At 40.5% G+C, this 72089-nt stretch overlaps 2 protein-coding genes across 2 annotated transcripts in view; one reads left to right on the top strand and one right to left on the bottom strand.

Annotated features, from left to right (window-relative positions):
• LOC127641172 (lamin-L(II)-like) overlaps positions 1-2055 on the top strand; it is a 12788-nt gene extending 10733 nt beyond the window's left edge. Inside the window, exon 12 of the mRNA XM_052123980.1 lies at positions 1-2055. This exon is cut by the window's left edge and continues 1563 nt beyond it. The gene's annotated coding sequence lies outside the window, so the exon portion shown is untranslated.
• A 10818-nt stretch (positions 2056-12873) lies between these two features.
• Positions 12874-69791, bottom strand: LOC127641014 (histamine H3 receptor-like). Its single transcript, XM_052123745.1, has 9 exons — positions 69725-69791; positions 69177-69311; positions 54467-54553; positions 41654-41670; positions 41433-41543; positions 41035-41162; positions 36063-36361; positions 31686-31852; positions 12874-13752 (listed from the first exon to the last, which is right to left on the bottom strand). The coding sequence occupies exons 1-9, from the start codon at positions 69789-69791 to the stop codon at positions 12874-12876; spliced, it is 1890 nt and encodes a 629-aa protein (XP_051979705.1).
• Positions 69792-72089: the final 2298 nt, after the last annotated feature.

The following is a 72089-nucleotide window of genomic DNA, read 5'->3' as shown; positions in this document are numbered from 1 at the left end:
GAAACGCGGCTATTCAGTGCTTATAAAATCAGACCAGAATCAACATGCTAATCGTGCATTCAGACCAGAGGGTTCGAGAGAGCATCAAATCGACCGGAAGTCATTCATTTTCTATGGCAGTCAGCGCCTCTCGGCGGCGCATCTTGGGCATTGTGGCCGTCAGAGGAAAGTTCAAGTGTGGGCAACATTATTGTGCTCCGCTCTAGCAAAGTCTAGAGAACACAATTGTGTAAACTTTGGTTCCCACCAAACAATAGTTCCGAAGACATGATGGAGAAGAACTAATCATTGCCGTGGCGGCTTTTCCCGTAATATACCTCTGTCCCTGTTTGCTTACAGGGATATATTTTATTTTGGTAACAACCATAATTTTAATTACGTTCTGCCATCGATCGATTTCTTTCACGCTTAAAAGATTTCATGAGGATATACGCTACTTGTGATAGGTCAGCAGATAGATACCGGTCGACATATCTGGATGTTTTGTGACCCTTTAAATATGATTTACAAAATCAAGCAATCAGAACGATCGTTGCCGCCTTTTTCAACTGAGTCAGAGCGTCCACGAATCTTCGATAGCGTTGTTGGCAGGTCAGCCAGAGCTAATTTTGACGCTCTCGCCGCCTCTGGTCTGAACACATGGTCACAACAACACGGACGCTTTGTGACGGTAACCAACGAACAATGAATAAATATTGAGACTTAATCAAACCAATTCGACTTGATTTCCTGAGACACTCTAAATAAATGGATCAATATTTGATTAAGTATATAGAAATATTTTACAGTATCTGTCAAAACCAGTGAGTAATCTATTCTTCCACCCTGTTGGTTCTGTTGCATTTTACATATTTAAAGCTGTCTCAAGTAAAAACAAAAAAAAAATTTTGCTCTGTCAATTATGCATGCAGCGAATATTTTTTTTATATACAAGTTAAAATGATGATCAGAGACTGCTAATGAATCTAAACGGCCACTGAGCATTAACGTGACCTCTAGGGATACACCAATTCTACCGACAAATTATCTACGTTCTTATTTCCTCACGGTTTTTTAAAACCCTAGTGCAAAATAAATCTCAGTGCTTGCATTGGAAATGTAGAATGTAAATCGGGAAATATATCACATGCAGTGTGTTCAAAAAATTGACCTGTGAAACTGATTTTTAATGGATTGTTTTAGGTTCTGCAGTGCTTAACTATTGAGTTTTAATGGGGTATTTGTAATCAGTTGTGTTGACTTTTTTGGGGGTAATTTTGAAGATCTTAGGCGAACGGAATAAGTGATGTTTAATTACCTGATAGTGTATCCAGGATCAGTGCGCGTAAGAATCTACACACAGATTTGTGTCAAAATTAGCAAGTGAAATTGTCTTTGCGTACATTGGTGACTTGGCCTCTGAGCTAATAAAATCTACCTTTTTTGTTTTTAATTTACTTCATGAAGGGAAATTTTTCCTGCCAAACTCTATTTCTGTGAATTTAAATGTAGTTTTTTCTTAAATGCTGTGTAACACTGTTTTCATAAGGGATCATGTCCTTATTCTTTCAGGTTTTATTAGACAGGGCTGTGACTGATGTAACGGGTACAATGTGCTTTGATTGATTTTCTACACAATTGTCAATCTTCATTGGAAATGTTGTTATCTACTGTAAAGAAATTGCTATTTGAAAAACCATCAAAAGTACCGAAATGTGAGTTAAAGGCTGCAAAAATTGAGCCAAAAGTAAATTGAATAAATGTGAATTAAATTTGTGATGGGGTAAAAAAAACGGACCTTTTGAAGGGCTATAATAGGGGAGGGCGCATGCCAAAAGTGTCTGTTTTTTTTTTACCCCGTCACAAATTTAATTCACATTTATTCAATTTAAATAATTGTTTTTTTTTACAATTTACACAAGGTTTTAAAAGAAACAGACCTTTTGAAGGGCTATAATAGGGGAGGGCGCATGCCAAAAGTGTCTCATTCATTGATCTACGTTATTTTCATTTCATACTTCATTTTGTTTTTGTAAGCAATATCCAATAAATGTTTTACATATTAGTTGTTTCTAATGGTGTTATTGAGTACAAATGTTGCATCTTGTTACTCGACACTTCTGCTAACGCTTCTTGTTGATTGTGCAAAGCGGTTTATCAAATATATTTAGCAAATTTTAAGATTTACACATTTCAATTTCATAAAACTCCATTAAATGAATTGTGATGTTTTAACAAAATACCAAAAACGTACAATATTTAGGGTTTACGTTTTTATTATTAAAGGTTACTCAATTTAATTTGATAGAAATATGTGTTATGATATTGAAATCTTTAAATCTAAAAAAATTATGAAAATAAATGTATTTTAAGAATCTCAAAAAATGTCAGTAAATGTCTATTAATTCGTCTGTCAGTGAAACTTTAGTACATAAAGCTTTACATTAAGTTTCTCTTCGTTAAATTTAACGGCAATTAACATGAACACTTATTTTACAGCACGCATTAATGTTGTTTTTTGATTTCCACATGTCAGTTGTGGAAACTGACATGTGGACCGTTTGACAACCCATTTCACCACTAGGTTGCGCCACACTCTTGAAATATCAATTCAATCGCAGTTTCGTTATGCGTTCACTCAAACGAAAGAAGGCCATACACTTGCACTCCATGACCTCTATATGTTTGCACTGTTTTGCACAACTCTAAAAGCTGTAATATTGTGTGCAGCATCTGAAATGAGACCACAGCTCATCTTCAGTCCAACCTCCCTCTGCTTTTCATAAGAAAGGTCTTACAGTGCCGAAGCGTCACGTGTTGGCACCAGACCTCCCACGCACACCTCAATTTCTTCTTTTCCTACTGACTGTCTGTCATTAGTGCGCTGTGCCACTGCCGTGTCGTCTAGCCTCGTCTCTTTTGCTGGTGGGGAGGAAAGGGGTCTCTCCCTCTCCACTGACTTTCATTCTGTCTTTCATCCACCCACTCTCAATTACACATACACGCACACGCTGGCCACATCTCCCACACACTATCTCAACACCCACACTGTCTGCGCTGGTAGCCGGAGCGTGTTAAATACCCCGTGCTGGACATGTACCAGATGTCTCTGCCTCTTATCGGTAAACAATTCAGTGGGGGAGCTTGTACCAATCATTGCTAAATTCCTGATATTACATTTGTTGATGTTATTCAGTAGAGTCCTGCAAAATGTTTGAAAAGGGAACCCATCAAACCCCATCAACTGTGGTACAGAGATGTTGGTACAGTGGTATTTACATGGCACTACAGTCAGGGGTGGGAAGGTTACTTTTTAAAAGTATTGCACTACAGGTTCCAGATTACATGCAGTAAAATGTAATTTGTAATGTATTCTGTTGGATCACTCAAGGTGACCTAAATACTTTGGATTACTTCTAAAGCACTTGATTTGACTAAAGTAAATAAAATGTACTTGTATTAAAAAAAAAAAAACATTATCAGAAAAAAGCCTAAATATCGAATGCAGGTTTGCTAAAGTAAATTTAGCATGTTTTATGGATTAAAATTATTATTATTTTTTTTAAAGATATTTTTACAGAAAAACAATGTTAAGAATTTTTGGGGCTTGTGTAGCTCAACGAGTATTGACGCTGACCATCACACCTGGAGTCCTGAGTTTGAATCCAGGGCGTGCTGAGTGACTCCAGCCAGGTCTCCTAAGCAACCAAATTGGCCCGGTTGCTAGGGAGGGTAGAGTCACATGGGGTAACCTCCTTGTGGTCACTATAATGTGTTTCTCGCTCTCGGTGGGGCGCGTGGTGAGTTGTGCGTGGATGCCGCGGAGAATAGCGTGAAGCCTCCACACGCGTTCCGTCTCCGTGGTAACGTGCTCAAGCCATGTGATGAGATGCGCGTGCTGACATTCTCAGATGCGGAGGCAACTGAGATTCATCGTCCGCCACCCGGATTGAGTTACTATGCCACCAGGATTTACAGCGAATTGGGCAGAGAAAAAAATAAATACGATTTTGAAGTACATCTTTGCTCTAATATCAAAGGTCTTACTAGAAACTAGAAAGTTATGCTCCAAGGTTCATTTTTGTCAGAATTCATTATAAAATATAATCACGCCTGGAAATAGACGCATGTAAAAGGGTTACAAATGGTATTTTAGCTTAGCATAATGTTAAATGTTCACTTATTTACACAAGGTTAACTATTTCTGCTGCCCTCAAACTTCAAAACCTCACAGTGTGTCCACAACGAGATCCTTTTCTGACAAAAAATATGTAAGTATATGTACAAAAAACATTGCAGTATTATAGTAAATGTCCAAAAACATGGTAGTACCTTCATGATATCATTTACAGGGTTGGGGAGTAACGGAATTACGTATTTAAAATACAAAATATAAGTAACCGTATTCCGCTACAGTTACATTCCAAAAGTGTTTTGATCTCTGATTACTTTGCATTTTATTGTCATTTGTTTCATTTAATGTTTAGTCCTTTCAGATGGAAAACATTTATACATATAAATGATCCAAAGTGCATTTGAACAGCGGTGAAACACTTTCTTATGCGTTACATTCATACGAGCAGACAGAGAAGTACGTTTGGAGCAGAAGAAATAGAAATAAACCTTGTGTAAATTGTTAGCTTTACGCTAAGCTAAAATGCTATTTCTAGCCATTTCACATGCACATGTGACCAGACACGATCATATTTTATATCAAGAAAATTCACGTTGGATCATCATTTCTTTATTTATAGTTAGACCTTTGATATTAGGACAAAAGTTATATTCTTGATGACACCTTTTGTATTGTTTTACTGTAAAAATATCTAAAAATCCTTAAAACAAGAAACAACGGTGCATAAGATATTTCGGTTTTTCAGAGAATGTATTTTTAACGTGTATTTTGTCTGACTGTACTTGTTTTTATAGTCAAAACAAGTGGAAAAATAATCTACCAGTGTTGAAGAATTAATCCAAAGTATTTAGATTACATTACTGACCTTGAGTAATCTAACGGAATATGTTACAAATTACATTTAACTGTGGTACCAAACTATGGAACTTGTCCAAAAAAAAAACCCATGGAAGTACCATGTTATTATGCCAAAAAACTAAAATGGAGCCATGGGACCATAAAACGATGGTAGTACCTCCTTTTGGTGCTTTATATTAGTGGATTGTGGTTTTGAAAGGGTTAATCCGTAGTACACACTGCTTGTTTTTAGTTGTGAGTCCACGTCCAGCATCAAATTACTTGCTGACGCCAAGGCGAAAGAACAGCCTAGTTGTTTACTGCCACTGTCCTGCAGCAAATTGGTTTTAAAGTCCATCTGAATGCTATTGTGTTTTCTTTTTGTCACATTCCTGCAAATGTCCAGTTTGTACGCCCACAAACCAACTGACAGCCCACCCGCTGGGAGCAGAAACGGGGTGTCCGTGCCCTGCTGTTTACCAACAAAACAACCTTTTTGCAATTCCTTTCATTATTTTGCTCACTTTCATTTCACCCAATGCTTTGTTCCCCATCAGTGCCATTGACAAGTCACTGTTAATTATGTATTTCCCCAATACAGATCACCCAAGAGGATTTTGTTTCACAAATTAAAACGGTCTGATATTGTGAGAAAAGCCTTACACTGCCAAATGCTTCTTTTTCAAATTCCATTTTACCTTCCCAAGGTCCAATTTCAGAGTCCATCTGTTGAAAGGCTCCAAAAATAACACTTATTTCTTCCAAATCTAAATGTGAACCCAAACTTGAAATCGAGGTCTGGGATTTAGTAAAGGACCTTCATTCAAAATGGCTTGGTTATTCAATCAGCCAAAAGCATTTTAAAATTCTGTTCAGCTCCAAAGGTGCTAAAAATAACCTGACTCGAGAGCATGGCACGAAATCGTGCTGCTGTCACCTTCGACAGTTCTGCTTGTAGATAAGTTCTTTTTGGACAGAAAAACACAACAGTCTCCTAACCTTTTTAACCTAATCTCTCATCATGCCGATGCATGTCCTTGTTACTTGGCGCTGTGAAAGAACTCTTGAATGAAACCCTTTGTCCTGGATTCATATTATTTGTGCATTTCCCTTGTATTCTTGAGCACAGCACTTGACTGCTTTATGCTCCATTGCACAGTGGAGCTGACCTTGTGCACTGTGATGAGAGAAGTCGTTGTTTATGGCTCAGGTTTTAACTTTGAGAAAACAATTCTACAGAAACTGAAGAGAGCGTGTCACTGTAAAGCAGGGTTTACATCAAGTCAAGTAGGTTTCGAGTCTTAACTATGAAGTAAACAAAGTGCGACTTTTGTTTCAACAGGTTTTGCAGACTGTTCGTCTGTTGTAGCAAAAACCTACATGCAGCTTGCAAGCATTTCTTACCATTTCCCCCAAAGTTTCTGTATGGAACACATCTCTACATGCACAAGGGCGTTTTCTTTGTGTTTATTCTCTTTTGTGGGGAATATTTTAGATTGAATATTCACACTGGAGTCTTTCGCTTGTGTCCATTGCATAATGACCCAGGGTACTGGCTGAATGATACAAAAAATCTAACATTCACATTATATGATCTTGAAACACTAGGCATGCCAAAATAAACAATTTAATTATTCTTATATTTTCATGGATAATCAAAGATTAACCAGCAACTTTAATAGAGTACAAAAGAGGAGTCATGGGAGAAATGAACTGCCCATCTGTCTAAAAGTATTTTTCTTTGTCTCTCTTTATTTTAATGTAACAGCGTGTGTGGGAGGTTGGGTGGGCATTTAGATGGCTTATTATGTTTGTAAAGGGGACTGAATATTCTACAATCATTCATAAAAATAAATAAACGTATAAACGATGACAATTAGAAGCGAGTAGCCATTTCAGGGTCTTCCCCAGAATTGGATAATCCTCATGTAGTGACCTGAGGTTTAAGGGTTAGTTGACATTGACACCCCCGTGTTCCAAACATTTAGTGGGTGTGGGTCACGACGGCAGAGCTGCCTTGCAAGGCGCTATCCTGCCATTGGGGGAAACTTGGGGTTCAGTGTCTTGCCCAAGGACACTTCGCCACGTGGAGTCGTGTGGGCCGGGAATCGAACCGCCAACCCTGCCATTGGCAGCCGACCCGCTGTACCACCTGAGCCACAGCCACCCCAAGGACTTTGGAGCACATAAAATGCTCTTTTGTAATTTTTTGAGCTCAAAAGTGTCCATCCAGTGGTGAATTTTGGCATGGGCGGGCATCTTGGGGGGGCACGAGGCCCCAAGGTCAACAATTTTGGGGGCGTGTTGAAGCGGGTTTCACCCGGAGCACCAAACAAGCTAGAACCACTAATGTGTCCATCCCCATTTGCTTTCACTGTATGGTAAAGATCAGCATAAACACTCTGCCTAACATAATCTTATGATGACAGCATTTTTGTTTTTGCATTAAGTAACCATTTAAAGTGTCTTGCGCAAGGGCGCAATGGTGGCCGGTCTTGAACCAACAACCTTCCACTTTCTGGCACTGAGTTCTAGCTACTTCGCCACACCAATAAGGTATAGCACAAATCATTCACTAGTGTACAGAAACATTTTATAAAACCCCATCTCAACAGGGAACCGGACTATACACTGCTTAGATGAGTCTCACAAGGGAGCAAATTGAAAAATCTGGACTTCCAAAAATCAATTGCCCACCATGAATCTAATCAAGCTTCAATTTGACAGAAGAAAAGATACCAAACGCAGCGTGAGACAACCAGATCAAAGTGGCTCAAGTGTCTGTTGATGTCAGTATGTAAACGGCTTGTTCTGTAAGGTGTGAAAACAATAATCATGTTCAAATTATCTTAATTAGGACAAAATACAATGCATAATGTAGTGGGGTTAATATTATACCTAACGCATTAAGCACAGCGTGCTGCCCCGGCGAGGCTTGTTGTGCTTGGGATTTTAAATTGGAACAAACTGTGTCCTTTACTGCATTATCATGCCTCAGAGTTTCTGCCGCTGTCTGTTAGTGTTAATGACCGTTGTGGTGCCTGCTGTGCCGGAAGGCGAACAATGGGGCGAATGTCTGTGACATTAACCGCAAAGGTCTCGACAAATCTGGGTCATAATCCCAGAGACGCAGGTGCTGCAGGTAATTGGGTGTTGGAATCCCTGGGATTGGTCCGGGGAGATTCTTGGGAGTGTTTTGGCATTAGTAATCTGAGGAAGGGAATACTGGATCTTACTTGCAGTACTTTATTCTGTCGTTATTTGATAGAGCTTTAGACGGCAGTCATTATGTTTCAGGTGTCCGTCTAGCTGTCGGGTCCCAATGTTTTTTGTCATATGTACCGCAAGAGCCCATCGGTAAGGCTCAATACCAAACTTGACTTAAATGGCCAATCTGTTCACTAGACTAGCATAGACCGGCAGCCAGGTGTGGACACCAGCATCATATGCACCAGACTGCTTAACTAGCTTTATTAGCAAGACCTTGCTAGTCATCAAATTCTGCATGGCTATACTGTTCGATCAGCCAGACCAGCTTGGACATGCAAGGAGATTCTTGAAGATCTAAGCTGGTTTTCAGCAGGTTGCCCAACCTTTTTACAGATATTATAATGGTCTTAATCTTACAAATGATGAAAGAAGCACCTAATCAAACTTGTCCTCGACACAGTATTGTAACGTTAAACCCTAAACGCTTGGTTCTTGCTATAAGCTGGAGTCAGACCGAGTTCTGCATTTCAGTGAAACATCTCCAAAGGGCTTTGTTCCCAGATACATTTCTGCCAGCGTAAATTCAGAACAGCCTGATATCCACACATGTGGGCGCGTATCATCCGCAAGCACACAACCTCTTCCCTGCTGTTTGCTTTGACCGCTATAGTAGAACTGTGTGCATATGCACAGCGCTTATTATTGAAGCAACTGTCCCCCTCCCTAACCGTCAGACCAATTTTCTGCTAGTCTGTTTACCAGTGCAGGCTACACTGGTAAAGTAGAGGCTACTTTGAAACTGTAGCTTGTTAGGCTACAAACTAGTCAATGTAACTACAGTCAAGCTACCTTTTTGAAAAAGCACTTCACTATTTAAGTTACTGACAGAAAGTACCTAATTACATTGAAGCTACAGGCCAATATCTTTACTATATCTTTACATATAATTTATAATATCAGAGCTGAATAGATCCGTTCAGTCCTAGATTGAGTCATGGTTCCCTCCATTCTAATGGGCTTTTAGAATAGTGGTTTTTGGAAAAATATAGGCTATAGGAAAATACACTGTCATACCTCAAACGTGTGCTTTTAAAATGTTTCTACATCAAGACTTAATGTTATTCGCTTAATCATTCTTTAAGCACGTAATCGTAGCGACGAGCAAGAGACATTTTAGAGACAACTTTTCCACAAGTGTCAAGCAGTAAATAGCAAGGTCACTTCAAACTCTGCTCTCTAAACATTGAACCCATTGTTCATGTAAATATCCATGGCATTCCCATTGTTCACTTTACATAAACACCACAGTGTGCAAAAGCATCACCTTGGTAAGAGATTCGAGATTTTCAAATTCAAGGATCTGATGAGGATGCTTGTCGTTGTGGTTTAATTAACTTGAGTTCTAAACAGCACTGATAAATTGAGAGCTCTCAAAGCCATCTGGGAATGAAAGCCATTTACTAGTTCACTGAAGCAAAAAGCCGACCAGAGCAGAAGTGTACTGACAGCTCCAGGGATAAGACCTGATTTTCTAAGTTGTATGTAGAATATGACTGTGATTGCTGGGTGTGTTGGGGCATTTTCATTTAAATTGTCATTGTTTAAATGTTTAGAATATCAAATGAAAAAACATCCAATTTCATGCTTTTAAACTCAACTCTGAAACTAAAACTCTGCAGGTTTTTTCTTTAGTGCTACTTTCACCCAAGTTCAGCTCTGTGATATAAACAAATTCAATTAAATTCATCTCGAAGTACTAGGAAGCTGTTGAATCTCATTTGTAAATAAATTGGTCTCGGTTGGCTTACCTGGTTCAATCCATAAATTACTTGAATTATGTTTTCTTCAAAATTGAATGCACACGGTGTGACTGGACCAAGATGAACATTTCACGTAATCGGTGCATTTATTGTGTTGATTAACAACATTCTCCTTTACAAGGATTAGTATATCTTTATTTGAAAATTACATTGAGATTTTTGTAAACAACTTTCAAAACATTCCTAGCAACATTTTATATTCTCGTAAAAAAGTCATGTTTTGATTGTAATGATTCTGTCCTTGCTACGATGTTGTAAACCAAAAATCATTTCAAAAAACGTAATTTTCTCGTCCTCGTTTTGTTCCTGTATGACTTGCCTTCTTCTGTGGAATGCAAAATAAGTTGCAGAATGTCTGGAGTGCTCTTATTTCTAATGGGGATTGGGACTGTCGAGCTCAATAGATGGGAAAAAAAGCACCATAAACGTTGTCCATACAACTCTTGCGCGATAGTCCAAGTATTTTAAAGCCATACAATAAGTTTGTGTGAGGAAAAGACCGAAATTAATGCATTAATCATTGAAAATCTGTCCCTCTGATTTAGTTCCCCAATATAATTCACATTCAATTCAAATAAGATGTGTCAAGATGCAACTTGCTTGAATTGAGTAATGTAGAGGAATTATTTTCAGCTTATAAACATGAAAATAAAGGGTGCATCTCAATCAGTTCCCCAGCTCCCTATGTTCTGAACCAGTATATCATGAACACGAATTCGGGCACTGGCAAGGGTTTTTATCCACTGAATATTGGAACACTTGACTAAATCACCTGCGACACTATTACGAGTTTGTACATTAAAACGGCTGGTTTTAATCAACAAAGCTGCTTTATAAATGACACTGTCATGCATTTTCGTTGTAGATATTCAAACATAGTTTAATTATGAAAGATAAAGGACATAAATACAAATAGTTTATATAACTCTTAATGTTTAAAAGATTTTTTTCCTTTCACGGTCATAAACACATTTCATACAACATATCTTCTAAAGAGAAAATAAGGCTGTGACTTCATCATTTTACATTTGTGCTCATCTTCTAACGACTTGAAGGGCTTCAGATGCCAACATTTCAAGTACTGCCGAGTTGACATTTTTTTGAGCCTGATTTTGCTCGCCAACAGTTTTGTGGAGTTCGCCGACAAAAGCCTGAAATCGTAGGTAAACCGGAGCTCGCACCCTTGAGCGAAGAACGCAATTTGAGAGAAGCGGCGACGCGAGATATCTAGCATGTTAAATATCTGGACCTGTCTGCGACTCCAAATCGTGCAATGTGAAATATGTTTTGACTGAATACAACAGCAGCGTTGATCTACAGCCAATGAGAGAGCAAGAAACGGGGGAAGTTTCAGTGGGAGGAGTCCTGATGTACCTGCAACAGAACATCAACTAGCATGCGGTCTCAAAGTCTCATTGGAAAGAAGAAATGGCGGGAAAATTAGTGGAACATTTGCAGGAGCACCAGCACCTATTTGATGTTCCCTCTGAATTGTAGCACAAACGGTGGAGAAAGAGAAGAGTTGGAGAGAAATCGCCAATTCTCTTGGACAGTCAGGTCAACAAATAGGTCGATTTTTCAGTAGGAGGCACTTTTTCATATTGTAACCAATAAAATATATGATTAAAAACATGCACATCATACTCTGAAATGCATCACATATGATCATGCATTTGTTTTCGTATCTTTTATCACTTCTCGCATGTACTCTGTTGTGAAACGTAATTTGGAGTCCAGGCAGATTCGTCAATAGTGAAATGTTTTGTAACATGTTCACCCCTGTCACCGATTCCTCGTGTAATTTGAAAACGCGACGACTTCCATGACAAGACAGACAGTTGTGTAATATGAACGGTACCACGATCTGACGTCTTGAAAATGTATGTAGTGTGTAGGAGGCATAAGGGACCATAGTAAGCGGTGATGCTCCCTGGTTTTTACGGTGCATTCTGGGAGTTTTTAGGGAGCAAATGTTTCAGTGCACCATTGTAATTTTGCGACAGCCCTAGAAATGGCTGACTTTCCGATCGGTGCCCTGACTACTGAACAAGGGAGCTGACTGAGATGCACCCAAAGACTTTTGAAAAAGCACTCTGGACATTGTGCAATATAGCTTTCGAGTAAATTATGAAAAGAAAAGAAAAAAAAAAATCCTTTTTCCGATGAACTTACCCTGTATATTACCATCCTGATACAGTAAATTTGTTGATCTTCAAGTTCTTCATTAGTGTAAATCAATACTTTGGATTTATAACATCATACACGTTCCACAAGAATTCCACAAAACATACATTCAAAATCAATGTGAAGTTCTGCCTGTCCATAGCAGGTCATATGAATTCTCTTTAGAGTCTGTCTGTGAAGCTCTGGGCTGTAGTCGTAGAACAGTGCATTTTTCGTATCTCTTTTGAGTTGTAATGCTGTCTCAAATAGACCAGCTCTTCTCTGCTGAACAGTGTGACTTACTGGAGTGGAATAAACAATAGTCTGTAAATCATGTTTATGTGGGCAGAACTGTCAACTGGATACGTTCTGAACACAAACTGCATCACTTTTTCACCACAGATGTCACACAACATGCAACGTACAGTACGTTAGCTTACAAGAGTGAATCAACTCTATTCCTACGTGACTTTAAGATAAGACATAACTACAGCTTGGATGCACTGTTTATATCCGTCAATTATTTGTGCAGTTTTTTTCCCAATCTTTTTCATGTGAGGAAGTATCTTGTGTTGTTGAAGAAAACATGCTACTCCATCTCATAAGGACAATGATTTTCAGAGCTGAATGTGCTTGGGCATAAATGTTTCGCCTTCTTGCCTTGGTGCTTTTATTATACCATTCAAAATTCGTGTGAAAGCATAAATCCCCTCTGTTGCTTTCAGATTATCATTGGCAGGAAGGGCTTTCCTCGTGTGGCCGAACAGACTGCCGTTTTGGGCACAAAATCTTGGCAAAGGCCCGGCGAAAGCTGCTATGGCAAAGCGGATATAGGAAGGGGTTGATGGCCGAATTGAGCCAAAGGAGCCAGAATGTGACCTCGTACCAGTGATGATCCACACAAGTACCACTGCAGGCAGCCCGTATGATCATCAGGAGGGTGTAAGGGGCCCAGCACACCCCAAAAACACACACTATGATTGCCAGAGACTTGGCAATCTTCTTGTCTCTCGAGAGACGTGCGTGTCCTCCACTCCTGCAGGGGCCACAATTGGTCGAAGCTTCCTGTGTGCGTATTATGCGTGTCCTTACCCAACCGTTGAACAATCCCTGTTTTTTATTGGTCGCCTTCATTGTCAAAGACACAGAATGTGTGCTGCTCGGATCTCCACTGGACGAAGGCGACACTTCCTCGTCGTCTTCGATAACGGCTGACACGGCTGCCGGCTCCCTAGAGGATACCTTGTGCGTTTTGACAAAGAAGACCGACGAGGCCTGACTGTTCACTACCCTCCATCCGTCTTCCCTCTCAGTCTCCATGTGTGCCATCCTGCTACGGTTTCTCTGCTGGATGTTGAGATAGATGCTGAAGTTGAAGAAGGCCACTGAGAGGAATGGTGAGAAGAACTCAAAGGTGGAAGCAGACAGCAGGAAGTACCAGGTGCAGTAGAACTCAGCGAAACACTCGTCATCTGGAACAATGCTCTCTCCGACCAGCAGTTCCCAAAAGATAATGGCTGGACCATAGAGGAGGAACGCCAGGACCCACACCACCAACATCTTGACCACTGCCAGACGAGTGACACCCTGCTGGGCTCGGTACCTCACCTGAGGAATAAGAAACATAGGAGGTATTACATTAGTCTTATGAGATAGGCCAATGAGGTCTAGAAGACCTGGAGACCGCTATTAGCAGTCCCTTTACTCTCAATGGCCGTTGTGTACACCACCTGGAAGCACATGACCTGGATACTGGCATATTTGCTCAACATTTTTTTAAGGCAAATCACCTGAGCCGTAAATGCCATTTGACTAATTCCTCTGGAGCCACAAGAAAATGACGCCCTGACAATGCTGATGGCATTACAAGAACACGCATTGTACCAAGCTAATCACTATTAAGTATATTGCTGGTGCTTGAGCTGTGACATTAAAAGGCAGCAAATAGGGAAATATACAGTTGTGGCCAAACATATTGGCACCATTGGTAAATATAAGAAAAGGCGGCTGTGAAAAAATACAGGTGAAACTCGAAAAATTAGAATATCGTGCAAAAGTTCATTAATTTCAGTAATTCAACTTAAAAGGTGAAACTAATATATTATATAGACTCATTACAAGCATAGTAAGATATTTCAAGCCTTTATTTGATATAATTTTGATGATTATGGCTTACAGCTTATGAAAACCCCAAATTCAGAATCTCAGAAAATTAGAATATTACATGAAATCAATAAAAAAAAGATTTTAAATACAGAAATGTCGGCCCTCTGAAAAGTATAATCATGCATATGTACTCAGTACTTGGTTTGGGCCCCTTTTGCATTAATTACTGCCTCAATGCAGCGTGGCATGGATGCTATCAGCCTGTGGCACTGCTGAGGTGTTATGGAAGACCAAGATGCTTCAATAGCGGCCTTCAGCTCTTCTGCATTGTTTGGTCTCATGTCTCTCATCTTTCTCTTGGCAATGCCCCATAGATTCTCTATGGGGTTCAGGTCAAGCGAGTTTGCTGGCCAATCAAGCACAGTAATACCATGGTCATTGAACCAGGTTTTGGTACTTTTGGCAGTGTGGGCAGGTGCCAAGTCCTGCTGGAAAATGAAGTCAGCATCTCCATAAAGCTTGTCTGCTGAAGGAAGCATGAAGTGCTCTAAAATGTCCAGGTAGGCGGCTGCGTTGACTCTGGACTTAATAAAGCACAGTGGACCAACACCAGCCGATGACATGGCTCCCCAAACCAACACAGACTGTGGAAACTTCACACTGGACTTCAAGCATCTTGGATTGTGTGCCTCTCCATTCTTCCTCCAGACTCTGGGACCTTGGTTTCCAAATGAGATGCAAAATTTGCTCTCATCAGAAAAGAGGACTTTGGACCACTGAGCAACAGACCAGTTCTTTTTTTCTTTAGCCCAGGTAAGACGTTTGACATTTGAAGCCCATGTCCAGGACCCGTCTGTGTGTGGTGGCTCTTGATGCAGTAACTCCAGCCTCAGTCCACTCCTTGTGAAGCTCCCCACACATTTGAATGGCCTTTTCCTGACAATCCTCTCCAGGCTACGGTCATCCCTGCTGCTTGTGCACCTTTTTCTTCCACACTTTTCCCTTCCACTTAACTTTCTATTAATGTGCTTTGATACAGCACTTTGAGAACATCCAACTTCTTTTGCAATTACCTTTTGAGGCTTTCCCTCCTTGTGGAGGGTGTCCATGATGGTTTTCTGCACAACTGTCAGGTCAGCAGTCTTCCCCATGATTGTGAATTCAACTGAACCAGACTGAGAGACCATTTAAAGGCTCAGGAACCCTTTGCAGGTGTTTAGCTGATTAGAGTGTGACACTTTGAGCCTACAATACTGAACCTTTTCACAATATTCTAATTTTCTGAGATTCTGAATTTGGGGTTTTCATAAGCTGTAAGCCATAATCATCAAAATTATATCAAATAAAGGCTTGAAATATCTTACTTTGCTTGTAATGAGTCTATATAATATATTAGTTTCACCTTTTAAGTTGAATTACTGAAATTAATGAACTTTTGCACGATATTCTAATTTTTCGAGTTTCACCTGTATACTTATTGTTTGTCCTTTTGGTTTTTCATTCAAAATATTCACAAAAATCTACCCTCAAATATTTATCAAACAATTCCAAACACAAGTTTTATCAAAAAACTTGTTATCATTAAAATTGAATCAAATATATGTGTGACACAATTATTGGCACTCTTGTATTCAATACTTTGTGCAGCCTCCCTTTGCCAAGATAACAGTTCTGAGTATTCTCCTCTATTGCCTAATGAGGTTGGAGAACATATGGCAAATTATCTGAGACCATTCGTCCATACAGAATCTCTCCAGATCCTTCAAATTCAGTGGTCCATGCTGGTGGTCTCTTCTCTTCAGTTCACCCCACAGGTTTTCTATGGGGTTCATGTCACGGGGCTGGGATGGCCATGGCAGAACCTTGATTTTGTGGTCCGAGAACTATTTTTTTTGTTGATTTTTATGTATGTTTTGGATCATTGTCCTGCTGGAAGATCCAACCACAGCCCATTTTAAGCTAATTTCAGGTTTGATTTTTTTTATCAGTTGGTTTATGATAGAGTCCATGATGCCATGTATCCGAACAAGATATCCAGGAACTCAGAACAGCCCTACAAATTTAAAGATCCACCACCATATTTAACCGTGGGCATGAGGTAATTTCCATATGGCTACCTCTACCCGCCAAACTCATCTCTGGTGTTTACTGCCAAAAAGGTCTGTTTTTGTTTTATCTGACCACAGAACCCATTTGACGTTCCAGTAGTCTCTAGCAAACTGAAGACGCTTGAGTCTCTTGAAACCCTCCCAAACAACTTGTGGTGATGTAGGTGATGTCTGATCGAGGTTTTGGAGACCATGTGACCCCAAGATCGAACTAATTTCTGCAATTCTCCAGCTGTGATCCTTGGAGAATTTTTGGCCACTGGAACCATCCTCCTCACCATGCGTGGAGACGATATATACACACGCCTTGTTTCAGGACGATTCGTAACATCTCCAGTTGATTGGGACTTCTTAATTATTGCCATGATGGTGAAAATGGGTATTTTCAATGCTTTAGCTATTTTCTAATAGCCACTTCCCATTTTGTGAAGCTCAACAACCTTTTTTCTGCACATTTCTTTGGTCTTACCCATTGTGATGGATGACTAAGAGAATTTGGCTTGTGTGTTACCTCATATATATATATATATACCCATGTGAAATAAGAACTCATGGCTGAACAATTTAATGTTTTGCAAATGTGTTTGAGAAATCTTATTTAATTATGAGATTAAATAAAATTAAACTTAAAATACATTATATAAAACGTTCAATCAGTTTACTTCAATCAAAGGTTAGATTTTTGTGAGTATTTTGAATGGATATTTTTATGAATGAATATGCTCATATTTACCAAGGGTGCTAATATTTTTGGCCACAACTGTATGAAGTAAGTCTGTTTCACTTTCAAAGCACTCCAAAAAAACTGTGGGTGAAATATTTTTCTTTGTCAGATTGCACGGCTATTTTTGAATGGCCATCAATAGAAAAATAGGCTTTTTACCCACATAGTGGTATAGTTATGGTATCTACTAGCAGGGGCTAATTGCTAAAGCTAACCCGCCAAATCTTAACCCCTTTAGAGAGGCTCACATAATACCTGTAGTACCGAGTCAAAGATTGATAAGGGAGCTATCTCTGCCAGGTGTCCCACTCAATAAAGTCCATCCATGATGTGACTGCCTCCTCAAGTTCATAATTAATTCATGGCCCAGAATTCTGAGCACAGCGAAGAAAAAGGATGAACCTAGTTTATTCCTAGCCTGCACTGTGGAACTGAACGATTATGCCGTTTATCTGATGACATACACCAATTTAATTAATGTACCTATTATAAGTTAATCACTGTGTCTGCTAAATGTGATGATGTGAAATTAAAATTTACACTCAATGAAAGATCAGAGCAAGTGAATAAATTCACTTTATGTCATAAATACAGTCATACGTGCCTGTAGCAACATAATGACTCTGTTCCACAACCTAGTGAGCTACCTTGCTCTCTACTTCCTACATAGGCAGCTGTCTTTTAAGGCATGCAAACTGAACTTGATCCTCTGAAAACCTGGGTAAAATAATAGATTTTTTTACGTAATGATACTTTTACAGTGGTGCTTGGAAGTTTGTGAATCCTGCATAAATATGAGCTAAAACATCATCAGATTTTCACACAAGCCCTGACAGTAGATAAAAAGAACATAGTTAAACAAACGAGACAAAAATATTGTACTTGGTCATTGATTTATAGAGGATAATGATCCAATATTACATATCTGTGAGTGGCAAAAGTATGTGAACCTCTTGGATTAGCAGTTAATTTGAAGGTGAAATTAGAGTCAGGTGTATTCAAATAATGGGATGACAATCAGCTGAGAATGGGCACCCTGTTTTATTTATAGAACAGTGATCTATCAAACTCTGATCTTCACAACACATTTGTGGAAGTGTATCAGGGCACGAACAAAGGAGATTTCTGAGGACCTCAGAAAAAGTGTTGTTGATTCTCATCAGGCTGGAAAACCATCTCTGAAGAATCTGGACTCCACCAATCCACACTTAGACAGATTGTGTACAAATGGAGGAAATTCAAGACCATTGTTACCCTCCCCAGGAGTGGTTGACCAACACGGATCACTCCAAGAGCAAGGTATGTAATAGTCCGCAAGGTCACAAAGGAACTAGCTGTTGACCAATATATTGCTGAATAAATCAGCCAATATCCAGAATTTTTTAATTATTGGCATCGGCCGATACATTTACCCCTTTGGCCAATTTTATTTCTTGAGGGTGCTGAGAATCGCCTGCTTGCATGTGAAGTGACTTGAGACATGTAAATGACCAGTCATGTTTATTGTTACTACAAGAACAGACCGGTGTGCAACACAGTGTCATTTAAACGGTCTGCATATCATTTCCACTGCAGTTTAGTGCCATCTCAACGTGGGCGGGATTATTGGATGATCGTCATAGTTGCGCTGCCTCTACTGCCGTGACATCATCTTAAACATGACACAAACTGACAAAAACAATAACACGACCGCTAGGTGTTAGCTACTAGCTCATTGTGCTGCATAAAGCAGTTGTTGCATGGTGATTTTACACAAGTGTAACAGTTAAATTGGTCTGGTTGTTTTAGAAGCTTTCCAGTAGCTGGTCAACTAAATAAAGTGAAGATTTCAAGCAGATTAACAAAACATACCATCCTCCATCTTGGATCAACGCCAGTCCAGGGCACTCTCCATCCCATTGCTCGTGATTTAGATAGCGTCCATTTGGTTGAACCACTTAAACTTTTCCTTGATGGTTCTGTAGTCACTTAAGTGTTTTTCTTTACTTTTCCCTACACTGTTGGTAGGTCCGGTGGTAGCCGTGTGCGGCCAACAGCTGAGACACTTCCTGAGAGACTTTATTGTTTCGCTCATCGCTAACGAGTGGACCGTCTGCACCTCGTTTATTGACCATGTGGTTTTGTGCACAGCCATTTTCTTTTTTCACAATTCGAAAGTCACGTTAACAAATTATACTGTTATCGCTGTTGCTAACTTTAAAACTAGCGGGTTGATGTCGTGTGTTGGAAATCCAGTGATGCTGGTAGTGACGATTCTCCGCGACCAATCAGTGATCTGCAGGATTTTGACGTCACATTTAGTATTGGCTCGGCTCGCTTGGAACATCGACCGAGGTGGTACTAAAAAAGTATCTGGTACCAGGTACTATCCACAGTGGAAAAGCCCCATATATGCCTCTCTAACATTGGCTTATGTTCATGAGTCCACCATCAGGAGAACACTGAACAACAACGGTGTGCATGGCAGAGTTGCCACGCACTGCACACTGCTGCCCATCTACAGTTTGATAAAGATCACGTGGACAAGCCAGATGTCTATCGTAAAAATGTTTTGTGGACAGATGAGACTTTTTGGTTAAAATGAGAAGTGTTATGTTTGGAGGAAAACACTGCATTCTATCTGTGAAACATGGTGGTGGAAGTATCATGGTTTGGGCCTGTTTTGCTGCATATGGGCCAGGATGGCTTGCCATCATTGCTGGAACAATGAATTCTGAATTACACCAGCGAATTCTAAAGGAAAATATCAGGACATCTGTCCATGAACTGAATCTCAAGAGAAAGAGGGTCATGCAGCAAGACAACGACCCTGAGCACACAAGTCGTTCTACCAAAGAATGGTTAAAGATGAATAAAATTTATGTTTTTGAATGGCCAAGTCAATGTCCTGTCCTTAATCCAATAGAAGGTCATGTTGTGGAAGGATCTGAAGCAAGCAGTTCATGTGAGGAAACCCACCAACAGAGTTGAAGCTGTTCTGTATGGAGAAATGGGCTAAAAGCTACAAGCTGATCCGCAGGTTTCCAGTTACAAGTACCGGTAGATTTATAATCTGCATTTCTCTCACTTGGTCCTTTTTTGTTGGATGGGTTTTTTCACTTCAACGTGTCACAATCCATTAAGTTATTGCATTCTCAGTGAAGCAAACATGCGATGCTGCCTCAGGGTTTTGGCCAAAAGAATATTTATTTTACCAGGCTTAATTATGCTGCCTACCTTTTGGATTCTGCCCTATTTCTGGGTCACTGATGAAATGTAAGACCATTTGTGACATTCACAATGGTAACTTTTTCCAAGATCAGTGGCCTAGAAATACAAGGCAGCATAGTTATTCTGCCCACCTTTTGGAACAGCCTTTTTAAAGTTATTTTATCGATATTCGCCTTTTAAAATATCACGATAAACGACTACATCGTCATCGCTGAGGGTTGTCGAATTTGTTTGCTTTATTGATTTTGCTTTAAAAATGTAATTTATTTATTCAAACATTAAAAACATAAACAAAAGACTTTTTAAAATTCAAACTGCACTTTAAACTAAATTAAAAAAGCCATAAAATAACGAAGAGATGGAATATCTTCTTTGACCACCTTATTTAAACATTTACCATTTCCAACGGCTCCGTTTGCCATCACGCAAGTATCCGTCAATGACACCAGATGGAAAATGACTAATAGTCGACAGATTAAAAACCTAAAGACAATTATAAATGTAAAGGCAATAATAATCATAATAAATAAACCTAATACTTTTCCTTGTGTTCCCAAAATAATGCTGCTAAATGTGTGTTCTTATTGAATTTGTGTTTGTATTGCGTTTTGTTAATGCAGTTCATGCTGCCTAAAGAAAATAAAACTCTTATCTTAAATTTTAGGTTCAACGTGAACGTGTCTTGTATTACTTTATGATTTAATCACTTTCGTCTTTGTTTCTTTACTACAAAGATATACATTTATGAACCTGCAGAGTTGCGTTCGCATGCCAACCGTGTGGAAATAAAGCAAAGTTAACTCACAGCACCTCCTGAGATGAACGCAGATCATTTGCAGCATTATTCTTGCAAACAGTTGAGACGAATGAATCTCGTGCTGCACGTCTCCGAACAAACAGCGAATCAGATGCGAGCATTGACGACTTTTCTTTTGTCTGTTATTAAACTTACAATAAAGTGTGTTTCTTCAAGCGCGTGTCTTAGTGACTAACAGCATTCTTGTCATGTATCACTCAGAGACGTCTTACAGGTCGACCAACCTGTTGCGGGTAGATGAGTAAAATTACTTGCACATGAAATGCATTTGGACGAGAAGCTCGCTAACTGGATTCAGCCTTGTCGCATTTTGCGGATGGTGTATGCTAGTTTCTCACCCTGGGCTACTGTATAATATATTTGGTGACTTCCCAGATCCATGGTTTTGTCAATCATCGTCTGTCAATGAGTGTCGCAGTTGGCATCGTGATCTTTGTAAGACATCGTCAATATCTGATAACATCGTCCTATCGCCATACGGCCTTTGTTTTTTTGGGAGTGCCTATGAAGACTTAACATGTAGGCAGTGCTATAGGTTTTATAACAGAGACATTCCTCCATCTTAACTTAGTTTTACTGCATGTAAAGTGTCCAGAAAAAAATGCAATTGTTATCTCCCTCTCCTCTATTCATTTATGCACATCTAGTCATAATTGTTGCTTTTCAGCAAGGCATGTACGAATGGAAAAGTGTATGATTGCTGTGATTATGTCTTATACAGACAAAAGGTTGCACTGATTTGCTCTTCGCACCATAATTTCTTTATTTTCCTTCATTCACCTTTATTCCCTTTGCGCAAGCCATTGTTGTTGGAAGAATAACCAAAGGTATTGGTTTTATTTGAAATAAATAGGAGTACTTAGATCAGTGGTTCTCAAACTGGGGAGCATGGAGAGTTTTAAAGGGGGGCATAAACACACATCTGACAAGTTACTATGAGCCATTCTTGAATTTTTTTTTTTTAAATTTTGGTCTAAAACTTGACCATTTGTATCCCCTTTTCTCCCGAAGTTGGAATGCCCAATTCCCACTACTTAGTAGGTCCTCGTGGTGGCGCGGTTACTCACCCCAATCCGGGTGGCGGAGGACGAGTCTCAGTTGCCTCCGCTTCTGAGACCGTCAATCTGCGCATCTTATCATGTGACTCGTTGTGCATGACACCACGGAGACTCACAGCATGTGGAGGCTCATGCTACTCTCCACGATCCACACACAACTCGCCACACGCCCCATTGAGAGTGAGAACCACTAATCACGACCACGAGGAGGTTACCCCATGTGACTCTACCCTCCCTAGCAACCGGGCCAATTCGGTTGCTTGGGAGACCTGGCTGGAGTCACTCAGCACGCCCTGAATTCAAACTTGCGACTCCAGGTGTGATAGTCAGAGAAACATCCACCAATCAGAGAACCACGGGCAATGAAACTCGTGTTTCTATACTTTTAATCAACAACCTAAATTCAATATTTTTTTATTCAATTACATCCTTCGCAATGCTTCATGGGATTGTAGTCCGTGCCCTCATGAAAGATGGTAAGTGCACAGCCTTGTACATTTGTCTTTATGTCTGATTTTTAAATACTTATTTGCCTCCAAACACAGTTGGTGATGTTGTGATTCTCCTCGGAGCTGGTCGGTTTGGTTCATGACTTACAACTTATTTTAGAAAGATTTTATTAAAGATCTATGGAAGAAATGAAAAGGGAAAATACTTCCAGAACCCAGACGGCTGAAAAAGTGGGCATGCACTGTTGCACTAGCTCTCTCCTATCAGTGTTCCTCTTTACTACTTAAGACAGCATCAAAAACACATGAATTACCATAGGGTGGGATGTTGAAAGACACAACGCCATTGGCAGATATTTAAGTGAAAAGTGAGCATAAAGACTAAGGCAACATATCATAAAATTAGTTTTGAAATCAAAGTTATTATAAGGATCCAGATGACCGTAACTGCTGTAATTTGAAAAATAACACATGTTGTTTGTTGGGTAGCTATGGATTCTGTCAGCGCGGGGGGGCGTTACAGCTGGCTAATTAATCTCGAGCAGCAGCTTTCCTCCCCAGACTCAAATTATCTGATGTTTTGCAGTTAGCATGTACATGGTCCAAAAATCTGAGACCACTACTGAAAATGGATCCTTTGCCTTTTTTAATACTTTCATATAAATTGCTTACATATGATTAATGACCTAGAAATAGTCTTCCTTTTCCATTTGTATTTACATTTAATGAAATATCAGTGCAAGTGAATACATTTACTTTGTTTATTTCCAGGATACATTGAAAACAAAATACTTCCATCTTCACCTTGTTCTTTGTATCTCTGGATATATAGCAATGTATAATGGGCAGGCATAATTGTCTCTGCTGATGGACAGCAGGGTCAGTGTTACAATAAGGCTGTCTTCACCACAGCACCTCTCGCTCCAGAGTTATTTCAGTCATTTAAAAATGACAATTGGAAAGAAGACAACCATTGAAAAGGAATCATCTATTCATAAAAGCCATGAGCTCTCAAGGTTGTCTGCTGGTGATAAACTAATGCCATTTGAAGTCTGAAATTACTGCAAATAATAGTTGTCTTCGGGGAGTGAGGGACATCTTGCTAGCATTAGCAGAGGACAAACATGACAGGGTTTCACACCTTCTAGCGCTCTACAGTTGGATTACGGGGCATCACAGCTGGTAAATAACACAATGGTCAATGGCAGTTTTGACGTGTCGCCCCCACGGTGAAATGTGTTAAAGTACTCTGGAGGGAAAGCATTGGTAGAAAGGGTGAATCTACACGCAATCATATCCAGATTATATTCCATCCCAAATCAGAAAGCATTTCAATTTGTCATTTGCTAAAAAGAGTATTCAACTTTTTTTCTTTTGAACCATTAATATATAACGTGTCTGGTAACATGTGCATGTAAAATGGCTAGAAATAGCATTTTAGCTTAGCATAAAGCTAAATGTCAACATGACAATATAGGTTTATTTCAATTTCTGTTACATGCATTTTGTTACTCGCAACCCTGAGCATCAACAAAAGGAACATAAAATTGACTGTTAAACTATGAGGACTTCAAAAGAGCTGGAAAATATATGCATTTGCAATACATGCAAATTCCTATGCATTATTCATGAGGGCACCAAATACACTCCTGAGATGTTTTGATTGCATAATATGTTTGGATATATACAGCGAAGTTATTAGACCTTTCAACACTTTCGAAGCCACTACTGTGAGATCTCTCGTAAAGTCAGGGGCTTGATATGTAGTGTCTATCTATGCCTTAATGTTTTTTGACAATACCTAGCCTTTGCAGAATATTTTCTCTGCTGGAAATCAATATTTGCATTTCATTATTGTCTCAAACGTGACTCTGGAACGTCAAAAGCCATTTGGGCTGGGAAATGGGCTGCTTTTGAAACTGCATAAAGTTTCGTTCAGTGCATCCGTCTTTTGAGCGGGGTCTCATTCTTGCATTTTCAGCGCTTATTCTGCTCAACGGTTTGTATGAATGTATAAGAGGTTATTTAGGGACCTCAAGAACCCAAATCATCAGCATTTTGCAACTTGAATTGGAGATAAATGCACGTGCTGCATTCAATGAAATAAAATATTTAACTTCCTTCCACTTCCTTCCTCTTTTGATTTAGCTAGAAGAGCCAGTGTTTAACCATGTGTTTCTTGAAGCTCACAAGCACATCAGATCCACTGCTGGGAGAGCTACTTTGAAACGGTGGCTTGTCAATCTACTTATAACACCCAGCCCCAGTCACACTAGTCTGAGTTTGCAAAATTATTTCGGACATCGCAACGGACCATGACATGATGTCACGCATGAGGGCTTATGGATTTAAATCACAAATAACAAAAATGTATCCTTTACAAGTTGTTTATACTGTCTACTCACTTTCCAGCTTCAATAAAAACATTCAGCTTTGAAATATGGATCCTTTGAATTGAACTTGCAGGTCAGAGTTCGCTAAACTTAAACTTTCCTCTGCATTGTAGTGCGAAATTTCTTTGCCTTTGCTTGTGTTTCGCAGTCTCACACTTTTAAATGCATTTGAATGGAGCGCGTAGTGTAGCGTTACCGGCCCTTTAAAACATTCTTCGACTCATTTCGAAAAACTTATTCGATAAACAACGAAGCTATTCACAAAAAGTTGCGTCTTTTAGATTATATATATATATATTTTTTTTTTTTTTTTTTGCATTTTTCTTGCTAAAAAATGAGGGGTTTGGAATGAATCAATTTTGATGATGTGAGCGACGGCAAACAAAAAAACTAGAATATGACGAAATGGTCAAACTTGGTGATGAGCAGCTGGTTTAACTATATACACTCACTGAGCACTTTATTAGGTACACCTGTTCACCTACTTATTCATGCGATTATCTAATCAGCCAATCGTGAGGCAGCAGTGCAATGCATAAAATCATGCAGATACGGGTCAGGAGCTTCAGTTAATGTTTACATCAACCATCAGTTGCACGATTTTTGGTGCCAGATGGGCTGGTTTGAGTACTTCTGTAACTGAACTAGAATTGACTCCGAATCAGGGCTGTACTGGGAAGAGAAATCGGAATTGGATTTTATGTAGCAACTGGCCCAAAAGTTGAGGGGGGTCATATCGCGGCGATGTTTTGTGGTCCGTTCTACATTACGCGGCGGCTCATTTTAGCTTATCCCGGCCCAATCGGCCCATTCCGCGGTCTCCCAATGGCCAGTTCGCCCCTGATCGGCCCAAATGTGTGTCAGCCCACCAGGAAAATGCCCGGCATGCCAGATTATCAGTCCAGCCCTGCTCTGAATGGTGTCGAAAACAAACATCCAGACAGTTCTGTGGATGAAAACACCTTTTGATGAGCGAGGTCAACGGAGCATGGCCAGACTGGTTGTAGCGGACAGCTGGTTGGTAGCCTATAACCGCAATCGTAGTGAGCAGAATAACATCACAGAATGCACAACATGTCAAACCTTGAGGCGGATGGGCAACAACAGCAGAAGACCACATTGGGTTTCAGCCAAGAACAGAAAACTTCTGCCAAGGCACACAGATGTTAGTGTCAGAATTTGGAGCCAACAGAATTAATCCATGGACCCAACTTGTCTTATGTCAACAGTCTAGGCTAGCTGTGGTGGTGTAAAGGTGTTGAGAATGTTTCCTTGGCATACTTTGGGTTAATACCAATCAACCTTTGCTTCAATGCTGATGAATCTCGATTGGCTGATTAGATAATCGCATGAATAAGTAGGGGAACAGATGTACCTAATAAAGTGATTAGTGAGTGTATATAGTTAAACCAGCTGCTCATCACTATGTTTTCAGCCTATTTGAGTATTGTTGCTGGCCATGTGCATCCCTTCATGGCCACAACTTACCCATCCTCAAATGGCTCTTTCCAGCATGATAATGCACCATATCATAAAGCAAGTCGTCTCGAACTGATTTCATGAACATGACAATGATTTCATTGTTATTCAGTGGCTTTTCCAGTCACCAGATCTGAATCCAATCGAACACCTTTGGGATGTGGTAGAACGGGAGATTTGCTGCATGACTGTGCAGGTGAAATGTCTGGAGATTTGTCATGATGCAATCATGTCAACATGGACCAGAATCTCAAAGGAATGTTTCCAACATCATCTGGAATCCATGCCATGAATAACTGAGGCTGTTTTGAGAGCCCTATCCAGTATTAGTTTAGTGTCCCTAATAAAGCGCTCAATGAGTTTACTAACGTAAAAAATATGCAAAATGCATCCAGAGACTTTTACATGAACAAACTGATTCACTAAAACAAATCAGACATTACAATTTTACAAATAAGAGATGAGCAAACATTACATTTTCATTGTAAAGCTGCATGCAATACATTATGTTGCTATGGGAAAAACATTCTGGTCACTCTCTTCCATGCAATTGCAATGAAGCTTTATTTGCATGGATAAGATCGCCTTGTACATTCTTTAAAATATCTCCTTTACTGTTCTACATAAGTCATATGAGTTGAGAACATCACAAAGCATGAGCAAATACTTTAATTTCACTGTTCAGACCACTAATTATTCCATGAGACCAAGACATGCACTAGCGGCTAAAGGTTTGGAATAATGTATAGATTTTGATGTTTCGGAAGGAAATTGGTACTATTATTCACCAAAGTGTCAATGGTCCTCGTGCTATCATGATTTATGTAATGAATACCCCTGTTCTAGATGTAAAGCATAGGCTAAATATAGAAAACTTACTCCAACGTCGCTATCGAGGACATTTCTTCTTTCAGATAAACATCAAGATTGTTTTATCACTCAGGCCTATTGCTAACATTGCATTAATCTCTCACATCAGCCCAATAATCTCAGTGATGGATTACATTTAGAGACACACAGAATCTAGTAACAGAAATATAAAATGTACCTCGATATGTTTCTTCACATTAGAGGCAGGATTAATGCTGATATCTGGCTTGAGCAAGTTAAACTCGCATGACTCTGTCAAGCAATTGGCCTTTTTCCCTGTGAAAAGCCCTTTCAGATGCGGCTGGATATGTTCAGCTGTAAACTGTGCTTGAGGCATCCTCCACATCCATAACAGTTGGCACCGGATCTGCAGCTGCCACTCAAGTTTTTTTACGTGTCATTTGGGCGGGAGTCACGAGACTCTCCCTAGCCAATCATGATGATGGATACAAATAAAATCAGGACAGGGAAGTAGCAAACACAGACGGTGGGAAAATAGCGCATTAAAAGTACAGTTACAGCGCTTAAAATATACTTAAGTAAAAGTATACCATTTTAAAACTTTAAAACTTAAATTCCTGGGAAAAACGACTCAATTACAGTAATGTGAGTATTTGTAATTTGAGTATTTTCGTTACTTTACATCCCTGCTCAAAGGTGCAGGTCTTATGGGAAGGATTGCAAAGAAAAAGACAATTTTGAAACAGAAAAACAAAAATAAATGGTTCGTGTGGGCAAAGAAACACAGACACTGGACAACAGATAGTTGGAAAAGAGTGTTACGGATCTTAACCTCATTGAGCTTTTGTGGGATCAGCTAAACTGGGGTGTGTGTGTGCGTGTATTTATCACTTTGTGGGGACCAAATGTCCCCATAAGGATAGTAAAACCCGAAATTTTTGACCTTGTGGGGACATTTTGTCGGACCCCATGAGGAAAACAGCTTATAAATCATACTAAATGATGTTTTTTGAAAATGTAAAAATGCAGAAAGTTTTCTGTGAGGGTTAGGTTTAGGGGATAGAATATAAAGTTTGTACAGTATAAAAACCATTATGTCTATGGAAAGTCCCCATAAAGTAAGTGGGTGTGTGGGTGTGTGGGTGTGTGTGTGTGTGTGTGGTGCCCAACAAGACAGTCACATCTATGGCAAGTGCTACAGGAAGTGTGGGGTGAAAGGTCACCTGAGTATCTGGACAAACTGACAAATGAATGTTATGGTACATTTCATAGACTATACATTGTGTCAGTTGAATGCCACTTTTGTGAATAAAAGTACCAAAATCTTTCCATAAGAGCAAAATCTGTACATTATTCCAAACTTTTGGCCGCCAGTGTTTATATATATATTTGTTTTGATGGGTTGGCTCTTGTTTCAGGCATGACTTTTAGCCGTGTGGTTTCATCAGAGGCCATGATCACACAACATACACAAACATGATGTAAAGGTCATTATGAGGGGGCAGTCTTGTTAAGGTGGCTCACGTGAGTCATTACAGCTCGTAGATTCTGGGCAGCTGTCTGCATGTCTGAAATAGCTGACAGCAGTGTGGCAGTTGTTAAACCTGAATTCAATCAAGCCACTACAGATATTTGAGAGTAAGAGTGATACACCAACTAAAAAACACATTTATGCTACAATACAATATGTGACAAGGTAACAGAACGACCACTGCTTACAAAATAAGATAAAGCCTCTATTCCAAACTAGTGAGGTATGAAGACAGAATTGATGGCATCATAGGCGCGCTTTTCCCACCGTCTGTGTTCGCTACTTCCCTGACCTGATTTTAATTTTATCCATCATCATCATGCTGTTCCAAAAGGTAGGCAGTATTATTAAGCTGCATTCTAAGGTACCTAATTTAGGCCAAATTCCCCGGCATCTACTGTATTTAGCCGGTTCAGAACAAGTTGATTTTGGCCGAGGGTGTCACACAACTACCCAATGGTAGTGGGAAGACATCCCGGATCATTGCAACTTTCTCTCCGCTTCCCTGTTATTGGAGATCGGCGAAATAAAATCGGGAGTACCGCATGAACATAAACGTAACATATTAAAGAAGGATGCGATTCATAAAGTAATTTTTAGTGTGTGATTTTGTGTATTTATGGCTTGCCGTAGAAAGCGTTGCGGAGCTTCAGTGAGAAAATGAGTTGCGTTCAATAAACGCACAGTTCCGTCTGTGGTGGCTCTGATTTCTCTATTTTCTTGTCAATCCTCATTTTAGTGAATGAATGTCGCATCGCGTCTGGTGTGGACGGGCACATAGCTTGTCGCTGGAATCTTATCACGTCACGTCTGGGTAGGACGAGGTGTAAGGCTGTGAAATATGAATGTGAATTTATGAAGCTGTCCGTGACTAACAAAGCGGATATTTGCAGTAAATCGCACTGAAAAATTCATGACCATAGAGGAGTTAAATGGTGGGTCCACGAAGTGTGTGTGTGTGTGTGTGTGTGTGTGTGTGTGTGTGTGTGTGTGTGTGTGTGTGTGTGTGTGTGTGTGTGTGTGTGTGTGTGTGTGTGTGTGTGTGTGTGTGTGTGTGTGTGTGTGTGTGTGTGTGTGTGTACTGAGTCTTGTCAACCGGGCAAAAAAAGCAGAACTCATTGGTTTATTATTCATCAGATTGCAATAACACACTCTTCATCATCTTGCAAGTTTCTTGCTCGGTTGTTTTTTAAGAAAGGGAAATTTGACAGCAACATTGGTTTAACTAATGGTGTGAGTTTGGGTCAGGACTGTCTGTTTGTCAACCAATGGTAGATGTGGGGAGTGTTTGGGGAAACCGGTTTAAACAAACACATTTTGCAATTCCTTTTGGTGTCTGTGGCAGGGCAGAGGGGGGGCTGGGCCGTGATGCTGCACACCCGGCCCCTAATCAGGCTGATTAAGCCAGAGAGTGATAAAGGTGACCGGAGGTGGCAGTTCGAGAGAGGGAGAAGTACAGGCAGCTGCCCTGCATGTGTTTATGTTTGTGTCTTTTTGTTTTATTAAAAGATAATTTATATTGTCAAGCTGGTTCTTGCCTCTTCCTTTCCATTATTCTTGGTTACACTGGTGCGAATTCCGGGACTGAGTAGCCCGGCCACCTGAGAGTGGAGGAATGGCTGCTGACCGCAAGAGGAGGCTCCTAGCTGACCGCCTGGAGTGGTCAGGGCTGCTGCCAGGGGCGGAGAAGACCGGCTGCTAAAACACTGCGGGATCAACTGAGGACCACGAGTGGGGAGGGGCTCCTGCCCGAACGTCTGGAGCGGGAGGACTGCTGCCAGGGTCGGGGAAGACCCCTACTGTCCACCAAAAAAGCGGCGGGGCATTCTGTCCACCAGGGGCTGGAGGACTGCCTCGGATCCGCCTGAGGAGGCACGGCTGTCGTCCAATTGAGTGTGGAAGAGTGGCCGGAGACCAGACTACGGCATATCGGAGAACCGGCGATCCCGATGTTGTTCTGTGTTGGCCTTTCCCTCTCGTTTTTTCCCTACCCGTGTCACCCTCCCAGGTCCGAATAGGCAGGGATGATCAGGCAGAGCCGGAAGGAGGGGGGGGGGGGTTATACGTCATCCTGGGGGCTCCCCGGCCTGAAAGAAAGGAGGGAGGATTGTGGCAGAGTGGAGGGTGGGGCTGGGTTGTGATTCTGCACACCAGGCCCCCAGTCAGGCTGATCAAGCCCTTGAGATGGATAAAGGTGACCAGAGATGGGGGAGAGAGAGTGAGTGTGAGTGAGTGTGTGTGTGTGTGTGTTACGGGCAGCTGCCCTGAATGTGTTTGTGTCTTTTTGTTTTATTCAAATATTATTTCCATCGTCAAGTCGGTTCTCCTTTCCATTGAACTTTGTTACAGTGATGTTAGTGTGTAGGAATTACAGTCTTCACGTCAACATGAAAAGGCATTCGCTACCCCTTTTCCTTCCGTAATGGGCCATATTTCAGAGTGAAATTGGATATTCAGCAAGAATATCACGTGTAGGGGGAGACTTACATTTATGCATCTGGCAGACGCTTTTATCCAAAGCGACTTACAGAGCCTTTATTACAGGGACAATCTATTGGCAAGTTTTTAGAAAGGCTGTATTACCCACAACAGTAGCATACAACAATGCCTAAACAGCTAACATTAACTTATAGTCTGCACAGCCTTAGTGACATTTACCGCCAAAGAAGGTCATTTCAGAGGGGGAGCAAGTTATTACATTTTGATTCAAGATATTACAGGTTTTTCTCTACAATAACATGCACCTATGAATCATTCACCATAAGACCAGGAACATGTATTAATAAAGTAAACCGGGTCGACTTGAAGCAGGCTGATTAGGTGTTATTTACTTACCGCTCGTGTAACAGACAGGAAGCGATCGTAGCTGATTAAGACAATATTGAAGACTGAAGCCGTGCACAACAAATAGTCCATCACCAGCCACAGCTTGCAGAGTCCACGGCCCAGCATCCACCTGCCCGTCAGGATGTAGGGGATATAGACCGGGATGCAAAAGGCCCCTAGGAAGAGAAACATCACATTACATTGCATTATAGTGGTGGTTCTCAACTGGTTTTGCTTTAGGACCCAGATATTAAATTGGACAATAAGTGATGATCCAAACACAGTACTAATATAGTACCAACTAGCCTGATGCATGAATTGCTAATACACAATGTATGAAAATCAATTGAATTTAAGGTAAAATACTGACAGCTGTGGTTGCCAGAAATTTACCATCAAAAATACGGCGACCACAGGATGTAATTTTGATGCAGGTATATTTTACGGTTTACTAAAATGCTTTCTGCCAATCATTTTGTGCATTCTTGTAGTATTTGCAGTGAATTATTGAGGCTTTATGCCATTTTTATGTCCTGTTATTCATAACAGTTGCCAGTAGAGGGTGCAATTTTATAAAAGCTCATTTGGTATCTTTGTATCGCAGGGTTTTGGATATAGGGGGCGTGGCTAAGCCAACGGGCCGGCTTGTGGAAATTCTAAGACGCCTAAAATCACTTACAGCATCTTTATATGATATAAACTTTATATACTAAAGTTCTGGAACTATAAAAGTTAGCATTTCTATCAAATATAATGAAATGTCATGGGTCACATGCACTTCTGGAAACGCGCTTACTGTAAAATTACGTGTATTATCTTGTCTAATTTTTACCGGATTTTTTTTAAGGCAACTACCCGTAAACCAATTCAAGTTTTTACTGTCCAATTTTTACATTCTTATACCGTTGAAATTACGGTAATATTTTTTTTTACAGTGCACGATAGAGATTGATTGGGTGCAGCAATCAAACATAAATTAGAAGTGCCTCTTCGTCTTTTTGAAAAGTTAAAAAGCCTATTTGTTTTGCTATCCTAATGTTGCATGATTACATTGTGCTTAGCGTTTATCATTGTTATCCCCTGATTTTTGTGATCCTATCAGTATAGACTATTTTTGGGCCACAACCTACCTGTTGAGAGTCATAGCATTATATGGTTGGGTAAGGGATGGGCAAGGAGGCGGCGGGAACTGGCAGAACAGTCAACGTAAACTTTAACAATGCAAACTCAACATAAAACATGTAGACACACACATACACACAGCAGATGCATGTGGCTCTCTCTGCTGCCTCTGGCTCGTCTTTATGCCCCTTCCAGCCGATTAGCTCGATTCAAGGCTGGACGTGTGTCCTCAGTACAGGTTGGTTATAATGAGACTTGCATCAAAGGCCACACTCTTCTCCTAGTCAGAATATAATAAGCCCTTCAGAGTGTAAAATCAATGGATCATGTCACAGAGGAGCCACTTCACAACACGACCAATAAAACCAGAGCCATTATCAAAAAGCCATCGAGAACAAGCGGGAACATTGACAGCTTAAAGCCGGCTACCTCTTTCTCTTTTTCTTTATATGGCACGCTTTCCAGAAAAGCATAAAGAAAGAAGTCACATCAACATCTTCTCTCTGATGGACGCAGAGATCTCGTCTATCATCCAGTTAAATACAGCACAGTCGCTCTGTTAAGAGCTTTCAAGCTGGTTGAAGAAAGAAGGAAAAAATGCAGCTCTGAGACTCTTTGGGGCCAATCCACTAAAAGGTTTCGCCACTTCTGAGTGTGGCATTCTAGTGCAAAAACCTGCGACTTGTACACTAACCACCCACAATGCAGTTTTTGCACAGTGGGTATTGTGATGTACCAGGCTTATTCTGTCATCATTTACTCCGTCTAAACCCATTAGTCCAAGCCCTTATGAAATTCCTTCTTGAAGGGTTACCTGGCCACTTTGCTGGCCTGACAAAACAAGTGATTAATGGTGAATGTGGCACCCAGCGACGCGTCTGTGACGTTTAGTCCCAGTAAAGTATGCCAGATCCTGGTTGTCTGCTGCATCCCTCTTAACCTAGCACTTAGAATCGGCCTGAAATGTAGGGAATTGCACCTGTGCACAAACTAGCAAACTATGCTCAACACAAATGTGTGGCCATGTTTACGCCATTGCTAATTTGCATAATGTGAATAGTGCACTATAAACGATGCTTCCACCAGGTGCAATTCATTTTGGTGAGTTCCTGCATCATCTAAACTAAATAAGCAAGTTTTGAGGTAAAGTGCCACCCTCTCTTCACCACGAAGAAAGAACCTTTTGAGCACATTGTCTGAGCACTAATGCCTTTGGGCCGCAAACACTTGAGGAGGCAGAGTGGGTTTGGTGAATAGGCAGGGAGCCCGTGTGGATCTTGAAATGAACCGCAGGCACGATTTCGTCTCTTAATGCACTCTGAATCCAAGCCAATAATTTATTGTGCTGGCGCGTCGCAGAACAGCAGAAAGCTCTGTCTGTGTCTCACTGCTGTGCCCAATGCATGGGTGTAATTGTTATCTTTTCAGCCTGACTGTGATCCTCAGATGTTTAGACATTGCAAACGGAAATAATTCCCTTTTACACCACTGCGCCTAGAAAGAACCTGACAAGATCGTAAATCTACATATAAAGGCGCAGAATCTTTGCTGATTGGGGATTTCGGTTCTAGTTAGCTTTGGCTTTTATTAAATATATTTATAGTGGTAGTCGTCCAATACAGGGTGGTCAATGGCCAAATGCAGATATTGATATCTAGAAAGGTGGACGGGGCAATGGCTGATATACACTCACTGAGCACTTTATTAGGAACACCTGTCCACCTACTTATTTGTGCGATTTATCTAATCAGCCAATCGTGTGGCAGCAGTGCATAAAATCATGCAGATACTGGTCAGGAACTTCAGTTAATGTTCACATCAACCATCAGAATGGGGATCAGAATATGTGATCTCTGATTTAGACTGTGGCATGATTGTTGGTGCCAGATGCTAAATAAATTCCAGTGATAAGCAGCTGGAAAGGCTTACTTTTAACAAAAAATTACTGGCTTACTGTATATATACCATGCATTACTGTACATTGCTACTTACTAAATAATTAAAACATGCAAATTATATATAAATTAACATTTATTATGTGGGGGGTCTGGGTATCTCTGCGAGTATTGATGCTGAGTACCACCCCTGGAGTCGCGAGTTCAAACCCAGGATGTGCTGAGTGACTCCAGCCAGGTCTCCTTAGCAACCATATTGGTCCGGTTGCTAGGGAGGGTGGAGTCACATGGGGTAACCTCCTCGTGGTGGTGATTAGTGGTTCTCGCTCTCAATGGGGCGTGTGGTGAGTTGTGAGTGGATCGTGGAGAGTAGCATGAGCCTCCACATGCTGTGAGTCTCCGCGGTGTCGTGCACAACGAGTCACGTGATCAGATGCGTGGATTTACGGTCTCAGAAGCGGAGGCAACTGAGACGTGTCCTCCGCCACCCAGATTGAGGCGAGTAACCGCGCCATCATGAGGACCTACTAAGTAGTGAGAATTGGGCATTCCAAATTGGGGGGGAAAAGGGGATAAAAAAAAGAAAACATTTATTATGTGAGTGAGACGAAAGAGCACTGAGTGCTATGAAAAAAACTTGTAATGTTTCTTGGGCAAGCACTAAACAAGATGTTTTGTTTAATATTTGAAAGTGACCCAAGTGTAAGCATCCAAAACTGGACACATTTGGTCCAAAACATAAGAATATCTACATTAATTTACATTCACTGTTTGAAATCATGCCAATGGATTTGACGTGTAAAACTAGTCAAACAGTGCACATACTGTAACCAATAACTGTGACAGTTCCTTTAGGGGTCCAACGCTCTGTAGCAATCATCTAAAATATCGACCAGACCCATTAATCGGCCGAGATTATCGGCATTGGCAGATTTACAGAAGTGTTACCTTTCCATTGAGCCAGCCATCTCTGTATGACATATTTAGAGGGTTTTCTGTAAATAAGCATTTTCCTTTCATTTACTGTCATTAAATTGTATTGTGTAGCTATATAGCAGCAATCGCCCACCGAAAATCCATATGGTCAATTTGACAACTAAATAACTAGGGTCATGGAGTTCTGGTTTCAACATGCAAGCTGCAGTCTGACCTATAAAACTTTCTCTTCTCTCTCTGGAGTATCTGATAGATCCAATAATCCTATTATATTCAGTACAAGACATACAGTCAACTTTGATCCTATAGAACAAGGGGTTTCCAATGGTTCATGCCATATAGGTTATTTCCAAATACTGAAATGTATTTCCATACACGTAATTGCGATGCAAATCATTTACAAGCAGGTTAGAATTAAATGCTTTATACATACCAACAAGGAAGTCTGATATTGCCAAATTTAGGAAGAAGTAATTGCATTGATTTCTCAGGCTCTTGTCCACGACAAAGGCAAGGATGACCAACGCGTTTCCGACCACCACCACGACCACCAGGGTTATCATTAGGATCGCCAGGATAACCATCGTGTACCCGGGGAACGCGTCCAAATCCGAGCTGACGGTCGTGATGTTGGAACCAGAAGAATTGAATCCAGAAAAGCAGGTGACCATTGTCAGATCAAGAGCATTTGGAGAACCAGCAACAGGTTTGAGCTCATTGTGTGCCCTCTTTCTGGTGACAAAGACAGTAGATGAGTTTTCCCTCCTTGAGGGTTACGTTAACTTCAGAGCGTTTCCCAAAATAACCCGTTCCCGTTGGAGTCTCCAAACGCCCGGAGAGCGCGCCATTCTTTGAAGTCGTCAAAGCAATGCCTGAAACCGATATGAAATGCCTTTTTTTTTTTTTTCCTGAAGGGAACTCCATGAATTGGTAAGTCAAGTCCGTGTACTGAGACTGAGCGCACAATTTCTGATCTCTCCAAAACATAAGCTCGTTCCCGTCAGGCGCGCACGTCAACTGTTGCGCTCTCGCGCCTCCCGTTGAAAACGGTGCTATTCTTTTTTTTTTTTGAAGAAGAAATCAAAGGGATGTACTCTCCCTAATTTCTGCTAAACTTAGTTAAGATTTTACCAAGCATACTACAATTTGCATTTTTGATCATACCTTATATCATAAATCTGAACCCATGCTAAATGATCCTAAAAGGATCCTACTGGATAAACTGAAATTCCTACAGGTGTTTAAACTGTTTGTATACCATTTAAATGACTATTTAAATTAGTTATTAAAAGTCCTATAACTTATACTTTTGATCAGGGCCATACTTGCGTTCAATTAGAAACAATACAATTATTTCCAGACAATAATACAGATTGATGATAGATGCTTTGAGTAGTCCAAATGTTTATAACATTAATTTGATCCCAGTCGACAATCCTAAATAAAATTGTACAGCATTCCAGTTTGCTCAAATAGAAATTTGTTCTAACTTGTTTTAAGGATGTTTACTGTATAACAACCGCTGAAAAAATCCATATTTGACCTAGTCTGAAGATCTTAAAGGAATGTTTACAGGATTCCTTTTGGAATTTGTATCCCAATTTGGAACCAATTCTAAAGAATCTTAATGGTTTTTAATTTAATGAGAATCCTCTAAGAATCAAATAAGAACCTGCTGAAAAAAATGGACTGAAATTGGATGGGATTTTATAATTTTTTTAATTGTCCTAATTGTTATATTGGACATTGTGTAATCTACTAGTAATCAGAACCCTACTTTGATATTATGTCTTGCTACTGGACAGTTAAAAGGAATATAAAGGAATGCTGAAACCCCAAAAGATTTTCTTGGAATGTCTTTTGATGTCTTGCAAAGATATTTCATCCTATTGGTAATTTATAGTTCTAAAATATCTCGTTTTTTATGCTAGGTTGGAATCTTCAATCGAAATTCCCATTGGGATCCTTTTGGGATTGGTTTTGATTTATGATTAAAATACCAGTAGGAACCCCATACACATTCCTTTGGGATTTTTCACTACCTTATTTTTACTCTAGCACATTTCATTGGTTTCAGCACCTTGGACAGCACCATTATTGCCATCCACTCTCGGCAGCAAGACAGCGAAGAGGTAATTTTCATCAAGTCATTCCTTCCCTACCCAGTAGCTGTGCCTTACCTATATATTGCACACTAGGTCTCATTTTTGGACTATGATTTTGCATTTCTACTACATCAAACCAGAAGCAGTGAACTCAAGAAGCATTTAAGTAAACAAATAAAACGTTAATGCCATAATCATTCAAGTACATGATGTCAAAAGCATGAGAAATAAACATCCCTTAATTGCACTTAAAACTGCACACTGTGTACACTACGCCTCTGCACTCTAAACACACTCACCAAGTCTGTGTTCCGGGTTTCAAAAAATCTGTAATTATGCATGCAGTCAGAGGTTTGGTCTGTGACTCATTTCCCCTGTGACACAAAAGACCAACTTTAGCCCCATGAGCTGCTACACAGCTGAGTGACAGAGCAGGAAGATTGCAGATACTTTGCTCCTGCGGTTCATACACACGTGCATGACATTGATACCGAAATAATGGTGCATCTGTGAAATCCAATTTAATTGCACTAAATAGTGCAGCCCCTCTATCTTACATTAGTTCTTGCAGTTGTGTGGTTAAATACACCCCTAAAACCTCTTTACATGTATTTGTTCTTTAATTATGAAGTGCTAATTAACCCTAAGCTCTTAAACCGGGAATTCGTTGTCTAGTTCCGATAGTAATTTCAATCAGTTGCAAAGGGTGCCGCCTGAGGGGCTGGGGAGCAATTCGATCGGCAGAAGTGTGCCTTTATCATTTGAAATCAATGTGTAAATGCCCAAAAAATCCTAAAGCAATGTGTAGAAGATTTCTGTTGGAATTTCTATCATAATGTTGAACTAATCCTGAAGGATGGAAATGGGATAGTTCACCTCAAAATGAAAATTTTGTCATGTTGTTCCAAACCCTAGGGCTCCACGCATCCTAGAATTTTGCAATGCAGTTTTCCAGAAATGGAAAATGACAAAAATATCTAAATGTCCTGGAAAATAATTTCTGTCGGGAAGACACGCAGGCTTGAGTGAAGTTTAAGATGCCATTTATTTGATAAATGTAAAACAGGAAGTAATGTCCCTCTCTTTGGCGTAGGCCCCGTCCGGCGGTCCGAGGTGAGTTGTACCCGGAACCGTCATATCCTGCCGGAGATAGGAGGCAGGGGCGAGGAGCCTACCCCCGTGCGGGACAGGGCTCAACAGGTGGTAGTGGGGTGGAGGAGGTTGCCGTGTTCGCACACTGAAACAGCAATGTGATAGATTGTGATCTACAGCTGCTAGTCTTCCTGCTAGAACTACGCTGCGCTTGCATGCTTTGTCCTGGGAATTATTTTAGTATAATAAAACAGTTTGAATGTGTTGCTAACAAGGTTTTTGTTACATGTACACAATCATGGTAATAATTGGGACTTGGATTATATGTCAAATACAAAAATTCATGTTGTTTTGTCTGTTCTGGCAGCTGCACATTGTGAAAAAACATCAACATTTAACTGTCATGAACGAAGCCCTGTCCCGCACAATCTCCGCTCATCTGCTGTCATCTCTACTTTGCTCCAACAAAAAAAGTTTAAGTATTGACATTGTGCAAACAACAATGCTGTTTTGTTACCTACAGAAACATTTAAGTTGTAAACATCAGACATTGGATTTGGTCAGGCCATTGATTTAAAATACACACATATATATATATATATATATGTGTGTATGTGTTTCACACCTCAAGGTGGTAGCGTGATGATTGCTTACTTCAGGAAGTAAATAATTTTTTATTAATTCATCAATTGGAGTCCACTTGTACAGCGGTTACCACATGTAGGTCCCTATTATTTCAGCGACGCGGAAAACACAGAGGACCACATCAAATCCAGTCATAAAAATGGCCAAAATCTGACATACTTGGGACGAAAACGAATGTTTGAATGCACTATTATTCAAATTAAAATTGCAGTATGTCATAGTGTGATTATTACCCCAAAAGAATGTGATTTAATTGAGTAAATATGTAATCTGCGTGTGCTGCCTGCTTCAAAATGACTGTGTGAAGCCGTCCGCTCATAAACTGAAAACAGAAGATATGAGTGGGAACCCTGAACCCATTTTACTTTCTTTTATCGAAGACAAAAGGCAGAATGCAAGTCTCATTTCTTTACATTCTGCTTATGTGCACCATAGAAGAAAGTAATTTAAGTTTGGAAAAACACGAGGGTAAGAAAATGGTGACAGAATAAAAAAATTTCACTTCAATGGGGTCAAAAATCACCCAAGAATTAAACAACACCCTACTTAATTAAGTGAATTTGCTACGGGATTATTTGGTTGTTGTATTTGATACATGGAGTCAGAAACGTATTTTGAAATATCTCACAGTTCTTTAATTATAAAGTGCTAATTAACACCAACTGAACTTGGGATTTCCTTTTTAAGTTGCTATAGTGATTCCAATCACATGAGACGCAAGGGAAGGGAGTAATTTGGTTTCGACACAGTGAAACATATTATAGAAATGCAGTGAAACAAATGTGTAAATCGTGCAAATGGATTGAATTCCTGGAAGCACACCCTGATATTCTTGCCAAAAGCATCACTTAAATTCTATTTGCATAAAATGCATTATTCCAAAGATTAAAATCGTTGTTGTTTATCTTCATAATCTTTCATCAGATAAGGTAATAAATTGCTGCTGTTTTAGGAAACGCTGCCTTTCTAAAAATCTTACCAATATCTAATGCAGCAATTGAATGCCTGGTAACATTAATATAATAAACAAGACAAAAAAAGAAAAGAAATAACAAATAACGATAGATGGTTATTGCCATGTTAGCATGCCCCCTCCCCCCAAAAGGGTAGTACATTTCCAAAAAGCCATGGTATTACCATGGTATATATCACAAATGAAGAAAGAAGAAGAAAAAATTGTAGTACTATGGTACTATTTCCTTAAAACCCCCAAAACAAATCCCATTGCAGTACTGTAGTACCATGTTCAAAAGAACATGGCAGCACACTAACCCATACCTTTTATGTACATCTTTATTAGTGGGTTGTAGTTTGAAGCTAAAGCTTTGACAGACTTGTTTCAGCTTTTCTTGTCTCGTGTTGCTAATGCGAGGGATTTCAAACATTAAAGCACTTCGACTCGGAGTGTACACAAAGGTGCCCAGGGAAGATAACCGGAGAAAGCAGCTAAGTACCTTAGAAATCAAGTCCTTTCTTGAATTATTCTTGCTGTGGAAAAACCCCAATAAACCAAAGGCCCAATGCGGAAGCTACAACTAACATAAAAAGGATCTGCTCTCTCACCTTCTAAAGAAATGGGAGAGACTCTTATGAATCAAGCTTTCGGCTGCACCCTTCTGATGTTTGATCTCCAGAGCTGAAGAGCCCTGTCCCTTATTTGTACAAACAACAGCAGCCGTATCCCAAAGCCACTTCAGACGATAAAACAACATGAATTACCATTCTACTCTAGTCTTCTTGCTTCTTTAGGCCCCAACGGAGGACCGCTAATGTGCTGATTTGATTTCTCCCACGATTAATATTATTCATTGATACTTTTGTGAGTTCATTTACCAAAGGGAAGTGTTTGTTGTCCACAATGCAAATTAGCTACTTTCATGCAATGCTAATGGCTCTATTTTAGCCTCTTTGTAGGGATGTATATTATCTGGAGACGTAAAGTTGGAAAGATCAATACTGACCATAAGCAAGTCAGAGCTCCGGCTACCAAAACCCAACATGGTGTTTACTAATACACTAGAAGGTAATTTATAGCCAAATTCAGCTTTGAATCCTTGTCCAAAATACTGTGACTGAAAAAAAAAAAAAAAAGACCTTGGTTAGTCAGAGCATGGATGAGAAGCCAAATTTAGCTCAGGGACTGTTTGACAGTGAAATTGACGATTATCTAAGAGCTACTTACCAATGTACCAACATATACTAATGCACAGCATAGATGAACTGATTCTGATGTACTGAACAGTTATTTGTAGACAAGCTAAGCAAAAGTTCTTGCCAGAAATGGTACTGGCTATAACATAACACAGTTGTCCTTTAGGAAAATTGTTCTCATCTTCACTACCTTTTTAAAAAAAAAATAAAAATGATTTATCCCTTAGCCTCCGCATCTGAGATTGTCAATCAGCTCATCACGTGACTCGTTGTGTACGACACCGCGGAGACTCACAGCATGTGGAGGCTCATCCTACTCTCCACGATCCACACACAACTCGCCACACGCCCCATTGAGAGCGAGAACCACTAATCGAGACCACGAGGAGGTTACCCCATGTGACTCTACCCTCCCTAGCAACCGGGCCAATTTGGTTGCTTAGGAGACCTGGCTGAAGTCACTCAGCACACCCTGGATTCAAACTCACAACTCCAGGGTTGGTAGTCCGCGTCAATACTTGGTGAGCTACCCAGGTACCCATCATCTTCACTACCTTGATACTGTGGCCCAAAATAAAAGACATCAGTTAGTCGGAGAACAGATGAAATGCCAAACAGTCCCTGAGCAAGCTTTTCATGTAAGCCGCATTTATTCTTGCAGAAAGAGAGCGAGTTGCAACAGAATTCCCTGAAACATTTAGAAATTCCTCTGAGTTGAAGCAAGCAATTGGATATGAAAGAGTAGATGCTGACACTCCAAAGGTGCATTAATATTAATCGAAAGGAAATAGCGAGGGAACGCGGGGAGCGAGAGAGACAGGCATGAAAGAATAGGCCGGAGAAAAGGGAATGGATGCATGCTGGGAGGATGAAAGCGAGAAGGCAATGACTTGCGCTGGATAGTGAAGTGGGCCAAAATGCCAAAGGCCTTGAGGAGTTTAAGAGGGAAGACAACAATTTTGATTTATCCGCCTAACTGACTCCGATCCAGATCTCATCCGTATTCGATTCCAGAGCACATCTTTGCCTGAACAATAAGATGTGATTTCAAGTAGTATTTTATTTTTTTTATCATTTGGGACATGGTGCAAATGTAACTTACAATGTATATAACAAAGTGCACCCTTTTTCTGCCAATTTGGCATGCCCAATTCCCAATGTGCTTTTAAGTTCTCATGGTCGCTTAGTGATTCACCTCAATCCCTGTGGCGGAGGACGAATCCCAGCTGCCTCCGCGTCTGAGACCGTCAATCCGCACATCTTATCACATGGCTTGTTGAGCGCGTTACCATGGAGACCTATCACATGTGGAGGCTTCACGGCATCCACGCCCAACTCACCAAGCGCCCCACCGAGAACGAACCAAATTATAGTGATCACAAGGAGGTTACCCCATGTGACTCTACCCTTCCTAGCAACCGGGCCAGTTTGGTTGCTTAGGAGACCTGGCTGGAGTCACTCAGCACGCCTTGGATTCAAACTCATGACTCCAGGGTTGGTAGCCAGTGTCTTTACCACTGAGCTACCCAGGCTCCGATCGTAGGTCTTCTGAGATTTATATTTAGCGAGGCATGGTCTACGTCAGCAGATGCTTCTTGAGTGCTTTTTATAAGTCAAAGTAGCTCTAACCCACACCTCCAATCTTTGAATGCCAGGTTTGCCAACTCCTGACTCTATTTATCTTTTGTTGACGTCATTAGCCTCGGGGTTCACATACTTTTTCCAACCTACACTGTGAATTTTTGAATGATTCATGTAATAAGTACAAGAACAAAATAATTTGTGGTATTATTTAAAACAAAATGTTCATTGTTGTATTTTTAAGACAAATTTATACATAAATCCAGGTAATTCCAAAGGGTTTACGCACATTTACTTTCCACTGTAGAAGGGCAAAATATTATTATTTTATAATAGGTAATTTTTGTTTTTGTTCTCCCTTTCTACATTAACAGCCATTCTCTTATGTCTCTTGATTCTGTACAAGCCTTTTTATTCTGGTGTGGCATAACAAAATAAAAGTATAATTATCAAAATGTTCAAATCACAGTAACTATGATAACTTAATTTATTTTTAAAAGCAGCAGTTGAGCTATCCAAAGACACCAGTTTAATAGGCAGGTTGTGGTAAAGGTCTCTCTGGTAGCTCAAAAGAAGCAACTAAACAAGTTTTGGGGCTGCAGTGAAATCGCTTGATATGTAGTGAAATAAAGTATTTACTAACACCACAATCTACTTCTGATTCAAACTTGATATTCAAACTCCTCTGGACGGTTCTCCCGTGGCCTAGCATCTGCTTATTAGAGTCATAAGCGCCAAAACAATCCGCATTATTCTCACATGAGCTCATTAAGGACAATTAGCATGCGAGTCATAAAGTGGCAAAACTCATCAGGTAGTGGTGGTCTTTGGCCCTGCAAAGTTTTATTAGTAAAATAACTGCAAGCAATATTCAACAGGGTACTTATGAGAGAAAACGCAATATTGGTATGCGACGGGGGATTAAAGGGACAGCCATAATGGACGTTTGACAGTCAGACATAAAGACGACATTAAACCGCAGTATTACAGCCCATTTTGTGTTGACATTTGCTATGGTGTCTTCTCAATAGATGTGCTGGTATGTCGCTTTGCAGAAATGGCCAAATGGCTTTTGTCAGGCTTTATCAAATTACATTATTATGCTTCATTAAACCGGAGAAAGGGTCAAAGGTCGCTGATGAATGCCAGTGGTGCTTATTACCTATTTTGCACCCGTTTGTCCTTGTGACTCCAGGCAAGACTCGATCCCTCATTTGCAAAACAATTTGAAATGCATAAAAATCTTTATTCATTCATAAGACAGAGTACCACAACCAAATGTGTGGCAACAGACCGTAAACTCCGTAATTACATATAAAACCCATTTGCGGAGCGACTTTTAAAGTTGTTTAAAGAAATGGTTAACTTACGTACTGAACCAAACCTGTATGCTGTTATTAACTCCAAACACTCCTCTTTTTATGCACAATGGTCTGCACTTATAGCACCTTTTTAACCTTTACTCTGCATCTCATTCACACACCAATGACGGCAGAGCTGCTATGTAAGGTGCTAGCCTGCCATTGGGAGCAACTTGGGGTTCAGTGTCTTGCCCAAGGACACTTCGGCATGTGGAGTCATGTGGGCCGGGAATCGAACCGCCAACCCACTCTAACACCTGAGCCACAGCCGCCCCAAATGTGAAGATTACCAGCAAATTACATTTTATTTCTAGAAAAACTGTCCCATTAATGCTCAACACAAAATGCTTTAAAGGCCTTTTTGCACATTCATAGGCTCCAGCTTGTCTAAGTGCTAGTTCTCCTCAAGGCTTGACAATCCGTCACAAGAAGCTCTGATACTGAACGAAATGTAGTAAAAACCATCTGTTGGTCTGTTTTCAAAAACCAGATGGTTGGATGTTTTTGGTGCCGTTTACTTTGGCTTTTTGCTTTTAGGTCTTTTGTTCTTCCCTCCAGCTTTGGAAGCTTCCTCCTGAAAGGGAAAACAGAAAAGGAAGCGATAAGACTCGAGTGAAAAGGGAAACTGAATTGAAGGGCTTCCTACTCGAGGGTTTGCCGAGAGCTGCAGAATAAACACAAATGCTTTATAAAAATGTAATGACTTTATCGGCAATTGCTGTACACAAACTCAAATCTAAAACATGATAGATAACGTTTATAAAATAACAAATGTCAACAGCAAAAAAGAAAATATATTTTAACACATATTTTGAGTGTAGTGATGCAATACAAAGCAAGTGTCCCATAAATAATGCGTGGACACTGTCATCCAGTGTTTCCTTCAGAATTTTAAGTTTGTTTCTTGTTTTACCAAGTGTTTTACTTAGTAATTCACTGGACTGATTTATAACCAATAACTTGAGCTCATAAATCAATTTGACTGATTCATTAAAAGAAATGACTCAATCCTTCGTGAATAAGACTACTTTTTAGACTACTCAATGTGTGCATCTTATCACGTGGCTTGTTGAGAGCGTTACCACGGAGACGTGTGTGGGGGCTTCACGCTATTCTCCATGGCATCTATGCACAACTCGCCACACACCCCACCGAGAGCAAGAAACACACATTACAGTGACTATGAGGAGGTTAACCCATGTGACTCTACCCACCCCAGCAAAAATTGCTTCTGAGACCGACAATCCGCTCATCTGATCACGTGACTCGTTGTGCATGACACCGCGGAGACTCGCAGCATGTGGAGGCTCATGCTACTCTCCACGATCCACACAACTCACCACACACCCCATTGGGAGCGAGAACCACTAATCACCACCACGAGGAGGTTACCCCATGTGACTCTACCCTCCCTAGCAACCGGGCCAATTTGGTTGCTTAGGAGGCCTGGCTGGAGTCACTCAGCACGCCCTAGATTCGAACTCGCGACTCCAGGGGTGATGGTCCGCGTCAATACTCCCTGAGCTACCCAGGCCCCCAGTTAATGTATTTATTAAAAACTAGGTCATTGTTTCTGGTTAGTCTGAGGCTATAAGTATTGATCTGGCAATCATGTCCTTGTGTTATGTCTGTTTTATAGTTCTAACGTTAGGGGGCAGTGTCTGTTTAAAAATCGATTTATTAAGGAATGTAGACTGAAGTGTCAACGTTACATTTGCCTTGTGCATTCAGGTTGGGATTTTTGCCTTTGGTGGTCAGATTAGTCCATTCCAGTGGTCCTACACTGTGGGAAGAGTGACTTGTGAGGCCTACGATGTTGAAACTAGTAACCGGCAATCTTTTCTTTTTCTTTTTGTTGGGTCAAAACAAGCTCTTCTGTCACTTCTGTCTGGAGTGGTGGTGGCATAGTGGGCTAAAGCACATAACTGGTAATCGGAAGGTTGCTGGTTCGATCCCCACAGCCACCACCATTGTGTCCTTGAGAAAGGCACTTAAATCCAGGTTGCTCCGGGGGGATTGTCCCTGTAATAAGTGCTCTGTAATTCACTTTGGATAAAAGCGTCTGCCAAATGCATAAATGTTAATATGGTTCATTGTATGATTTTAATGGACATAAACCTGCTCGACTCAATATATGACAATATTTCATTTGTGTGATATGCGCAATATTACTGTCCTGAATTTAAACTATTCGGTCAAGACGTTTCCAACTGTTTCCATTGACTGGTGGGTTCTAAGGAAGCAATTTGCGTCAATAACATTTCCGCGACTACACTCGCCTGTATAACGCATCTTGGGCGCAGTGTTTAATAATGCATATTAAAAATCTTTGACCCTTGCCCAGTCTCAAAGGCCACGGCACGTGCCAGCTCTACACAGTATAGCCTATATATCCCCAGATTAGTTTATTTATGAAGTTGAAAACGCAACGCATGTCCGAACGGGCCACGTTCTTTATATTCACATTTATCTTCGCATGCCCTCGCCACACTTGATTGATATAATCAAAATAACAAAAATATGCATTGAATTGAGGATAAACAATTGGATGAATTTTGTCAAAGATGAAAGATTTAAATACAGCAAATCCCCATGATATGTTGGCGATTTGCTTTTATTTCACCTCTAGATGCCGCTTTTACACTGTAGAACCAATCCGTTCTAACCGTACAATCTTCCAGAGATATAATAGAAAAACAACGGCAAATATCGGCATAGATTTACGCAGATAACCGATAGTTCCAAAAGGAAACTATCGGCACCGATTAATCGGTAAAACCGATATATTGGTCTACCTCTAGTTCGTACGACTCAAATCAGACATTAACCAATAACTCACGAGTTCGACACTAATCTGTAATTCTTTCTGAACGTTTCATTACAAAGAACTGGCTCGTCAGTGTCATTGATTCGTCAATCAAAATCGCATGATTGTACTGAGTGTTTGTTGTTGCTGCATGTAGCCAGCAAAGACAATGCAATATAAATATTTCGTGTTGCCCATCACAAGTTTGTAAGTACAAGAGTGCAAGTTTGAACAACTCTGCTAAAACATCATTTCTTTTGCTGTGGCAATGTAGATCCAGCTAATTGGCATTGCAGCACACACTGTAGTCTTCTATGCACCAGTTTTCCATCAACATATGGACAAGAACGACTTGTTAACTTGCTCAGATTTCTGTGACTGCTTCTTCTCAGACTGTTTCCCAACAGACCAAATAGTGTAAAATGAATGTCAAGAAAGTAGTCTATTTTTATGTGACTTGTCCTTGTGCCCTGGAGCCTATGGTTGTTATTATGTATTGAATGTTAATTACTCTTGAGAAACAGTGGACAGAATATGCACACAATGACTCGGCCATCCCTCACTGTGAAGATAGCACAACATTAATGTTCACCTGGAGTGAACAGCATAATGCATCTGCAGCTGAGACATGCTTGCTATCAGGAAAGATGTGTATCATTTAAAGCAATAGTTCACCCAAAAAATGAACAATCTGTCATTGTTAACTCGCCCTCATTTTGTCTGTGGAATGCAAACGGAGAAACGATGAAGAATATCCCGGCCACTCTTTTGCTTCAAGAGTTCAAAAGAAAACGTCTCGGTTATGTACGTAACCTCGGTTCCTTGAGACGAAGGGAACGAGACATTGCGTTTACTAACGCATATGGGGAGTGCCTTCATACGCAACACATTTAATTCGCCTGATGCGGCGAGAGACATGACATCGTCATTATCATCCCCAGCGTCAGATCCACCAAACGAGACAAGGCTGCACGCTCCTTCAGAGGGCCGGAGCTCGTCTCGCACATAGCGTATGGGAAAATATGCGCTTCATGGAGATTGAGGGGCTCGTAGGGCGTGTGCCGGCACGAAATCCACCTCAAGTTCGTCCTGCTCGACCTCGCGGCCGTGCTTCCTCGTGAACCCTCGGGAATCGCAGAAGAGCCTGGTGGGAGGGCACGAGAGGCTGAATCGTCCCTCAGAACGAAGGCGATTCGTGAGCGAAGCGACTCACAGTAAGGACAGTGTGTCTCCATGGGAGCCGACTCTGCGTGGGCGCGGCCCAGACAGAAAACTCGGCTCTCATGCTTGTCTGACGACGGGATGTGTCTCTCGCACAAGGAACACTTACGGAACGACATCTTGAAAAAGACGCGAACACGTAAGTGGCTCTTCTAGATCTCTAAATATAGATTTATATTTATATAACTTCTATTTATAACACACGAGTATTTGCTTAAAAAGGATACTCTACACCTGCCGACGCGCTGCGGAGAATCAGTATGCTGAGGTCCGTTCACCAGCGACGCGTCAAACGGCGAGGCGGAGTGATGTTAGCCGGAGCACTGCAGGGGAGCGGAGATTCTTCTTGCTGCTGTGAAGATTGCGTCCGCTGACTGGTGTGAATCGAGAGCGAAGATAGAGGGCTTCGAGATGAGGTAATCGCTGTCTTGAAGGAAGAAATTCTGAGGAAATGGTGTGTGCATCTGTTTTATAGTTGTCAGTTTGCGCCGAAACGAGCGGTCAGTTTCGCGCCAAAACAGGTGGGGCTCAAAAACCATAGCCAATATTGCCGTTATTGTAGAGGGGTTTCAAATAGGTTGTGTACCCATATGCATTAGTAAACGCAATGTCAAGTGGACTGATGTCGTAAGGGAACTAGTTCTATCGGGAAGACACGCAGGCTTGAGTGAAGTTTGGCGTAGGCCCCGTCCGGTGGTCCGAGGGAGTTGTACCCGGAACCGTCATGTCCTGCCGGAGATAGGAGGCAGGGGCGAGGAGCCTACCCCCGTGCATGACAGGGCTCAACAGGTGGTGGTGGGGTGGAGGAGGTTGCCATGTTAGCACACTGAAACGGCAATGTGATTGTGAGCAGACTTATAAAGCAATGGCTTACATGTGATTGGCTAGGAGTTACCCCGCTAATGATGTGATGATGTACAGCTGCTAATCTTCCCGCTAGAACTACGCTGCGCTTCCATTGCTGTCACACTCCATAAATAATCTTAAATTATTCAATGCGATTCTATATTGGTTATTCCAATTTTTTTAAGGAGTTTTTCATTGCAAATCTCGACATCAGCACTATGTTCTCCTCGGCAAGAGAAGTGATGTCCAATTCATGAACGAATCGTTCTTTTTAGTTGCATCTTTTCAATGAATAGTTCATCAGGTTCATGAAAACTATTCTTAATGATTCATTCACAAATCGGACTGATCTGATCCTCAAGGTCATCTGAATTAGTTAACGATCCGTGTGCAGCGGTTAACGGCTCTCCAGAGAGGAAAATGATCTGTGAATAGCAACATCAATTTCAGTCTGATTCTCACACAAAACATTTGTTTTAGACCTCTCAGAATCATTGCATGGGACACTTTAATTATACTTTAATGGCACTTACAAATTGGAAAAACGTACAGAGATCCATGACACAAGAATTGCAATAATGGATTCTTGCAGTATTGTTAACATTTAAAGGTTTTCAAGGACAAAACGACAGGATAAAATAAAGAAACATGGTATAAACCAGCAGCAAATGGAATAATCTGGTAACGAGTGTCTAAAGCTTTACAAATGGACTGACAATTAAGAACAAGAGTTTCTTTTAATTCAGTGCAATCAATGTCACTCGTTTCGTTGCATGCACAATTGAACACATCAATCAACTAATTGGATTTTTTTATCACATTCGCACCGTGACTTCCTTCACTTACACTTTGACTCTACGTTCACCAAATACATTCATATTTTTACGCTTTTTGCATCATTTGAAAACGACAAGGTTTGAGCCTGCTGAAAATCGGTTGGGGACTCATCCAGATGAGAGGAAACCTCGGTTTAAAAATAGAAATGGTAGAAGCGTTTGGTAACCGTGAATGCTTGGCGTAACACGGTGTCCTCTTAGTTTCGTTTAACACTACTCTCCATTGCCACGGTGGCCACCGATTTCACAACATGTCACAAAATGGGATCTTGGAGGCCTGTGTTCTCTTGCATGAAACATGACCGCTTTTGTATCAGGTTCTGCATGTCGAGAAGCTCATCTTTGAAGGCTTGTGATGAAAAGGCACGTGTTCCTTTAACTGAATAGAGGCTTTTTAATGCATCCAAGCAAAATCTTAAATAATCATATCGCACATGTGTGTAATTGTATGTGTGTGCACAACGAATGAGGCCCTATTATCTGGGTAACCATAGCAGCCTTTCAGCTGTGCACACATCCTCATTTGCACAGAAATGAAAGAAAACAACAAGCAAATGAATCCCCGAAAGAAGTCAGACGCATGCCTGCAAATCCCCTCAGAACTGATTTTTTTCCATGACCTTATCACTGTGATTGCTGGCCGATAAAGAAGCGGACTCTTAAGAGGGGAGCTTCTCTTGACACAAATCCACAACGGTAACCCAAAAATTGGATATTGGACATTTGGTACTCGGGGGCATGTATTGAAAGAACACACATATGTACCAAATTACCTGTGCAAACGAGAAAGTTGGCAAAACAATTCTGCAACATTATTTCTTGTCATTTTTGTCCATTTTATTCATATGCTACTGAGAAAAGAAAAGTCAACCAGTCTAAACTGGTTTGCTGTTCTTAGATGGTCTAGCAGGCTGGTCAGGCTGATCTGATTAGCTGGTTTTAGAAGGGTTTTAGGCATCTGTGAGCTTGTCATTTCTAGATATTTCATGCACTGATGAGCCAAAACATTATGACCACCAGCATAGTATGCTACTGGTCCTCTGCGTGCAGCCAAAACAGCACCGACCCGCTGAGGCATTGACTCTACAAGACCCCTGAAGGTGTCCTGTTGTATCTGGCACCAAGACATTAGCAGCAGATCCTTCAAATCCTGTAAGTTCTGAGGTGGAGCCGCAGTGGATCGGACTTGTTTATCCAGCACATCCAACCGATGAATTTGGAGGCCAGATTAACACCTTGAACTCTTCATGTTCCTCGAACCATTCCTGAACTATGTGTGCTGTGTAACAGGATACATTATCCTATTGAAAGAGGCCACTGCCATCAGGAATACCATTGCCATGAAGGGGTGTACCTGGTCTGCAACTATGTTTAGGTAGGTGGCACATGTCAAATTGATGTCCACATGAATGGGTTTCCCTGCAGAACATTGCCCAGAACATCACACTCCCTCCACCCAAGTGATGTAAAAGAAAACGGGACGTATTGGACCAAGGGACCCCACAAGCCTCTGACCCAGTCGTCTGGCCATAATAATTTTTGACCATAACAAAGTCGCTCCGGTCTTCACTCCTGCCCATTTCTCCTGCATTCAACACGTTGACTTCGAGAACTGATTGTTCGCTTACCATCTAGTCCACCCAGACCTCGACATGTGGTCTTGTTAGGAGACGACCAACGTTATTCGCTTCACCTGTGAGTGGTCATAATGTTTTGGCTCATCAGTGTATATAATTAGCAAACAACCTTAAGACAATTGGAACAAGAGTATATTTGTACAGTAGTCTTACTGGGGTGTCCGTGTAGCCCTCTTAAATGAGTGTTCCTGGTGCAGTTGTTGATGTGTTTGAAAAGGTCTGGGCCAGGCAGAATCCAACATACCATCGAGAAAGCACCACTAGTATGTTACGACCATCCAGGATCTACAGACAGAGTTAAATCCACATCATTTGAGGTTTCGTTCATGCCCGTAACACTAGAAGACCACTAGAAATCCATAACCCTAAGTACGAGCATTAGCAAAAGTGATGCATGCCTTAGCATGCATACACATTCTACCAAATGTGTCAATTGTACAGGTAAATGTTAGCATCAGTAGAGTTCCTTTAGATAGGTAAAGTTAGAAAGTGATGGAATTTACTGAATGCGCTTCATAGAGCTGCATTAGTCTGAAAATCTTTATTAGTTTTGTTCGCAGCTGTAAAGAAACGTTAATCATTTTGCACATCAGATAATAAACAAACACATCTTTGACTCATGAGCTTTAGTCTAAAGGTCAAAGTTACTTGTCTTTTTTTAAGTCAACGTGTCAGTGAAGCTCCGATTCACTAATGCTTCCTTTTTATCCCACATTTTTCCCCAAGGCGGAATGCAGCCTGTCAGTCGCTCTTTGGAAGGGCAATCACTTCAAAGCTGTAGAATAGACAAAATGTGCTCTCTTGTGATGAATGACAGCTCTCAAGTGTCTTTAATGTCCTGCCTGTTTTATTTTTTTCCTGCTGTGCCACAGGGATGTAGCTTGCAACCCGCTGGAGGGGAGGTGGTATCACAACCATCTGCACATGCCATCGCTATAAATAGTCTTTTCGTTTCTCTGTGAAACATGCCATCACATTCAGAGATCAGGAAATAGTAGGACGAGTTCCAAAAGGCTAAATGATGTCATGTTGAATGGCTGTTAGTTGGATATCATTGGCTTATTTCGATTCACAAACTAGGACTGGGGTCATCAAGCTCCTTAGCTCTTCATTCTTGTTTTGCTCCACTAATACAAACGTATCGGGTGTTTACCATATCGATCAATAACAACAGAACCATAAGGATTTTGTACAATATAGACACCACGCGACTACATGGTACAGTGTTTTATTTCAAATCCTGTTTTTTCATCATGTCTCATTTAAAAACAAAGTCAAGATCATATAAATGATGCAAAAATCTACTGTTTGAAAATTTGACTCTAATGACATTCAAAAAACAACATTTTGCATAGACGCAAACACCTAACGCGCAACATTTTTATTTTCAAATTACATCTATAACCAAATGTGCGAAACTTTGACTCTAAAAAACACATCTCAGTAAAAATAATTGAAAAATAACGATTTGCATGCTCAGTTTCGTAATTGATGTAAACACCTAATGTGCAAATCTTTGACTCTAAAATCACATCTTAATCAAGATCATTCAAAAAAATTACTTTTCAAAAGCTCAATTTCATAATCGACGCAAACAACTAATGTGCGAAACTTTGACTCTAAAATTGCATCTCAGTTAAGATCATAACAATAGCGCTTTGCATGCTCCGCTTCGTAATCGACGCAAACGACTAATGTGCGAAACGTTGACTAGAATCTAATCTTAGTCAAGATCGTTTGAAAAATAACGCTTTGCATGCTCAGTTTTGTAATAAATGGATTATGAATGTCATGACATTCAGGGCTTGTTTATTGCAAACGTTATTGACAGAAATACTGTATCATTTTTCGAAGGATCTAAATGAAAGCGGCAGAGATTACATTGACAATTCGTATTTCACACTTCAGGGTGTTGATGCTGGAGCTCGCAGGCCTTTCATCAGAAAACAGGAGATAAGAGAACAGATTCTGGTTAAATGACACATCTGTGTGCAAATATCTGACATGGCAAGAACGGTATTGGGATCAGGGCAGGAAGAGAGGGCAGATAAACCCACCGGCATTACAAAAAGGTTGCTGAAATGTTTTATTAAAGTTAAATACGTGCCAAGCTTGCAAATTTTACAACACATGAAACACTGCACATTTTGGATTTCTCTCTAATTTGACACACCCACTTCAGGGCGTGATGACGACAGATTTGGTGAACTAACCCTTGGGTAACACTTAAAAATGTCTGAATGTCATCACATTAGATAACAAAATATCAAAGAAAGTGGCATCGTTGCCCAATGTGTGGCTTGCAGAGTGTGCTTGTGCTATCTTTCTTTAAAATAAGTGCCAACATATCTCTAAAAGAAAACTTTGAATTAAGAAAAACAACTTTCATTTAATTTACAGTTTTTATAACTTGCTTTTACCAAATGAAGATATTCCCAAAAGTGGCCAAAGAGAGGTTTTGTTACATTGAACAATAGTGAAGTGTACACACACACACACACACACACACACACACACACACACACACACACACACACACACACACACACAGTTTACCTGCAGAAGAGTTAACGCCCGCCAGTGGCCGTTTCTCCATCGTCCTCACAGTCCTGCAGGAAAGAGTTTTTATCTTCACTGTATATCCTGATGAAAACACAAAGAAATTGGAGAAAATCTTGCTATGAATCATAGCTCTTCAGTCTTATTACCCTCAGCGGCCACTTTTAATAACAGCCTGCAGTGATGCTAGCGATTATGCCGTGTTTTGCGAGGCGGCTGGGGTTTTGTGCTGGTGGGTGTATTTCAGAAGGGAAAATGAAGAATAGATTTGGATGAGACATGATACCAGACTTCGGGAGGAGTGTGTGAATCTGAGAAGTCCCACTGAGGTTCCTGCTTGACATGGTCACAAGGGTAATGAGACCACAAGGTCCATCATTTTGGGAATAGTTGTCGTGGAAGTAGATTATCAACAGACGTTGGCAGAGTATACATTTCAGTGTTTACAGTCAGTTATCAACCAGCCAAAAGCTGCAAAAGGGATCTTTCGGCACATATTGCTTTACATGTGTTTTGGGGAATGGAGGCCAATTGGATGCTTTGTTGAGGTGAATAAAGAGACCAGTCACTTGAAATTGAAGTTGAAATAATGTAACCTCCCTTTTAGAATACAATTTTACTAGACGTTTTTGGTTCTTGCCTGGGTTGCCAGGGTGTTGCTATGAGGAAGCAAGGGGGTTGCTAGGGTGGTTGTTTGGTGGTTAGGTGGCAAAATAATGCCTCCATGCAAAGCTTCATTTTCTTTGAGCAAAATATATATTTTCTTTCTTTTGACCTAGACGTTTCGTAAAAAATGTCATGAATTTTTTTGTTTAGCTAAGTGAGCTAAAGATTTTCTGAGTTCACTCACTACATGGCATGATTACATGCCTCAAACGATAATAAAAAAAAAATCCTATCAAAAGGATTATAACTATCAAAAATGGTGCATAAATATCCAAACAAACAAAGTCTTCCACGGTATAAAGATAGAAATGTCCTAAAAGAGCACCAATTCAAGTAACATAAAAAGTTTCCTAAAGTCGAAGTAGGAGTTTCGACTTGCACGACTGACTGAAATAACTCATTTTTAACTAATATGCAACTGCATTGATTGCATATTCATTCCAATGGTCATTCAATCTCTAAAACGCTCATCTTCCACAATATTTTTATTTATTTATCCCATTTTCTCCCAATTTGGAATGGCCAATTCCCACCTGGGGTGCAACCCTGGTGTCCTGGCCAAATCATGGCCCTTACCAATCATGGTTCCCAAGCAATCCCCATCCATTAATTTTGCTCTATCACTCTACTCACTCCTGTCCACCAATAGCTGGTGTGTGTTGAGCGTACTGGTGCACAATGGCTGCCGTTGCATCATCCAGGTGGATGCTACACACTGGTGGTGGTTGAGCAGAGTCGCCTGTTCACCGTGTAAAGCGCTTTGAGTGTAGTGTCCGAAAAGTGCTATATAAATGTCTCATTCATTCATTCATACATTCACTACTTAGTAGGTCCTCGTGATGGCGTGGTTACTCACCTCAATCCGGGTGGTGGAGGACAAGTCTCAGTTGCCTCCGTTTCTGAGACCGTCAATCTGATCACGTGACTCGTTGTGCATGACACCGCGGAGACTCACAGCATGTGGAGGCTCATGCTACTCTCCACGATCCACTCACAACTCACCACACGCCCCATTGAGAGCGAGAACCACTAATCGCAACCACGAGGAGGTTACCCCATGTGACTCTACACTCCCTAGCAACTGGGCCAATTTGGTTGCTTAGGAGACCTGGCTGGAGTCACTCAGCACACCCTGGATTAGAACTTTGGACTCAAGGGGCTCATCAATACTCTGAGCTTCCCAGGTCCCTAATCCTCCACAATATTAGTCTGGTGGTAGACTGTGGCTATCCGCTTTCCTACAGCAATCTTGAAGCCGCGTTCATGATTCGTGTCAGGGCATCAGCGCCACTTTGAACTCCACATGAAAAGTGCTTGCAGACAATGTGGTGTGCTTCTGTGGTAATTAAAATGTGCCTTACTTAGGCTGAAATAGACTTTAATTTCTATCACAAGTCCCATTTTGGCTTGTTTTGTACATCAGATAGCTTTTAGAGGAACTTTCTCCATCATTTGTGTGCGTGTTGTGAAGTGTGCTTCAGTGTTATGGCTCCAGGCCGACACATTACAAAGGTTTCGCCCCTTCCAACCAGTGTTTATGCTGGTTTTACGTCTTAACGGTAAATGCGTTAATTGCTCTTAATTCTGACAGCTAATATAATACTTTTTCCTTTTGATCTTGGGGTGAAATATAACCTGGATATTTCTTACAAATTGAGATTCGCCTATTTCTTTCTAACTTCAAAAACATTTTGGCATAATTACACACCATGCAAAAATAAAGAACAATCCAATCCTTCAAGACAAAATGGTAGTCAATACTAAATGTCTTGTGGACATTAATTCAAACAGCAGCTGTACTTTTGGTGTTTTGGGCGGCTACAGGCTTCATCTCAGGAAGCAAACCGGAGTGTGATTTAGTTCTATCGGATATCCATTGCCTCCTCAATGCTGGGGGCTTCTGGAACATTCTGAATGTCAATATTACCTGCGGTTTAATCTCGCTCAAATGACACCCACTCCTCCCATTCTGTAAGTCATTAATCATGTCCTAGAAATCCCCCTGGGGTTACACACACATCACACACATCCATTCCATTTTTTGCCTTATCAAACACATAAATCTATATACATGTATAATTGGATTACTGAATTAAAAATATGTAGTTGCAAATGGAAAAAAGGAAGCATGCTAGCATTGCTACATACAATACATGTTAAATGTGATGTACATTATATTGTAAACGTAAGATAGATTCTAGACTGTGACAGCTGAAGGGCGTGCACACCCTAACAAGTCAATGAACAAGAAGGAAATATAGACAATAGTAATACAGTGTTATTTATATTGTCAAGCCGGTTCTTGCATCCTCCTTTCCATTAATCCCTTTACACTGGTGCTGAAACCCAGGAAGGAGGAGGGATGCACCGTATAAGAGTCCTCGCCACTACCATCTGCCGGGGGACGGAGGAGCTCGGCCGCCTGAGAGCGGACGAATGGCCGCCGACCGCATAGGGAGAAGGGGCTCCCAGCCAACCGCCTGGAGTGGGAGAACTGCTGCCTGGGGCGGGGGAGACCCCTTCTGTTTCCCGAGAATGCGTCAGGGTGTTCTGTCCACCAGGGGCTTGAAGACTGCCTCCGATCCACCCATAACGCCGTTATGGTGTGTAGTTGCCACATTTGTTTTTTGTTTCCCTCCCCTTGTCCCCTCCCTCATCCAGGTAGACGGGGATGACCTGTCAGCAGACGGGGCGGAAGGCACGCCCCTCCCCAGGGAAAGAGGGGTGTACGTAGGGCTTGGCGGTTATTATTCCACACACCCGGCCCCTAATCAGGCTAATCAAGCCTCAGAGAGGGATAAAGGCAGACTGATGACTGCTGTGGGACAGCGAGAGAGAGAGAGAGATTTACGGACTGCTCTCTGACACCTGTGTGTGTTTTTTGTCTTTTTGGTTCAGTTTTATACTAAACTATTTATATTGTCAAGCGGAAGGAACGGAACCCGTCTCAACCATCGCTGTGCATGGATTACTCTTTGTGAAAAGATAAGTGAATAAATATAATGTCATACTGCTAAAATTGTCTTGGCTTTTATTTTGAGTGCCGTTATTAATATTGTTCAATCGAAAACTGCTGTTCAGATTTGATATGGAATATAATCATATTGAAGAAAAATATTATTATTTATTGCATGTGTGTTAATAATTTAAGCAGTTAAGACACATATTGTATATCTGATTGTAGTTCTCATTTCTAAGTATCCCAATTGTTAGGCTTTAGAAGTGTGTTAAATGTGTGAGAATGTGTTGTTCATCAACCTGTTACATGTCCGAAATAATCACACAGGATCATTGAACAAAGTTTAAACTTGTTTTGCCGATTTTTCAGAAAATAACCCACCTAATTTCTTCTGTTAACCATAGATATTCCTTTATTATAACTTTTAGTAACATTAACAGACATAATTACATTATATAAAGCTTAAAAGATTATTAAAACGCTTTAAAAAGATTATTAAAAACACAGCGTTGCCTATTTCCACCATTGCAATCTGCTGCTCTAAAGAACCCGGAAGCATGTGGTGTGACGTCAGAGTCATTTTATCTATAAACTAAACCCATTTATACACACACCAATGTAAAACATCGACTGTCCCTCACATATGTGAATACGCCCTTGTGCACCGGGGGAATCCCAGAGTTTTACGCTAGAGGAAAGCCCCACTATTGCAGCGCAATTTTGCTGCATGTCTGGATGGAAAGTTAAGGACACAAACAAAGCAACAACTCTGGATATCTGAAAATAAAGCGACGTTGTTGTGGAGAAAGCTGCTTGCTTACTGATCAAGCCGCATGCATATGGGAGTAAAGAGTACGCCGCCTATACAGTGCATGTAAACGGGAACTCTGCTTTCTCACAATAAGCTGCTTTCTGGTATCCATGTAAACTTAGTCAACGACGTTATTTTAAATTTGTTGAGTGGAAAAAAAACATCTTTTCTGTGAAAAGTGTATTAGAAAGCAACTAAAAAGTAATATTAGTAATGTGATTATTTTTGTAAGAAGTAATTGGTACAGTCAGTAATCTGATTACTAGTTTAGAGAAGGAATTAGTAATTTGTAGGGAAATACATTTTTGAGTAACTAGATTTACATTTCCTGAAATAAAAACCTATACTTTGCAAGGCAGCCAAAGAATAATATAAATGTTTTATGTAAACCTGACATTTTATGGCACCTGGACAGTAAAGTTTACGCTGCATCAGAAAACACTGTGAATTCATTGATTTTTAACGTGAATGGAAATGCATGGGTGTGCGAAATTGACGCAAATTTCTCAAACGTTGAGAAAATGCTGCAATGCATGCTCCTACCACATTAAATTTGGCTTAATTAAACAAGAACAAACTATTTGCCAATGGCGTATGAAAAATAAACTCGATTCAAGATTATTACTCTTAAAACCAGTCTAAATATTTTATGCAGTACATTTATTTTGATTAAGGATGTTTCATTATTTTCAATGGAAAACAAGACAAAAATAACACATTCCTATTCGTCAAACGCTCCACCAGATCTTTCGCCAGTCTTGTGCACAAATGAAACGCCGTATCAGAGCATCACAATTCAGTATGCAAATAATGTGACATTGCTGACGGTTACATTTTAAATGGTAAATTCCATCAATGTAACTCAATATGCTTTTAAGGTATTTGAGATTAAAAGTTCAAAAATCTCCTGTGTTATTAGGTGTGTTATTCCTGTACGACTACTGTCACCAAACAGGTTTCCCAAACAGATAGATACTCTCCACATTAATGTAGGAAAGGAAAAGGCACCGTTATCAATCTAAGTAAATTAAAAACAGAAATACCTGTATTCTTTGATATTTTGAGTGGCACTTGCGATCTTCTTTTTTCATACAAAATGTTAAGAACCAATTGAACCTGTAAATCAATAGATCAATTATAAAATATAAAAACATTGCATTGCTTACTATATGTACATACTGTACCAAACCAGATACCGTTACAAGTCTGAATATAAAACGATGAGAAGAAAATAACTGAAATTCACACGTTCACTGCTGGAAAGAGGGTGCAAGCAACAACATTTCACAGTAATGCATGCACTGGCTGCCAAATATAAAGGTCTCGCACAGACATGCATGCACGCATACACACAGATTAACCTGCATGGGCTCATTTTCCTTGCTCATCTTTAAAGAGATAGGGAGGGTTGTTTTTATAAACAGGATGTGTTATCATGCTGAGAGTGATGCTAATAAAACACTATTTCAAAAACACGAATGGACTTGAAGCACAACTTATTTCATCACCAACCAATTCCTGCTGCAACCGGTCTGGCTATAACAAATGAAAAGTGTGAGTGAACACGAGCCCTGCTGTGACTACGAGATATGCTTCTAAATACAGTGATGTAAAACAAATGCACAACCTAGAGCTATAGATGCGAGGGTCTTTTAAAAGGGATATATTAGTGACATTTTCCATGATCATCTCAGGATAAAAAGAGCCTGATATACTAAAAATATACTGTTACTTTTAGAACTTAAAGGAATATTCCAGGTTCAATTCAAGTTAAGCTCAATCAACAAAATTTGTGGCATAATGCTGATAAATACAAAAAAGTATTTGGACTACTCGATTCTTTAAAAGCAAATAATGTTGATCATCTGATAACAAGGCCACATGTCAAAGTCTGGGTGGAATAGATGGTAAGCGAATAATCAGTTCTCATAGTCAACATGTTGAATGTAGGAGAAATGGGCATGAGCAAAGACCTGAGCGACTTTGACAAGGGCCAAATTGTTATGGCCAGACAACTGGGTCAGAGCATCTCTGAAATGGCTTGTGAGGTGCTCCCAGTCAGCAGGGGTGAGTACCTACTGACAGTGGTCCGAGGAGGGACAAATCACAAACCGGCGATAGGGTGTTGGGCACCCAAGGCACATTAATGTGCGAGGGCAACGAGACACAAGGTCTACTGTGGCACATGACACAGAAAATTGTAATGATGTTACAGGAGGAATGTGTCACAACACACAGTGCATCACGCCCTGCTGCGTTTGGGGCTTCGTAGCCGCAGACCGGTCATAGTGCCCATGATGACCCCTGTCCACCGTCAAAAGTGCCTACGAATGGGCACACGAGTGTCAGAACTGGACCTTAGAGCAGTGGTGGAAAATCGCCTGATGAGTCCCATTTTCTTTTATATCACGTGGACGGCCGTGTACGTGTGCGCCATTTACCTAGGGAAGTAATGGCAACGGGATGCACTGTGTTTTTTTGGGGGGTTTTCAAAAGGTCAACAAATCCCATAGACTAATGGAATGTTCAAATGGGCCTGTCCAGCTGTCAAATTATTTTAAAGAAAATTGATATGTTTGGTAAATGGTCTGCACTTATATAGCACTTTTTCTAACCTTTGAGGTTACCAAAGTGCTTTACACTGTGTCCCAACCACCCATCCACACACACCCATTCACACACCAATGGCGGCAGAACTGCCATGCAAGACTCTAGCCTGCCATTGGGAGAAACTTGGGGTTCAGTGTCTTACCCAAGGACACTTCGGTATGTGGAGTTGTGTGGGCCGGGAATCGAACCGTCAACCCTGCGATTAGTGGCTGTCCCGCTCTACCTGAGCCACAGCCGCCCCACAGTTGCCTTGGCTGTTTTAAAGTCCCAACATTCAGACGGACAGACACAAAGAATCTAAGATATAACAAATAATACGTTCCCCATCTGAACATGGCCATTCCATAAATGTCATCAGTTATGGGAAAACTATGAGTCCGATCAGATAGAAAAGTCAGAGCAACCGGAGTCAGAACATCCTGAAGGTCTGTGCCAAGTTTGGTGGTTGTAGCTTGAAAGCACTAGGTGTGTTTGCTTTGTCAAGCCAACATAACAAGGTATAACAACATAACTTTCTTTCCTTCCTTCCATCCATACATCTTTCTATTTATCTATCTATAATCTTCAAACTTGTTCAACACCAAACCATTCCCACAATGCCTGAGTTACGATGTATCAATTACCCACTCTCAAAATACAATAATTTTTGGCCTTATGAAAGAAAATACTTACCGTATGAACCTAGAGAACTTTTTTTCCTGTGCAGAGCTGCAGCACTGGCTTGCAGAAGAAACACAGCCACTGTGAAAGCCCAATGTGACTGCGATGCTCACGCCCCCCTCATGCTCCACAGAGTATGTGTGAATTAGGCCTTAATCCTAGAGATACAGAATTGGTGGCTTACCAAAGCCAAAGCAGCAGCACATCCCTGATGTAATACACTAATCAAAGAGACAACTTTTACTTGTATAACATTCACAGCTGCACTGGATTGTTTTACCAGATATTGAGTGCAAATGTGTAATTGTACACAATACCGAGGAGTTCGAATATTGCCCTAAGACCCTGGGGAAGGACACTGCTGGTTGTTTCTATCCATCAAATTGGGTTTCAGCCTATTTGTGCTGAGTGTCCTTCCATTATTTGCCAAGAAAGAGAGAGACCAGTGAGTCAAAATAGGTCCTGAAACTGCTTTTTCATAATGCAGGTCTAGACCTTATTGAAGCCAAACAAACGGCGACAAAACATGGGCCATATGACCATGTACTCTGCCAAAAATTATTTTAGTCTTGTTTTTGAGTACAAATGCCTACAATTATTTTAAACAAGATGAACTGACTTTTCAGAGAATATACCTTGAGTTACGTTTTTTTTCTTTCCCCATTGACAAACTGTTAATACGGACCCACTTTATATTAGGTGTCTTTACCTTCTATGCACTTTTACATTATTATGTAAATACATTTCTATCAGTAAGACTCGCAGACTTGAGTAAAGATTTTGATGACATTTATTTGATGAATATAAAACATAAAAGTAATGTCTCTCTTTGGCGTAGGCCCCGTCTGGCAGTACGAAGAAGTTGTACTCAGAACCGTCATATCCTGCCGGAGTTACTGTAGGAGGCAGGGGCGAGGAACCTACACCTGTGTAGGATGTGACTCAACCGGTGGTGGTGGGGTGGTGGAGGTTGCCATGTTAGCACTTTGAAACAGCAATGTGATAGATTGTGAGCAGACTTATAAAGCAACAGCTTGCATGTCATTGGCTAGGAGTTACCAATGAATGGTGCGATGATATACAGCTGCTAGTCTTCCTGATAGAACTACGCTGTGCTGACATTTAAAGTAGCTGCATTTATTTACATCTGTAATTATACCGCAAGTATACAGTTAACCTGACACCTAATCCTTACCCTAACCCGTACTTCTAAACCTCCCAGTACCTCAACCTCAGTACCAAATATACCTTAATATATACCAAATATACCACCAAATATGCATTTAATTACATCTGTAATTACACCAAGTATACAGTTAACCTGACACCTAACCATTACCCTAACCCCTACTTCTAAACCTCCACGTACCTAATGTAGTTAAATAAAAAAATACTCTGTATTGTATATATTTTAATGTTGGTACAATGTAGTTAAAGACACTTAATATATAGTGGGACCGTTTTTGCTGTATTTCAAGATAAAGTGTTTACATTTCCACATCCATATTGATAATAGTTAATATGGAAAAGCTAGGATTGAAAATCTAACCCTTTTTTGGACAAAATAATAGTATGACGTAAAATGAATAAGAAATATGAACGAATTCAGTTTGTGACATTGTCTATATTAATACCTTTTAACACAAAGTCAGATTTCTTTGCTTTCACTAAAGCACAAAAGATGCTCTTTGAAACATACTCCAAGCATGATGGATAACATGCATCTTCAGGTTTTGCACAAATTTTTAGTTTCCATGCCAGCTCGAGAGCATGCCAAATATGAACACATTCTGAAAGTTATCATGGCCAGGTCTAAGAGGGGGATTTTCAAAGATTTGACCCTCCAGGTCCAATGAAGAAACAACCACTTGCCTACCCTTAAGATAGAAACTCTCACGCCCAAAAACTGCATCTTGGTACCAGGACTTTTCACTTAAATGGTTGTGATGATAATAGAAAAAAGTATTGAATTAGAAAAATGCTAAATAGATGCATTTTCATTTGTAACTGTACATTATCTGAAAGAAGTACCTTTATCTTGTCATAACATGTTTTAAGTATGGGTAAACATTCTCACTGGATAACAAGACAAACATACTATTTTTTTGCAACTTCCTTTAGGGTATTGTCAAGACAACTACCGCAATATATAAATGTCAGTCATGTTTCAATATCCACATTTTGAACAGAAATCAAAAGCATGCTAAATGAATATTTAAGACAGTACACTTCCCCAAAGAAACAGTCGTTGCGACTTGGGGCCCCTATCAGCACGATTCATCTATTGCTCGCTATTGACAAGGTCTTTTTTCTCTCCGGCTAATACACTCTCTGTGCCCACCTGTGTCAGACTGAGGCTCATGAGACCGCTTTTGAATGGTGTTTGCAAATGTGTCCTTTTTATCACTGCAGATCTAGACTAAATAGCAAAGTAAACACAAAGCGACATTCTTTAAACAAGTAAAAGCCCTTTTCAGTCATTTGTTTTTCCTCCTGAGGTCGCTTTGTGTTTCTTGTTTGGCTAATGTGAAAGCATCTTTTTGTTGAAAGGTAATCGAATTAAATGTTTTGTGATCTAGAAGATGCTTTTCTTCCTTGAAGTTTTTTTTTTTTAACAAACAGATGCATGTTCCCATCAAAACTCTAGAGGTAGATTACGTCTGGCATCTTTAGTTCACAGACAAACTCATTTACAAACTTCTGTCAACGCTAACCTTTTACGAAAATTAGAGCGCGGCTAAACTTTGAAGTCCCTGTTGATAAACACAATATCATGCCAGCAAAAGATCAAAAAGCATCAGAAAAGCTTCTCAATAGAACTACAAAGTGTATAAGAGATATCCTTTCCCCCTCTTTTTCATGGCATTGTTTGTACAGGACAATTCCAAGTCTAATGCATTCTCCGCTGTTCGGCTGCACTAAACACATACATTGATTTTATATCAAGCTTGTCAAGCAAATTTACAACTGATAAGGTTGTTCAAGCTGCTAAAGGACGTTAGAATAGCTGTGTTGGTGCAATAAGACATAAATGTTATGTTTTTCAACCAAGAACTCGATGGACGTCATCAGAATGGCTAGATTTTCACATTTTCTGAAGACAATGTGAGTGGCACTTGCTTGGGCAAAATTTGCCGCCACAATCCTGAGGCGTTGCTATGTTCTGGGTGGTTGCTATGCCGTTACAAGTCCACATGATATTCTGGTCCCTAGATATGGCTTTGGGTCTTTCCTTAACCCTGTATGGTACACATTATGTTCTAGTGGTTGATTATTGTTCCCCATTTGATCTTCGGACATAAAATTGCTCTTAAGTCATGGTCACGTTTAATTTTGCATGGCGAAATTTCATGGGTGAAGGTGTGGGCGGATGTTGAGCGCGTATGAAATCTGCAAAAAACGATTTGCCAAGCAGCCTCTCTTTAATGCTGCACGTTATACTCTGAGAGAGTGAAGGTAAAAAGAAATGGCCACTTAAATGATGTCCATTGTGAATATTCAGTGGAGTAGTGTACAAAGCACCGCCCACACAGAGGTCATTTCCAAACCAAACATATTTCCTGTTGGTCAATGCGGTGAAATGGCCTGTCAAAGTTCACCAAACTTGAACTCCACGCGAAATCCGCCAGGGTAAATTCTTCGCCACCGGCGGTACAACACTCGAGATTCCCATTGAGATCACTGTATTTCGCCCGCATTATTTCACCGTGCAAATGTGTCCGCATCTTAATAACAAAATATAAATGAAATTGGTAAGTGTTGCCATATGGCAACTCTGTACACCAACGGAAAATGATCCAAAAACTAATTTTTCTTTAAAATGTATCAGTTTCTCTTTGAATATAATGAAGTATTTCTTTAAGTATTTGCACTTGGAACGCCTACAAAAATGTACCATGCATTTTTCAATATCGATAATCAATGTCACTAAACCCTATAGCCCATCCCCACTGTTGTCCAGTGTTGGGTGAGTTACTTTTTAAGAGAGTAATCAACTATAAATTACTAATTACTTTCTTTAAAATAGTAATCTGATTACAATTGAATTTTTCCCCCCATTTAGTTGTCCACCAGGCAAAAGTCTGATTGCATGGAAAACTAATAGCACACCTAGGCTCAGGTGCTAGAGCGGGCCGGCCACTAATCGCTGGGTTGGCAGTTCGATTCCTGGCCCACATGACTCTACATGCCGAAGTCTCCTTGGGCAAGACACTGAACCCCAAGTTGCTCCCAATAGCAGGCTAGCACCTTACATAGCAGCTCTGCCATCATTGGTGTGTGAATGGGTGCATGATACACAGTCTAAAGCACTTTAAATACCGCTAAGGTTAAAAAGGCGCTATATAAGTGCAGACCATTTATCAAATATGAGTAATAATTATAGTGATGTTAGCGTAACAAGCAAAACTACCAAGAACAATTAAATTAGTTGTTACAACACTTTTTAAATGAACGTATACAGACTGAGTCTCCAACCATTTGTTAGACATTTGATTAGCAGCACTTTAATTATTATGTATAATTAGGCTTCAATAATCTGTATATATTAGAGTTTGTTCGTATTGTACTGTATGTGCTGCATTCGCAAATATCATTCCTTTCTTTAATACTGTGTTTCTATGCACCGGTGCATTCATGGCACCTTTTGCTATAAACCAAAGATGATATTCATTAAATCAAAGGAATAATACAGCTTAATGCAAATGAGACACTTTGTACCAACTCGCATGAAATCCCCCAGACAAGTGAGGAATTAAATTACGGTCCTTGTTTTTATATTGGAGAAATATGATATTAGAGACAGACTGAGTGGTTAATTAAAACATCTGCCTGAGATGTGATTTATTCTTTATAATCCATGCTGATGAAAGGCCAGTAAAATCTTTTTTACTTTGTTTTAGTTCTTCTGTCTTTTTCCGCTGAGTTTTTTCCCTTTTCTTCGACTTGGGGGGGAAAGTTGTGACGTTATAGTATCTGACATTTGCTTGATGCTTTGGGATTTGGAAGGTCTTCTTTTCTAAATTACGTTAGTAAGTACATTTCAGTACAGTAAGTCACAAAGACTCCCAAATGCATTTTACTTTTACTAATGGTGTTTGAAAAGCAAGAATCACTACTTCTATAGTAATATAGCAAAAGGTGCTTTTACTTTTCTAAACAATAACATTTTTGCCTGGCGAATGATAAAACGGGTGCATGAATCCATAAATGTATAAACTGTAGGAGGTACCCAAGACTTATCTTATGACTATGATGCATTATATATACTTAGGGGTGGGCTCTTTCGACTTGGGTCAACCACCCAAAACCATAACCATAGTAACCATCTAGCAACTCTCTAGTAACCACCCTAGCAACCACACAGCAATGCTATGGCAACCAACCACAACACTCTAGCATTGGGGAATTGAGTTTTCTGAACAATTCTTCAGAAAGTGTAAATATCTTGTTACATTCAACAGTTCAAAAAATGCTTCACGTCCTTAAATGGTCCGCTCTATCAGTTTAAAAACTCATTTTGTACTTCACTTATGCGTTGCACCTCTTGTTTTGATATAAAGCTAACAGAACGAATGCAAAGACCCAAGGTCAATAATGTAAATGGTAAGCATTTGGCTTGAAACTGTCAATCATTTGAAGGAAATTGGTTTAAGAATAAACAAGAGTCAGAAATGTCAACATCTCACTTAATGGTCGGCTTGACACTAAAAATGGCTGCTCTTGAAAACAGAACACTTTCGATATCAAGTGCGTTATAACTTCCCAAGATATAACGCACTGCAATGCCAACGCAATTTGTCAATCTGTAGTCAATTGAGCAAAATGTTGCCATCAAGATTTCACACAAGTGGAGACTTGGAAGACAAAGTTTGTAGGGGGTTAGAAAAGGGCGGGGGGGTATAAATGCATGCTGTAATAATGCAGACGCGCACTCGCATCAGGACAGGTGCGAATGAGTCATCCGCCATCTATCCAGCTGGGCAAAGTGAGCGGCGATGGCTCAGTGACACTGTCAAGTGTCTGTTTGCGTCGGCACAGAGGAGTGCGTGGGGCAGCATCTGACAGTGAGTTCCAGCAGTGAAAGAGAGTTCGCAGAGAGATCCGTAAACAGCTTGGAGCGAGCCTGGAGCACACTAGAGACCAAACTGATAGGCACTTGCATCCATTTTTCACATGAGAATAAAAACAGTGACTGCTGTTTTGAAAAAATCAATTCTATGGGTCTGATATCTTTGAGAGATATCGCTGTTTATTTCATCCTTGAGGCATAGTCTACTGCATGCTAATACAAAGGGGTGTTATGGGTAATAACTCACACCTGTTTAGGAGTCACCACTGGTGCTAAATGAGGTTGGAACGTGCTCCGTCTATCTGTGATTGTCTCCCCATGTTTAATCGATGGCAGCTCTTCATCTAAAACAAAAACAAATTAAATTATTCCTTTGAATGTTTGGCGAGTCGCTGATTACTAATTAACCTAAATGAATGTTTTTACCCAAAGCTGCCCTGTTCAAAGTTCTTTGAAGGGAGTTTTAAAGTCAACATAAAAGCGAAACTTTGAGTATGTGTTAATGGACTTATTGCGTATGATTCGTTGGTGCACATGCTTCCAAAGACAAAACTATATCTTTGTAAGATTGATTTACCCAATGGAATTGTAAAGTCAACATGAAAATTGGCCTTATTTACTTTCTTAACAGGGTAGGTAACCAAAAAATTCAAATTCTGTCATCCTTTAATCTGCCTTTAATCTTTAATCTGCCCCTGATCACTTTCTTTCTTGCATTTCATTTTGACTTTAAGGCCACATTGACACCTAATCCATTTTCGTTTCCTTACATAATCGTTTTCCAAAGTATGCAGTAATGGAGAACGTCTTCGAAACACGTCATACTAGTGTGGATGGGAGGCGTAAATGTGATGTGTGGAATCTTATCTCTAAACTTGGAATTTCTTGGAATGCCGAGTGTGGAAATGAAAGCTGGTATAATGGAACATACCATCTGACATGATGTAAAAGAGGTGAGCTGGTTGGCCGGCACCAAGTTTTAGCACGTTGTAATCAGGAAGATCGTCCTCGCCGTAGTCTTGAACTTCTTCCTCTGTTGTCATGGTCTTGCCCGTCTCTGGTACGTCTAACGAAACATGGAAAAACATACACAAAGACAAGAGAAGATAGATGATGCAACTATTACATGAAATGGGTTTCATTTATGAAACTTAAGCAAACTCCACTTGGGTGTAAATCGTTTATAGAAGCTTTATTCGCCAAATACAAAATTCGCCAATTATTTCACTAGATTCCAGTCAAAATCAGTTTTAAAAATGCTAACAAATTATATAATTAGTACTGTATATACACAAAAATACAACGTATGCATAAATCTAACTATGTGCATGTAACAGGGTAATGTGGGCAAGGAGGAGGCAGGAACCGGATGAAGCATCAAAGTAATGTTTAATGAAAACTTAAAGACACAAACTTAAACACAGATGGCAGCTGCGTGGCTCTCTCTCTCCCAAGCTGCCCATCTGGCTCAGCACTCACGGCATGGCCCAGCCCCGCCCTCCTCCTCATCACACTCCTCCCTTGATAGACTCAGACCGGGGAACATGACGTACAACCCCCACCCCCAGCCTTCCAAGGGGCTGCATTGCTGCCTGCCGGCAGCGGCGATGACTCCACAACAACGCATCCCTCCACCCTCCTGGGTTTCGGCACCAATGTAACAGGGGTGAGGGATGGGCAAGGAGGAGGCGGGAAGCGGCTGAACAGTGAACGTTACTTTTAATGTAAAACTCAACATAAAAAAAAAACACACACACATGCAGCACGGCCGCGTGCATCTCTCTCTCTCTCTCTCTCTCTCTCTCTCTCTCTCTCTCTCTCTCTCTCTCTCCCCCGAACTGGCCTTATCCGTCTCCTTGGCTGATTAGCCTGATTGGGGGCCGGCATTGCGCACTCACGGCTCAGCCCCGCACTCCACCTCATCACAGTGCGATACCCAGAATGCCATTTTTCATTGGATATTTTCATACAGTTTTAGATTGGTTTGATGAATTGAACTTCCTCGAACAATAAGATTTAGCTAATTTTACAGCCTAAATTTAATACTCCTTTACACAAACATGTGAGGGAGCTTGTCAGCACATCAAGGGAAAAAACTCTACAATGAATGAGCTGTGGTGGTTTTTTCTTTTCCCTATTTAGTTCAGCAAACAAACAAACAAAAAACACACCCCTCAAACATACATGGGTTTTCATGGGACGGTGAGAAGGACAGTCGATACAAAGGAAATAATGGAAGCCCTATCATGGCTTACAAACATTTGTTAAATGACAGTGTTTTAAAGACATTCAGCAGGTTATTTAATAAAGGCTCCAACACTATTTCTTCCAATTTCAGTAAAACATGAATGCAACAATTTACGTACAAATGGTCTGACAGACAATTACATTCTTCTTGCGTTTCATGACTTAAATCAAAACATTAAAATTGAGATTCCGCTACACTTTGCTTTACATCAACAGAGTTGAACTAATCAACGAACACAATTAAAATTTGCATGAAGATAGTCCTTAATGCCTTTCTTGATGTTGCCCTTTCACCCCAAAATAACCTTGGAGAGTGCTTGGAGAATTGCAGGTCAAAGGACTTGCTAATATGCTTTGATTTATTCAGTGGAGGGGCTAAATGACCAAAAATATCACAGGAAAACAACATGCGTGTTTAATGTGCTTTCCCCCAATGCTAGTAAAACTGCTGAAATGTGAATAAGACATTTTGACACAAATCACTGGCAGTCATTTTTGATGCATCGTTTGGAATATTTAAGCTAAATGAGAACTAAATGAAGCCATCAATCAGCCATTCCAGCTGTGTTGCTCTGAAGTACGGGATTAAAATTCACAGACCCAAAAACATGGGTAAAAAAAAGGATCTTTTAACCAATGAATTTCAATGACTTTTAAAAATAATATGTTTTATAGAGATAGCTGGGCAGATTTTCATTTATAGGCTGTATAAAGTACCAATGCTTGGAATGAGATTTAAATAACAATATGATAATCAGAATTTAACAATAAAGATGTGACATTTTAACTGGTGCGACTGCAAAAAATATATGTGCATATACACAGATGAGTCAAAAAATTATGTTTAGTGTTTAGTGCCGCTAAAACAGCGCCGACCCGCCGAGGTATTGACTCTACAAGACCCCTGAAGGTGTCCTGTGGTATCCGTCACTTCTCCAGGTAAATGGCGCACACATACACGGCCGTCCACTTGATGTAAAAGAAAACTGGACTCATCGGACCAGGCGACCTTCTTCCGCTGCTTCAAGGTCCAGTTCTGTCGCTCGCGTGCTCATTGTGGGTGCTTTCAACAGTGGACAGGGGTCATCATTGACACTCTGACCATATGGCTATGCAGTCCATACGCAGCAGGGTGTAATGCACTGTGTGTTGTGACACATTCCTCTAGTAAGACCTTGTGTCAATTCAGACCAGACGGGATAGCTTTCATTGCCCTCGTGCACCATTGAGACTTGGGCGCCCAACACCCTTTCGCCGGTTTGTGGTTTATCCCTCCTCGGACCCCTGTCGGTAGGTACTCACCACTGCAGACCAGGAGCACCTCACAAGCCATTTCAGAGATGCTCTCCCCTTGTCAAAGTCACTCTGGTCTTTTCTCCTGCCCATTTCTCCTGAGTCAACACGTTGACAATGAGAAATGATTGCTTGCTTACCATCTAATCCACCAAGATCTTGACATGTATCCTTGTTAGGAGATGATCAACATTATTCGCTTCACCTGTGAGTGGTCATAATGATTTGGCTCATCTGTGTATATTTAGCAACATATTTTATTTAGCAGATTTTTCAGTAAACATTAAGTGTGTTTAATGTAAAT

This window comes from Xyrauchen texanus, chromosome 50 (assembly GCF_025860055.1).
Source record: "Xyrauchen texanus isolate HMW12.3.18 chromosome 50, RBS_HiC_50CHRs, whole genome shotgun sequence".
Taxonomy (NCBI): Eukaryota; Metazoa; Chordata; class Actinopteri; order Cypriniformes; family Catostomidae; genus Xyrauchen; species Xyrauchen texanus.
The sequence above is the reverse complement of the archived record's forward strand: the minus strand, read 5'-3'. Positions and strand labels throughout refer to the sequence as shown.

Coding starts and splice junctions, on each gene's coding strand:
- LOC127641014 (XM_052123745.1), bottom strand. CDS start 69,791: ATGTTCCCCGGTCTGAGTCTATCAAGGGAGGAGTGTGATGAGGAGGAG. Junction 36,362..41,034: donor CTCTCCCATTTCTTTAGAAG/GTGAGAGAGCAG, acceptor CTTTGTCACCAG/AAAGAGGGCACACAATGAGC. Junction 31,853..36,062: donor AATATCAGACTTCCTTGTTG/GTATGTATAAAG, acceptor TTCTCTTCCTAG/GGGCCTTTTGCATCCCGGTC.